General features: G+C 46.2%; 1 protein-coding gene across 1 annotated transcript; it reads right to left on the bottom strand.

Moving 5' to 3' along the window:
- Positions 1–29,149: 29,149 nt before the first annotated feature.
- Positions 29,150–47,283, bottom strand: SERTAD2 (SERTA domain containing 2). The gene is made up of 2 exons (XM_080921347.1): positions 47,131–47,283; positions 29,150–30,966 (listed from the first exon to the last, which is right to left on the bottom strand). Exon 2 carries the CDS (start codon positions 30,960–30,962, stop codon positions 30,033–30,035), a length of 930 nt encoding a protein of 309 aa, XP_080777473.1. The 5' UTR covers positions 30,963–30,966; positions 47,131–47,283; the 3' UTR covers positions 29,150–30,032.
- Between the last annotated feature and the right edge of the window lie 24,806 nt (positions 47,284–72,089).

The raw sequence follows: 72,089 nt of genomic DNA, 5'->3' as shown, positions 1-72,089 counted from the left end.
TTTGTGCTGGCAGTACAGACAGGCAGGGTTGGGGTTGCTCCTGACCACCGCTCTGAAACTGGGGCTTCCTTCCCATCCTGACCCTAGAATCCCAGTTTCGGCAAGCCCCTGCCAGAATGGCTCCTCTGCCACTAGGAGGGGCTGACCCATCCATCGGCCTTTATCTGCCATCTGTTTTTATGCTGGTTCACAGAGAAAGCCCAAGCTTCCCCCAGCCTTCAGCTCCTTCCCATCTCTGCCCCTCTTCCTCTATGTATGACATCAGCTTTCTGAGTCCCCAGTCCTATGGCGCATTGGCAGAGCAGGGAAGAAAGTGACGTCTCAAGGGTCTTCAGTGTTTGTGGTGTAGATTTTGGAAAGGAAATGCCCCCGACTCCACTAACACTAAAATATAGGCACTTCTTTCCTGCCCCAGGTTTTTTTTTTTTTTTTTTTTTTTTGGTTTTGTGGCTAAAGATTAACGTCTGTGAGGCAGACAGGACTACATGGTTGCCGTGTCACAGACACTCGTTGAAAAGATGCATTTAGGGTAGAAAATCTGGACATCGCCCACCAGCTGGTATTTATCTAATATCAGCCTCAACCAACAGGAAAGCAGGAAAGGACTGTGGGAGCCCAGACAGAAAGGCAGTCTGCGGGCTGCAGGTGCTGGTAGTAAACCTACCTGCCCTCTTCTGAAAGAGAGTGTCTGCCACCACGGTCCACATCTCCACAGGGCTGACTTCTACCCGAGCACTTCCATAAATGGCAATGTGAGCCAATCTGCCAGTGTTGGATTAGGAAAGAAAGGGTGTGAGCTGTTGTTTTATAATAATCCAACATGTGGCGGGGAGGAAACTTGGAGGCCTGGCTGTAGCCCTGCATCAGAGACAACTCACAGACCGACCCTGCTGCCTCATGGCTTCCCTAGGTCCTAGCCCACAAGCAGACACCTGCCCCAGGCCAGAGAGGATCCTGAGCCTTCAGTGATGTGGGTATGGCCCAGATGCTGCTCCCAGAAGAGAAAGGGGAGGAGCCACATCAGAGAAGCCTGTGTCCCATTGAGACCACAGACCAGTCTATAAAATGGAGCAAGTACAAACACACTGGCTCTTCACAGTTCCAGAGATGAGCTTTCCAAGAGAAGGTTCCAGTGGACCGCATGCCTGGCAAAGGCCGCCCCTCCCTTGTAGATATTGTCTTTGCTGCCTCCTCACAAGCCGGAAGGCAGAAAGGGCCCCCAGGCCTCTTTCATTAGGATACTAATCCCATCCTGAGGACTCTGCTGCTAACGGGAGCCTGATTTAGGTTTCTCTATGAATCTGGAAGGACAGGAGCATTGGAACCACAGAGCTCCTGCCACACATGTAACATGACATTTGGAGATGCTGAGAGCTCAAGCAATGTTAGGCGTCATGGTAGAAGACACAGTTCCCATTGAGCTGACTTGAAGCAAATCCCGAGGTGTCAGCAGGCCAGCTGCTTGTGACCAGGATGGTCCAAAGGGGCATGGCACAGGCAGGATCAGCATTTCTGGAATCCATAGGGGCTCCTAAGAACACTCTAGGCACTTCCAAACTTAGTAGGCCTTGACAACATCCCAGCATTCTTAGCGGTCTGATGGTGTACCAATGCCTGGTGAACTTAAAGGTGGGTGAGGTGTCAGTGTGGGACAGAGTGCTGAGCCAGAAACCATCCTTGGAAATGAATCCCAGAAGGACCTCCACACGTGCACTCATTCATATGTTATCAGACACCTACTATGTGCCACATGGTAGAGCACATTCCCTATTCAAAGAGGGCATACTTCAGGCCAGACCAAACATCTGCTGTCTGGCCAACCCAACGAGGCTCCCTTCTCCTGAGAGCTACATCTCAAACCTTCACTTACTTCCGAGGCCGAGCTTTTTCCGAGTAAATTATGAAAATCATCAATCACAAACCTAACTTAACTCCATCTCTTCCCCGAGAGAGAGGCAACAGTTCCCGCATTCCAGCTGAAGCCCAGTCTCCCAAGTTTGAATAGAAAGGCATCTTTCAGCAGACCTGTTATGTCTGCTGGAGGAGCATCTGGAGGGCCGTGCGTCCCATTTGGCTCTGTGTTATTTGAATCTGACCTGGCCTCCACTCCTACTCACAACACTGAGCTCTTTAAGACACCAGTTGTTCTGTGAGCTAGCCCGCATCCAGGATTTATCTGATTGTCTCCTACCGGTGTCATGTAGCTTCCTCTGACAGTGTTCAGCTACCTGTCATCTCTGCAGCGGGGACTGGCTCTAAGGGCCGTCGCCCCTGCTCCTGCTGGGCTGACCAAGCCTTCCAGCCCTGCCTGGGCCTCCCCAGCCCTCAACACAGCTCTGATGCTCACTCCTTTGGGCAGCCTGTTCTCCTGCCCACCTCCTAAGACAGTGCCTTTGCTCTCTGGACCGCAGCTCGCTGCCTCTTCCCTCTAGCTCACACTACGGTCCGTGTGTCTCTCTCACTATCTTCTCTATAGACATCTATAGACATCATCAGGACAGGACCTCTTGCTGCCATGGTCACTGCCACATCCCGGTGCCTAGAGCTTGCCTGGAGCATACCCCACACAGGAGGAACCTGAAGAACTGGCATAAAGGAAGGGGTGATGCCTGCTGCCCCTTCTCCAATGACAAGCACACAGATGACCCCCAAGCAAGCAAACTATTTGAAGTCAGCACTGACCATCGTCCCAGGAGCATAGGACAAAATTCTGAAATGATACTTAACAGATGTGGGGTTGGCTTAGGATGAAAAAGAGTCACTCTGTAGCTTGTTAGCCTTGAACTTGCTGCCATCCTCCTGCCTCAGTCTCCCGTGTGCTGGGATATCCCCATGATTTAGAACTATACCTCATGGTAAGCTGGGGATAGCCACAGGCTAACAATGAAGCTCTTGTTGCCTGCCCATACATCCTGTCCCCTGGTCTGCCTTGTCTGGCCTCAGTGGGAGAGGATGTGTCAGTCCTGCAGTCATTTGATGTGCCAAGGTGGGTTGGTACCCGGGGGCTTCCCTTTTCAGAGAAGGAGGGGAGAGGTATGTGAGGGGGGACTAGGAGGAGAGGGGAAGGCTGTGATCCAGACATAAAGTGAATAAATAATAAATAAATAAATAAATAAATAAATAAACGGGGAGAAAACCATAAAGCTCTCAGTATTATGTCTGATCCCCTAAGCACCCAGCCCTCTTCTCCCTCGTCCTCATTCAGGTGAGTCCAGGCCTCTCAGCCACCGCCAGCATTTAGTACAGCTCAGGAGTAAGATGCCTATGAGTTGTATCCCTAAGCGTGAAAGATTTCTTTTGTCTGGATTTCTAAAGTTGAATTTGTGCCCCCTTCCTTTTCCATTTTAGTTTCAAGTACTGAATGGGTGCTGTACTCAGTACCTCACCAGGGACCACAACTTGGGGCAGATACCGAGCTAGACATCCAGTGAGGACAGACCATGCATGTACGCTCATACGCTGCTGGCAAAGGAAGGAGAAAGGCTAGCTCCTCTTTTGGTGTGTGACATGCAATAGCAAAACTGGTGCTTCTTGTCAGGGCTGGGTTGGGGGCAACCTTTAAAACTACTGGCAATGTGTTGTGAGCAGGCCCCTTGGGAAACAGGGTCCATGGCTTCCACCTACTTCCTAAGTGTCTGTGACTCATTTCCCTTCTCCCCAAAAGATTTAAAAAGAAAAAAAGGGAGACAAGAAAAGAAATGGAAACAGAACTAACAAAATTTGTGTCAAATTCCTGCTCTGGGCCACTTCACAAGCTCAGAATACTGCAGGAGACAGGCGTGGGAGGAGGCAGGGCAGGAGGCAGGCAGGAGGCAGGCAGGAGGCAGGGCAGGGTTGCTTTATTTTTAGGCATGAGAACCTGAGTTGGAATCCCCTCCACCTACATAGAAAGCTGGTCATGCTGGCACACATGTATAACCTGTGTCAGAGTGTGAAGATGGCTCCATGCCGTGAGCTTACTGTCCAGTCGGCCTAGCTCTACTGCCCAGTATCATGTTGGCTTGAAACAGGCTAGAGTCATTTGGGAAGAAGAAACTTATCCCATCAGACTGGCTGGTGGGCAAGCTAGTGAAGTACATTTTCTTGATTCATGATTGATGTGGGAGAGCCTAGACCATTGTGGGTGGTGCTATCCCCTAGGTAGGAAGTCTGGGCGGTAAAAGACAGCAGGCTGAGCAAGCATGGGGAGCAAGTCAGTAAACAGCACCCTTCTGTGGACTCCACATCGGCTCCTACCCCCAGGTTCCTGCTTTGAATTCATGCCTGACTTCCCTGGATGATGTATTACCAACAGTAAGAGGAAATAAACCCTTTCCTCCCCAAGTTGTTTTGGTCATGGTGTCTCATCACAGCAATAGAAACCCTACAATACTAACTAACCCAGACACTGAATTCCAGGTTCCAGCAAGAGAACTTGTCTCTCAGGTAGAAAAACAAATGGGGAAGATAGTTGACATCCAATTAGGTCCTCCATATGCACACACCCAAATGAGCACATGTTCATGTGGCATGCACATAGACAGACAGACAGACAGAATCACTAATCAAACAGATAGATAAATAAATGTAATGGGGGGGAGAGAGACTGTGAATAAGAACACGCCTTAGGCAGTTTGCTCAGAGGTCTATAGCGACCTATTCAGACCAAGACCCATGCCATCCACAAGCTGTGGGTTCCCTTGAGCCTCAGCAATGCGTTATTAAATTACCCCCATGCTACAGGTGAGCACACCCATGCTGGACGGCTCCTTATGCTTTACCTATCTTTGAGGGTTGAGTGCCAGAGAAGAACCCGAGGAACTCAGAAGGCACAAGGTCCCTCAGGGAAGGGTAACCAGAGAAGGTCAAACAGGGAGCAGTAGAAATTTGCAAGGCCATGAAGTAGGTACCCAAGGGACAGCTTCTATGTGGGCAGGGATTCCCCCTTGTACAAGAGATGGGTTATGTTTCCAGAGATAGAGGATGAGACCTAGACCTCGAGGCTAGCACCCACTCTTATTCCCTGCTGTACACCAAAGTCTCTGGGGTTCCTTGAGAAAAGCATTCCATGGGCAGAGCATCAGGGCACCACCCCAAGCTCCTCGTTGGGTCCTGCCCTGATTTCATGGAGTAGGCACCTGTTTCAAGTCCTGCAGTGATGGCTTCTCCATGGGCAAAGAGGATCCCCACCGTGCCGGGATGTAAGTCACGAGGAGACCAAACTTACTGGTAGTTGTAGACCGCTATGCTCACTCAAGCAGCCCTCAGGAAGCCGTCACTAGAATCTTTTACAGTGTTCCCCAGGGCCACAAATACTTCTCTGCACAATTCTAAGAGGTAGCTCCTCTGAGTCAATAGCAAAGATGGCATCATCCTACCTTCCCCCACAAAAGGGGCCACATACAACATCACCATGCTATGCTGAACGATGCCTTCAAATGTTCTGAACAGCTCAAACTCCAACTGAGGAGTGATTCAGAGGGGGCTGGCAGGTGTCCCCGTCCCAGCTGTGGCCCGAATGTTCTGGTATACTGACTGTATATATTCCGACATGCTTGCAAGGGAATGGTGTTTGTACGGTAGAACCATCACCAAAAGGCAGACTTAGCAGGGCTTCCTGAGATGTTCTGTTCTTCCTACTATCTATCAGACGGCCAGCCTGCCTCTGCTTCTTATTGGTAGAGCCCCTCTGGGGTGGGTGAAACATGTGTGAGTCAACCTGTAGGCCTTGCAGGTTGGTCCAGAAGTGGGGTTTGGCCCAAGCTCCTTCAATCACAGGAGTTTGACCACAAGGTTGATTAGTAAAAGGGTGAGCCTGAAGCTTGCCTAAAGACTCTGTGTCTAGATTTAAGACAAGCAACAACAACAACAAACTCTTCATGTCAGGCTTGCAAACAGCTGGGCTACAGTCCCACTGTCCTCAGGGCCCATTTGCATCCTTGCCCACGTACTGGGAGTTTAACCCTTACATAGATTCTTAGAGTAAATGAATATATACATGGACATAAATGACTTCTTGGTGAGGCACTTGCAGCCAGATTTTCTGGAGTACTTAGTGGAACCATCTGGATATTTTATGGAAGCTTCCTTTTATACAGAAAAGGGGTGGGGGGGCTGGGAACATATTGTCCTATGGGTTAAATGAGTTAGAAGCTGTTGTCTAGCTCACAAATTAAAACATAGCCATCCTGAGCACACTAAAAACAAAACAAAAAAAAAAACAAAAAAAACCTACAGGACGCTGAATTCAAGTTGAAAATAGCATCATTGGCCCAATCTGAGAGACATATCTGTACGCTCCCAAAGCTAAATGTCCCCAGACTTTATACTCAGGAGCCCGAAGCCGAGTGGCAGGCACCAGCCTGAGGTCCAGCAGTGACATGGTGGCACACTCAGTAAAGTTTTAGCTTCCATCATAGTCTCCGGCCCAGCTGGCTTCTCCAGCCACGCCTGTACATTCCTCCCTGTTCCTTCATCCTCTGGCAAACGCTGCCGCCAGCCCACGCACTGCATAGTGAGGGATTCCTAAGGTGTCTGTGGTTTCAGCCCTCAGGGCTCAGACAGCTGCACTTAGGGGTGGCTGGCAAGGCGTCCACGGTGCTCTGTCCCTGCCCCTGCAGATGCCCTTTCTCTCTGTACCACACAGACTCAGCCTGGCATAGACCCTGGTTCTCCTCCTTGCCCCAGACTAGTGTCACCCTCTGTTACTTCCACAGGGGTATTTAAGGTAGAGAGTCTAAAAACAGACTTGTGCAGTAGAAGCTTCAAGGGAGGCTTGTTGGAGTTGGGAGGGATCTCAGAAACCTATCCCATTGACCCCTGATGTTCAGTTGGGACACCTAACTAGAGACACAAAGGGGTAGCCGAAGGCCACCCACCTGTGGGGACTTTACTGGAACAGAATCCACCTTGGTGGCTTGGCTGAGAACTTGGAAGGAGATGGAACCATTCAGAATCTTTATCTCCTGCGAGCAAGAGCCATCCTGCTCCCTGGCAATAGAGCTCTGGGGAGGAGGAGGGGTTGAGAGTCAGGAACTGGTCCTGCCTTTCTCTTGGCACAGTGAGCAGCCAAATTCCTTGGCAGTTGGGGAGGTGCTGCTGCCTTGGGTGATGGGGTTAATCCAGTCTCCCCATCATCCTGCCCACTCCGCCCATCACCTCCTGCATTTTCCCAGTATGTTGAATGGGATGGGTGGTGAGGGTCTGGCCCCAAGGCCTGGGGCCTCCACCTGGCATGCTTCTGGCCTAAGCCATGTTCCAGCTGTCACTCTGATCTGCATATTCTTCTAAGAGTTGTTTGGGGACCAGCAGCAGCCTTAAGCTGGGGACTCCAGCCCAGACTTCAAGGATCAGTCTCTTGGGCCTCCTAGTCACCCTCGGCTCTTCACCCACAGGAAAGTGGAAACTGGGCCTCCGAGGTAAACAGCAGAGCTTCCTGCGATTATTGATTATCGACTAGCCAAGCTTTTCCTACAGGCAGCCCTGGGCTTAATAGAAATGGTCTTTCTTGGACCCTGACTACTAATTGATGTAGAAACTGACCCAAATGTCCTCAAAGGATTGGTCCACTTAGGAGCAGGTTAGACGGCATCCTGAGCTGTCCGCAGTGGAGATGTGAAGTCACTGGCTCTGGTGGCCAAGGCATCCAAGGGGCTACAGTAGAGCTGGCCATGGCCTTCAGATGTCCCCACAGGCAGTGTGAACACGTAGCCAACGCTGTTGATACTCACTGAAGATTCTCATTCCATAAGGAGAAGCTACTAGAAATGAGTTGATTTTAAAACAGGTGGCATATGACTTTCCTTCCAGAATAGTCTCTGGTTTGTGAGCCTGTCTGCTTGGCTTCCGTTTTCACTGGCATGTTTATCGTACAGAGGAGCAGGATTTTAACAGGACGTTCACATACAAACATAGAACATACTTTCACCACGCCCCCTCCTACCTTTCCCTTGCCACATCTAGACACTATATATATATATATATTAGGGAGCTGGGGCCCAGCAGTTAAATATACATGCTGTTTTGTGGGGTGGGGGGATGTTAGTTCCAAGCACCCCCATGGAGACTCGTAATCCATTGTAACTCCAGTTCCAGGGGAACTCACACCCCTTTCTGGCCTTTTCAGACACAAGCATGCAGGTGGTGTACAACATTCATGCACACCAGCTCACACTGGTGTAATTATAAAAATAAATCTTTTACCAAATAATATTTTTTTTGGCTTCTATCTTAGTCAGGGTTTCTATTGCAGCAACAAAACACCATGACCAAAAGCAAGTCAGGGAGGAAAAGGCTTATTCAGCTTACACTTCCACACTCTTGTTCACTACTGAACAGGACAGGAACTCAAACAGGACAGGACTGTAGTGGTAGGAGCTGATACAGAGACCATGGAGTGTGCTGCTTACTGGCTTGCTTCCCCTGGCTTGCTCAGCCTGCTTTCTTATAGAACCCAGGTCTACCAGCCCAGGGATGGCTCCACCCACAATGGGCGGGGCCAGGGATGGCTCCACCCACAATGGGCTGGGCCCTCCCTCCTTGATCATTAGTTGAGAAAATGCCTTACAGCTGGAGCTCATGGAGGCATTTCCTTCTTCCTTTCTGATGATTCTAGATTGTGTCAAGTTGACACAAAACCAGGCAGTATAGCTTCCTTCCTTTCTTCCTTCTCTTCTTCCTTCCCCCCTTCCCCCAATCTCTCTCTCTCTCTCTCTCTCTCTCTCTCTCTCTCTCTCTCTCTCTCTCTCTCTCTCTCTCAACTGGAAATAGCCCGGGCTGGTTTAAGATTCCAGACTGGATCCCCTTCCTTGGCTTCCTAAGTACTGTGATTCTAGGCTCCTACAACCACACCCAACTCAAAATAGACTTTAAATAATAATGTTTCCAGGAAAACTGTTTTTGTTTGTTTGTTTTGTTTGTTTTTTGTTTTTGAGACAGGGTTTATCTGTGCATCGCTGGATGTCTTGGAACTCACTCTGTAGACCAGGCTGGCCTCGGACTCACAAGATCCACTTGCCTCTGCCTCCCAAGTGCTGGGATTAAAGGCACACTCCCCCCTCCCACCAACAGAAAGACTTAATACATGTCTACCTCTGTCATGTGCCCTCTACACCACTGATAACCCAATTGCAAAGACTCAGTGGCCACATTTAGCTTGGGACCAGATATCCCTTGCTGGCTGTTTTGTAGACAACAACCTTGGAGCCATGCTGTTCCTATCCCAAGGACATAGGTCTGATGGTGGAGTCCAAATCAGGCAGAGAAGAGATCTGGGGCCAAATTTTGGCTCCTTGGTGTCTTTTCCCAGGACCTCCCACCTACTTGTGAGCCGAGGTTAGAAGGGCCTAGAGACAGGGCTTCCTGGCCATTGTGTGCCTGTGTAGGGAGAGGGGGGTTATTGTGAGGAGGGGGTAGTGTGAGAAGGGGGACCAGTGAGGGGAGAAAGGGTGAGTGTGGGGAAAGGGGAACAATCTTCAGCCATTGCTCCCTGTCGGGGTCTTGCCGCGCCTCCCTGACAGTATGCTTCTAACACACAGGCAACTGGAGAGACAGGTCCGCAGCTAGGCCAGCACTGCTCTTCAGCTCCCAGCCCTATGTGGCAGCCATCTTAACTCCAGTTCTGGGGCATTCGATGCCCTCTTTTGACCTCTGCGATCACCAGACACTACACACACATAAATGCAGGTAGAACAATAAGTAAATAAGTCCTTTTAAAAAATTCAAAGAGAAATGAAGCTACAATCTCAGAACTTCTGAGATGGGAGATCGGAGGTGAAAAGCCGCTTAAACATGACCGTGCAGAACGCCTGAGGTACCCACGTGTAAAAAACCAGTGTTATCTGTCCAAGGAAAGTGTGAGTTCAGAAGATGAGTGAAGCTGAGGTTGGGAGGGTCACCTCAGAGAAAGGCTTTGGGGTCAGCTGGAGCAACATCCGAGTTCAAGCCGGCTCAAAATCAAAACCAACCAACCAACCAAAAAACTCCAAGATGCAGTTTCTGGTCCCTCTCTATTCCCCTCAGGAAGGGAATAAGAAAATATCGTTCTGCCACTATGGGGCAGGTGGGATTCAAGCCAGAGAAGGAGCACAATGCAGGAATCCAGGAGACGGTCGCTGCCATCTAAACCCCTGGGGGCGGGGAACCAGGAGGTCAGTGTCTGTGATATAGAACTGAGTAGTTTGGCTTTCTTCACCCGAGAAACGGGTGCGCACCACAGGCTGGAAACAGCTCAGCTGGTAGACCTGGCACTGAGAAAAATGCTCAGTCAAGGTCAGACCCCCAGGCAGGGGACACCCACCAGTGTACCTGCAAGTCCACACTGGGACTGAAAGAGCCGGTGAGCTCCAGACTTAGGGAGAGACTCTTTCACAAACTACAGTGGAAAGAAATAGGAGAAAACGCTAAAGTCAATCTCTAGCTTACACACACACACACACACACACACATACACACATACATACACACATACACATGCGCATACACATACACTTGAATACATATATATACTCATACACAAACAGAGAGAAAGAGAGAGAGAGAGGAGAGAGAGAGAGAGAGAGAGAGAGAGAGAGAGGTTTGTATGTACCCCTATGGGCCAGGCTTCCCTTCCAGCTTCACCCCACTTCCCTCTCACAGCCTGGATGAGGCGCTAATCCTGAGTCTAGACACTGCAGTGTGAGCACAGTTGTCGTACTTGCCAATGGGTATCACCAAGAAGCAAGCACTCCTGAAACCTGCTTCTCCATTCCAGAGAGAGCACTGTTGGCTGCAGAGACACCGTGGCTTGAACAAATAACGTCCCATGCACCTTTCCTGAAAGCCTACCTGCTCTGTGGAACCAGGGAGTTTTCGAGCTATGCCTGCCCCCACTGCTGCTGCTGTGTGCCTTTGCAAGTCTGCTGCACCTTTTAAACAAGAGCAAACAAGGTGTCCAAGAAGAGAAAAGAGATTCTGCAATGACAGCGCTGGAAAGCAGACAGTGGGAGAACTCGAATCTATAAGAGTAATTCTCACGCCATGGCCCCGATTAAAAACACAAGAAAGCAGTGGGGTAGTGGTAACAGACGCCTCCCTCGGGATCCCAGCACTCGGGAGGCAGAAGCAGACGGATCTCTGTGAGTTCGATGCCAGCTCGATCTACAGAGAGAGTTCCAGGACAACCAGAGCTACACAAAGAAACCCTGTCTCGCTTTCCCCTGTCACCACAGAGTTTTTGGGGAGGCTGTGTCTCCAGGCTCGGTGCATTGAAGATTCGGTGTCACTCATAATCCATTGCCATGGCCGAGGAAGGCTGGAGGTGTGACGAACATCAACGCTGCTCCTCAGGAGGTGCTGTAGACCGCCCTCATCCACGTTGGCCTAGCACACGGCACATGCGGAGCTGCCAAAGCCTCAGACAAATGCCAAGTCAGCCCCGTGTGTTTGCATCCAACTGTGATGAGCCCATGTATGTCAAAATGGCGGAGGGACTTTGTGCCCGGCACCAAATCAACCTGATTAAGGTTGATGACAAGAAACCAAGGGGTTTCTGTAAAACTGGTGGAGAGCCGAAGCCACGGAAGGCGGCTGGTTGCAGTTGCGCAGTGGTTAAGGACTATGGCAAAGAAGCTCAGGCCCAGGATGTCATCGAGTAGTACTTCAAGTGCAAGAAATGAGTAAACAAAGTTTTGGTTCATTTTAATAGAAAAAAGAAAACAAAATCCTGTCTCTAAAAAACAAAACCCAAAAAACAGAGATAGAGAGGAGAGAGAAAGAGAGACAGACAGACAGATAGAGAGACAGAGACAGAAAGCACAAGAACTTTCAGGAGCTACTAGTGCCTCAGCCCCTCCAGGGGTGACCCCCGGAATGAAACCCTCTCCTTCTTCCTTGGTTTTAAAAGTCGACCATGTGATTATCCTATGCTAGGCCGGAGCATTGCCCATCCAAAGTTAGGCATTAAAAGCGACACCCAACAGAAAAACAGACAAAGGTATGAATGGCAGTCACAACATCAGAATAAAACAGGCTAATAGGCACATGGGAACCCATTGACCCCAGTGAATAATTAAAGGACACTAAATAAAACAATAACGAGATAACATTTCGTGGATCAAATTGTCAAGCCTTTTCTTTCCTAGTGAAAGACTATTCCCAGGAATCCAGGGATCACAAAGGTGTTTTTAGACAGTTGGTTTTTGTTTTTTTAAGGGGAGGGTTAGCTTTGAATACTATTTATGAGAATGAATGTCCACTTTTTCAGAGGCCAGGTTGACACACACCTAAGACAAGGCCGTAAGGAGAGGAATGAGAGTTGTTGCTGCAGAAACAGCTGTCCACCCTGACGTCTGCGGTTAGATCAGTTCATAGGTTACGGTGGCTCGGCAGAGGCTTGGCAGACCAGAATGCCAGTCACAGAGTAACATGCAGCTACAGACAGTATGAAAACACGCCAGTACTCAAGAAGAGCTTGAGAAATGTATGCCAAGTTTTAGCCATCCACACCTCTGATTAGAACAAATACAGTTATGTTCTTATTTCTATTTCTGTTTTCTGGCACACTCCTACCAAAGATGTATTTGAATTTGTCAAAAGAGAAAACTAGTTTGTTTTTTTTATTATTTAAAATTTTAGTTGTGGGACAAAGTTGAATAACACCCCCCCTTTTTTTTTCTGGGAGGGATGATCTACATATTTGAGCAATGAAACCCCCCATATTATTCCTGACTAGATTTTCTCATTCTTGTACTTCATTTTTGACTACCGGATGGATTTATCTCCATTTTCATTTCATATTGTTGGGCTATGAAGGGATGGAGGTGGAGTTAGGGAAGAAGAGGATCAAGGAGTCAAAGAAATGCTTTGACTTTGAGGTCCCGGCTCTAGCCGTGTGACTTAGGGCCAGGGCTCTACCTCAGGATTTAGTGAGATACTGCAATGTAAAAAGGTTCAGATGTAGCCAGGCACAGAACATTCCATATATACCATCTGATTGTCTTCAACTTGGGAAGCCAGACATTTCTCTCCCATCGGGTGGGCAGGTTGCACAGAGTATCTGAGCACCAATGGCTTTCACAAGGCCACCTGACCCCGTGTGGGAGGGAAGCTGGGGACAGAAGCTAGGCTCTAGAGTTGCATCTCTACCAGGACCTTTCTGGAATCTCGGCTGGATGGAAGCCAGTAGAATGGGGCTTCTGAGCCCCACACCTTTTCCACCTCTCAACCCTTCTGACAGGACCGTTTGAGGCCTGAGCCCCATCTCACTTCAGCATATTGCCCCCTACAATAAGGTGGGCCTTAGACATAATAGGGCAGCTCTTCTCACTGATCCCCTGAACCCCATGTCTCCAGGGCTCTTGCAGTGAGCCCAAGGGGAAACTGCTTACCGAGACGGCCCAGCTTTGGCATACAGAGGGAAGTCTGGGGAACAGGGAGTTCCCCGAAAGCCAAAACCTTTCTTCCAAGTTCCTGAGGGCCTCAGCTGCCATGCAGAAGCCCTCGGAGAAAACTGGGATGGAAAATATATTCTAAAAGAAGAATGGAGAGGTCAGAACTGTTGGCCCAGTTGGGTGCCTGGGCCTAGGGTCTCCGGAGTCCTGCTCCCGGCTGCTTTCCCAGCCTCCAGCACACTGGGTCCCTGCAATTCCCAAATTCCTTTCCCTGAAACTAAGGGGTTGGCAGAGCACAAGGATCAGCTTTGACTTTTACATCTCCTGTCTCAGGGGGAAATGACTGACTCCAGGAATCTCTTGTTTGTTGTTGTGTTTCAATAATTAGTTAAGGTAGAGAAAGAGTAAAATGCCCATGAAGGTGCTAATGCCAACTAGAGAACAGATTAAGTCCAGGAGCATCCCCACGTCACCCAGTGACGACACAGACACAGGGATGGCATCGGCCACTCGAAACTAATCCAGCAATGAGCTGCAGTTCAGCTAACTACGGATGAATGAATACAAGATGCCGGTGCTCAGTGAAGGGTAGGGAGAGGAGGTGGCAGGAACCTCGAGGGGTGTGTCGGCTGTATCCGCCACAGAGTTAAAATCACGTGTGCTAGGTGAGCTGTAAAAGCACCTACAGACGGGAAGCACATGAAGTGCGTTTTAAACACTAAATTAACCAAGTGGGAGGGACACTGGCCGAGTGGGTGCTCCATTCATACCCCAGGCTGCGCTTTGAGCAATCAGCCAGCTAGACCAGGCTTCTGCTCAGTCGGCTAGTGAACTAACACCTACCAGGTTGCAGGTCCTCCCCTCCAGATGCTACACTCACGCACACACACATATACACAGATATATAGGTGTGTGTATCTGTCCTGAGCTACGCTCAGAGCTTGAGGCAATTAGAATTTGTAGACAGTAGAGCTAAAGAGAGACCGCGGGGATGAAGAGATGGCTCAGCAGGTCAGAGCAATTACTGCTCTTGCAGAAGACGTAAGTTTGAATCCCAGCACTAGCTGCCTGTAATCCCTTCTTCCATCAGAAGACTCGGGACTCCATGGGCTCTTGCAATCATATGCATACGTGTACATGCTCTCTCTCTCTCTCTCTCTCTCTCTCTCTCTCTCTCTCTCTCTCTCACCACAAATTAAAATAATGCAAAAGAATAGATAGTATTTTCTGGATTTTGAACTTCTGTCTGAAACCAGAGACCCAAGGAATCCTAAGCCCAGAGCAGCCCTTGTATTATCTTAGTGGGAGCTGCCGGTGGCTTTAATATCCTGTGTGGCCTCTGGGCTCCAACCTGGTTCCCTCCTGCTTCTGTGCAATGTGTCCCCAGTGTGAGCAGGGCAGTGCCCAGGCTGGCAGGCTTCCAGTTCACCCCAAACATTACTCAAGGAGGTGTACCTCTGTCAGGCCAGCTGAATTGGTGTTTTTCTTCTGGGGAGCAGCCCCCTTTTTGTTACTCAGATCTTGGGAATTTGGAAACCTGCTTGGCTCTAGCTAGCTATGATCCCAGGAGCCTTCACCAGTGAATGTACTTGGGTTTCTTAGCTCCCCCCACACCCCTCAATTCCCCTCAGTGGACTCCTTTTGTCCTTGCTAAATCCCATCCAATCTCCCATCCAAGGGCTGGCAGATCCAAGTGGAATTCAACACCCAAGCACTCACACAAAGGCTAGGATTAACAGCCCGCTTTGTCTGAGCACAGATGTGCAGCAGCTTGGGAGGGGGCACAGGTCTCCGTCACTTGAGTCAGCCGGCCAGCTGGCTCTGCACTGGAGAAGAGAGGAGGAACCAAATGACAGAGATTCGCCCTCAGGGCACCACGCCCTACTTCTCTGGTAGTTTGGGGGGTCACTTAGCTGGTGACTGTGAAGGTCTGCTCTGCTGAGAAGTCCTTTAGTCTACCCTCCTAGCACATCCAACAGCTATTCCAGACTCAGCTCCAGGTCTTCCAAAGTTCGAATCAGAGACAGGCTGCAGCAATCCTCTAAGCTACTGGAGAGCCACGCAAGTCCCTGGGTCCTTAGGACTCCTGTATTTTGGGTGGGGTAGAATGTTCCTAGAGAGGCAAGGCTTAAGCTGAGCGCCTGGGGGTGGGCCAGAAAGAGTAGCAGCCTCTAGGGGACTTGAGGAGTCAGTGGGTTGAGAAGACCCTGGGGAGCCACTCTGGCTGAATCCCAGAGTAGGACTCAGGAGCGTGTGTTGTACAAGGAGAGCTTTGTTGTTGCTAAGGAAACTACAAGGTGTTGCTGAGCTGTTTCCTACCCTGCCTTCTCACCTCCAACCAAATCCTTTTTCTGAACAACCAATCCATGCTACTGTTCGGTCATGTGACCTTGGGGACTATGAATGTGGTTCTCAACATGTATGACAGAAATATCATATCCCTTATTCAATGTGAGGTAAGCCAGGCTCCACTCCTAACCAGAGAGCTGGTCAGAAATACGATGACATTAGTCAGCGTTGGGGAGAGTGTAGATATCTGCTCTGAGGGGACTGATGGCCTCGACAAGATGTCTCCCGTCAGGGGCACACTCCTATGTGCTAGAGAAAAATAGGAAAGAGAACAGGAAGCAGAGTAGAGATGAGAATCCTTCTGATGAAAATCAATGCTCCAGCAGGGGTGTGGCTAGAGTCTTGGGAGTGCAGGGGTGAGGAGGATATAAGGAAGGGGGTGAGATGCTTGTCAGAAACATCCTGGAGCTGGAGGTGGCCACAGGGACCTTGTCGTGAAGGGTGTTCTGCGGACTGTGGGAGAAGAGTCACCTGGCAGTTCCTCCTTGGGAGAAGGTGAAGCAGAAAGAAGATACGGTCTGAGTGACAGGCAGAGAACACGCTCCAAGTGCAAGGACCTCAGTTCCTCGTTCTACTCTCACACGGTACTGCTGCCCCGTGGAGATGCAGAGTGGACCCCGGCTTCCAGCCTAGCTGCCACAAGATGTGTAACAAAAGATGCGCCCCCTGAGTCCTCTAAGTTCTCTGCCTGGTAATTTGAAACGGTACCCGGAGGCTTTGGAGGCTTGGGTTTGGATAGTGAGGATGAGGCGGTCAGAAGGAGCATTTGTGAAGGTGAGGAGGGGCAAAACCTCGAGAGCATCCCTACTCCCCTCGGCCTTTTCTCAAGTATGCAAGCAGCCTTTCTGGGCCTTTGCACTGGGAATCTTCACATCTCTATGACCAAATGCCCAGGGAAATAATGTAAGGAGGATTTCTTTGCCTCGTGGTCTTGGAAGGTTTGGGACCATGGCGGTGGGAAAGACATAGCGAAGCTGTGGCAGAAGATGCTTGAGACAGGAAAAGTGTCTTTTCTGCTTGCTTCAGCCCTTCTCTGTGCAGAAAAGTGACCTCTTCTATCTCTTGGAATGACGTACTGCTTAATTCTAAGGTTAGATTTGGTTCTCAAGTCTAATTAAGATCTTTAAAACTAGATTTGCCAGGCTAAGACCATGGCTCCAATGGCAAAGTGCTAGCCATGCAAGGGTAAGAAGCTGAGCTTTATTCCCAAAAATCAGTATTTTAATTCTCTACCTAGCCTGAGCTGATGTCTTTGGGCCCCTTCTGTCTGGGTGGGCTATCCTTACCCTGTTCCTGCTTTCATCTCACCCCCGACCCTGTCCTCACAGTGTGTCCCCCAACCTTGTCTCTACCTCCTTCAGGAATGGACTTTTCAAGGTCCGGGCGGAGAAGCTTCTCCTTTATCAAGTATTGATCCTAGGGCCAGACGCAGTCCCTGGGGAAGCTATGCCACTAACCAAGGGGAAGAAGAAAATCCAGAAAGCAGCGAGTCCGTAATAACGGTGCTTATCGAGCTGTAGTGATGACTCGATAGGATTGAACAAAACCCACCACAGCCCAGCACAGAGAGAGGAGGTCAGAAGCCCCGCACGGGACTCTCCCTCCTTTCCTGCCCTCTCCTGCGGGAGGGCAGAGGAACAGGTTCCAGGTCTGCCCTAGTCCCCTGCCCGTAGCATAGTCCAAACCACTCAGGTTCCTACACTCAAGAGAGATATAACCATTGGCTCATCTCTGGGCGCTCTGCTATGAGGAAGTGACGTGATTATGAGGGAGGAGTGGAGCTTCGGAGCTGGCAGGACCTTAGGCAGGTCCTGGGGAAAGGCTATTTGTGACTCTGTTGAACAGGAAGAACTGCAGGAGGGCTGTGGGGGCGGGCTGGAGGGAGGTAAATGGGGTAAAGGCCAGGTGAGGGGTTGGACAAAGTTGCACGGTTCACAAAGGCCATGGCTTCAGGGAAGACAGAAAGATTCTTACAGGAGAAGCAGAGTCTTAACATTTGCTTTTCAGGCCTGGGGTGGGGCCAACACGGCTTAGTAAGTTTCTAGACTCGAGGAACTCCAGACACCCGAAGGAGACACAGCATTGACACAAATCCTCCTGGCCACACCCCCTTCGCTGTCCCTCCCCTTCGCTAGGCCTCTATCACTGGGCTATACCCGCCCCCCAAAACTGCACCTGCGTCCAAATAAGGGCTGGAACAGGGACACTGCCTGGGAGGTGGGAAGTAGTTTTACAATTACTGTTGGAATGATTTTCTCTTAGGCCTAGGTCAGGGTAAAGATGACCCAAGAGAGCTGGTTTTAAGGGATAGCCCGTGCTACCTCATACCACTTCCTACCCCTGGGAGAACAAAGGGCTGAGCCTAGGGTTAGCTGAATGAATCAGCTAGGCATGTGTGACATACACCTGAAATTTGACTCTCGGCAGGCAGAGATGAAAGAACTAAACTCCAGGCTAGTCCGAGATTCAGAGTGAGCTCCAGGTTAGGACATGTTAGCTTGGGTTACCACGTAAGCCCATGTCTCAAAAAGAAAAAAAGAAAAGAAAAGAAAAAAAAAAAAAGGACAGAATGAAGAGAGAGATGGCTGCTTGCTTTTGCAGAGGACCTGGGTTGCACTGTGGCTCTTGTAGAGGACCTGGGTTCAGTTCCCAGCACCCACATGACAGCTCCACAACCATCTACAACTCTAGGTCTAGGGCATTCAGTGCTTTTCTCTAGGCTCCTCACACACTGCACACACATGTTATGTTATGCTTACATACTCATGAGCAAAGCACACATACAGATAACAAAAAAAAAAAAAAAAAAAAATCTTAAAACAAAGCAACCATTGTAACAATCCTAGCACCTGGAAGGCAGAAGTAGGCAAACCTGTGTTTAGGAGTTCTAAGTCAATGTGAGCCATCTTATAGAGCAGGGGGTCAGGTAGGAGGAAGAGAGGAGAAAGTACAAAGGAAGGAAAAAGAGGGGAGCTGAAGAAAGCCAGTGGGGCACAAGCCCAGTCAGGCTGAGCTAGGAGGCTGGGTCAGACATCAGACATCTTCCCTGTGGCCAGGCTGAGGGGCTGTCAGGTCAGGGGTGCAGACGCCAGGGTCTGGAGACCAGAACCTGTTGTACACCGCTTCTCTGTTGCTATGGGAAAGAAAAACCAGACCCAAAGCAGTTTTGGGGGAAAGTATTTCTTTGGCTTATACTTCCAGACCGCAGTCTATCCTGGAGGGAAGCCAAGGCAGAACCGGAGGCAAAAACTGAAGCAGCAGTCGCCGGAGGACTGCAGCTTACCGGCTCGCTCAGGTACCTTTCTTATACAGCTTAGGCCCATCTGCCCAAAGATAGGACAAGCCACAGTGGTCTGGGTCCTCCCTCACCAATCAGCAATAAAATAAAAAGTCCCACAGACATGCTCACAGGCCCATCTGATGGAGGCACTTCCTCAAATGGACCCCCTCTTCCTAGCTATGCCAAGTTTTATGTCAAATAGACGAAAACCTAACCAGTACTTTTGACCCCTTCTCAGCTCGACACAAAACATGTCCCTGTTAAACCATAACCTCTCCTTTCTTGTTTATCCCCAAGATCTTGTGCTACCATTGCAACATAAAACATAACTTTAGGATCCCACCATCTTTAAAAATTTCAAAAGCTCAAAGCCTCTTACCTGTGGGTTCCTATAGAATAAAAATCCTAGTTATTTTCCCATTCCAAGAAGGGCACAGGTGCAATGAGATCAAAGGAGAACCAAATCTAACAGTGGTGTAGTTGTGTGTAGAACTCAGTCACTCACCACCCTTCAGGCTCCAGAGGCCTTGGAGCATCCCACTTCTCTGCCAGCTCCGCGCTACACAGTTGTATGGTAGGCTCAGACTGGCTCCACTCCACACCTGTAGCCATACTTGGTGGCCATCCCCTGGTCCTGGCATCTCCCATATGCTGGGGTCTGCACTGTGCCTGAGGCTGCACATTCACTAATGGCCTCCTGGTCTCTCTTCAGGGACTCCAACCATGCCACATGAGGTCAAGTCTTAGCTTCCTTCCATGGTCCCTTCAACCCTTCTACCCAAGGCTAAACCTTCACCAGTGACTGCTTCTAGCTTCTCAGAGCTGTTCTTTATAACCCCCTGAATCTGCAGCTTTTATGCAGCCAAAACCAGTTAACACTTGGGGGATTACTACAGGCTACGAAGTGTGTCCGCCAGGTTGGGCCTCGGCTCTGGGGTTCTCTGAAGTTCAGCTTCGGTGCTGCTGACTCTGAGGAAATATTCCCAGACGATTACAGCTCAAATCCTGCTGGTCTCTTCTTAGTCGCAGCAACTGATTCTTCCAGTCCAGCTTGCCAGAAACTATAGATCCTGAATTCAAATATACCATACTCTCCTGAGAGTCTTTAAGAGGCTCTCAAACTGCCCTGAGGAACACCCCAAGCCCGACCCCCCCCAACCATTTCTCTCAGTATTCTTTTATCTTCTTTTACCTTCTAAGCTCCTATAAAACATCCCATTAAATTCTGAGCACTCAATTACTTTTCCTCCCCAAAGTTCCAAATGCCACCACAATCACCCCAAAACAGCAGAAAAAAAATCTGGCAATGCAACATCTTATACCTGGTACTTCGATAAAATACTAACCAAAGCAACCAGGGGAGGAGAAGGCTAATTTGGTTTATGCTTCCAGATCATGTCCTTGGTTTAGGGAAGTTGGAGCAAGAACTCAAGGCAGGAACCTGGTGACAGGAACTGAAGCAACAGCCACAGGGAGACCGGCAGGTCACTTAACCGGCTTGCTCAGCTGTCTTCTACAGTGCAGGCCCAGCTGCTCGGGAGTGGGTCTCCCCACGGTGGGCGGGCTCACCCACTTCGATCAAGCATTCCAGGAAATGTTCCAGAGGCGTGGCTGGCCACAGGACAATTTGATGGAAACGTCATCTAGGTTTGTGTCAAGTTGACAAAAAGTAACCAGTGCAGAAGCTATTCCCCCGTCTTTTCTGAGCCAGGTTGAAGTCACCCAGAGATTGTTGCTTGGTGGCATGTCCACAATATCACCTTGTGTGACCTGTGGCCCCTGGAAGGCAAAGCGGTGTGTCCCCAAATGTGAAGAGAGGAGCCTTACAGCAAACTTAGTATCTGCTTCTGAGCCAGGTGCCACCTTACCCAAACCATTCTGGACTTGGGGGTTTTCCTTTTTTTTTTTTTTTCTATTTAAACCTCAGTAAGAGGGTGATCTGAGACTAAAAATGCTTTCCAGACATAGTTTTGCCCACCCTTCTGGTTCTGCGTTTCCGGCTGGCCGCTGGGGTATCATCTCAGCGTCCCTTCCTGAGGGGGCAGTACTCAGAGGTGCTGGTCTGCTTTTCTTCCTCACTGCTGGGCTGCTGGGCTCCTGGGACACGGACGCTGCTCAGAGGAGGCACACTCTTCCTCCTAAGGACCCCAAGTCCCAGCTGCTGACTGATCTGAATCTCCCTCTCCCCAATTTTTGTTCCCAAATCATGCAGCTCAAGACGGCTGCCCACTCTGTGCTATGTCCTGGGCTTTTATCCTCTTGCCAGCACAAGAACGCAGAACCTATCTCAGAGCCCAGAGTGGAAGCCCAGCCAACCAGACATCCTCAGACAAAGGCCTCATGATGCAGAGGGCAAGCCAGAGTCTGCACCAGCCCAACTCAACTTCAAGTAGACATGCAGAATGTAGGGGGCTGACTGAGAGAAAAGAGGTGAGGGAGAGAGATGGGGGGAGGGGATGAGGTTTCCCTCCATCAGAACTGGTCCGGCGAGACCAAGGGTTTATGTTACAGTGGGACAGTTCATCCCCTCAACAGTGGTAAGCATATATTCGGGGCAATGGGAGGGAGGTTCTCTTGGTAGAGAAGCTAGATTCATCTCCACCAGTGGCTTCCGTCCCTGAGGATTTCTGTTGCAGAGATTCAAGGGACTGTGACTCCCTCTTATGGCCAGCTGTGGATCCCAGTGTGCTCCAAGTCTCCCCAAGCCTTCAGCAGGGAGTGCTGAGAGGCTAAAACACCCCCTAGTTTTGCAGTGCACGAACACCCCAAACAGTTGCACTCACGGCTGTCTGAAAAACACTTGGTAGCTGTGCACACATCAGAGGCTGTCCTTATCTCTGGACTCTCTCCAGACCCAATAGGCACACTGCACAGGAGAGCATGGATCGGGCTTGACTTGCAGCAGCATGCCAAAGTGCAGGCCACATTGTTGGGATTCTGTAAACCCCACCCCTCAGTTACCTAGCAACAGCCAGGTATACCCCACCCCTCAATTACCCAGCAGTGGCCAGGTATGCTCCGCCCCAGTGACCTGACACTATAAAGGAGCTGCTTGACCCCTCCTCTTTCTCTTGGCCTCTCTTGCCCTTGTGCTCTTGCAGCCTTGCTCTCCCTCCCCCCCCCTCTGTCCCACGTGCTCATGGCCGGCCTCTACTCCTCTACTCCTCTACTTCTCTCTCTCTGCCTCTACCACCCTCTTAACTCTCCCATGACCTGAATAAACTCTATTCCGTACTATACTGTTGTGTGGCTGGTCCCTCGGGGAAGGGATTCCCAACATGGACCCCTCAGAGGCATCTCCCTTGCCCTCAGGCCTCGCCGCACTTCCATGGGCCATATGCCCCCCACTCTCTTCATCCTTCCCCTAACATTGGTGCCGTGACTCGGATCGTCATCCTTTCACAACATTGGTGCCCTGTGACTTTTCCTTTCATTGGTGCCCCGTCATCTTTTCCTTACACACATGGCTCTGACTTCAGCCATTCAGCTGAATCCTGAGGCAACCTACTCCTCTTTGAGGGTGCAGAGCCGGGCCACACACTTCCCACATCTGAAAGACAGGAGGAGGGAGGGGCCTGACTCCCGAGGGTTGGGACTTCTCCCAAGAGCACAGCCTTGTGCCAGGGGCATTGAGAGCTTCCTCAGCCTGCCACCCCTCCCCCACATCGCCTCCAGCCTTTCTCCAGCCTGTGCTCTGCAGCCATTTCTTGTCACTGCTAAACAATAGGCCTTGCTGGCAGCTGGTAGCTTGGCTCTGCCTGGGAGGCGGTGGGGGGGGGGGTGGTGTCTGTAGAGCTATGGGGCTGAGACAACCATCCTGCTGCGGAGAGGGTTCCCAGCTCCAGGGACAATGTCACTACGTGCTGTCTGATCTTGTCATGCACAGGACAAGCCATCCCAGATGCCTTGAAGGCTGGCACCTTAGGGCATTCAATAGCGTTTGCAAATCCTTGAGGTCTGCAGTCCAAGGCCAGCCCTCCCAGTGAGTTATCAAGCAGGGAGAGGCCAGATAGCCAGTCTCCTCTTGCTCCCAAGAAGTTACTAACCTGAAATGGCACAGTGAAGGTGAGGGAGCCTGTGAACAGCCACCGAACAGTCTCCCTACTGGCTAACTGCTGATCTTACTGGCTGCCCCTCCCCACATCCTCTGCTCCTTAAGGCAATGACATAGGTATGTCTCCCCCCACCCCAGACCCCAGGAATAGGAGTTTCCAGGTCTCCAGACTAAAGGCAAGGTGTGTTGAGCTAAAAAGGTTGGAGAGAAACTATAGCCTCAGCAACTCAGGTGGCCAAGGCAGAAGCACTTACATTCAGGTGTTTGAGACCAGCTGGGACAACTGGTTCCCACACACACACACACACACACACACACACACACACACACACACACAGAAACTTATTTAGGGCTGTTGGAGGGAGAGAGCGGGGACACGCTTGGGGTTGGTGGCAAAGGGTCTGCTAATGAACCAAGCTGAATGCTATCCCTCTGAAGCCGTAACTCAGGTTCCTTAGAGCAGAAGACCCAGACCCCTTGCAGCCTTGAACTTTCTGAAGATGTCCCCTTCTGTGTGGCTTGACTGCTGCCACCCTCTGGCCTCTCCTCCCCAGCACTCAGTGCACTAGGGCTCCTTGGGCACTCATCTAGGGGTACACATCCTCACTCAAAGTCCCGAGTCCGGCTCGTTTGTGCCAACATTATCTTAAGGACTGTGTGGGTTGCAAATGTCAGTTTGGCAATGTGTCTCTGTAAAGGGCCAAATGGCAACTCTTCTGAACTATGAGAATTGGTTTAACTGCACCTGCTCAGCTGCCCCTGATGACACAGCAAAGCAAGCATGGCCGTGGTCTAGGGCCACTCTGCTGCTTATTAAAACTGGCAGTGGGCTGGAGAGACGGCTCAGCGGTTAAGAGCACTGACTGCTCTTCCAGAGGTCCTGAGTTCAAATCCCAGCAACCACATGGTGGCTCACAACCATCTGTAATGGGATCCGACAGTGACAGTATACTCACATACATAAAATAAATAAAATACTTAAAAAAAAAAACTGGCAGTGTGTAGCTTGTGAGGGTGTGATGTGCCAGTCTGGAGAGGAGCATCCTGAGGTTCCTGTTTCTTCACAACTGCAGTGTTGCAGAGAAAACCCGTGTGTAGCTCAGATGAAACCAGGCAGGATTTGTTCATTGCTTGTGGAAAGTCTGGAGCCCTACAAGAGTTCAGAATAGAATGGGCTCTCATGAGGATGCAGAAATGGGACTGACGGACAGGCATCTGAGGGTGGCCTTGGAATGAGGCTGTTCTGCACAAGAGCGTGGGAGCAGGGGCATAGAGGCAGGGTGCTGGTGTGTGCCGGAGATGGAGCCGTGCAGGTGATGAACAGGAACCCTGGAGCTCTGCCAATGCTGAGTGCTGGCCTTCTCCTTCCTTCTGTAGAGTCAACTGCCAACCCTGCCTCTCAGACTTCCCTACCCGGTTTTCCTATTTTTAAAGATAGGGTAGAGCTCAAACCTCTCCAACTTCCATCCTTCTCCCATCCTGCCCTTTCCCAGTGTACCTTGCTATGGTCCTCCTGCCAATGCCTCCAAAGGGTCTTAGGGGCTGGAGCTGATCTTGTCCTTGTAAATCTGGAGGCCGAAAGGCTTATCGAAGTGACAGGACCAACCAATAGCAAATGCTCATTCCGTTGATTTGAATGGGAGGCCCTGGTTCCCATCTGTCTGGAGAGGTGCCCCACTGCACCTCCTGATCATCTGCCCTGTGGTACTTTGCCAGGCTTTCCATGGCAAAGGACCCAACTCAGGAAGCCTCAACAAGAGAAGCTAGAAATCCAAGGTCAGGGCAGTAGCAGGTTGTTCCTTTGAAGGCTTTAAGGCAGGCTTCCCGTGTCACAGCTAGTGGCTTGCTGGCTACCTCCGTTGTAAAAAAGCTGTCCTCGTCTCTGCGCCTGGCTACATTCAGCATCTTCATGTTTGCACGGCCGCCCTGGCAAGATGTCTGCTCTCACTTAACTAAAGACTGTTTTAAGGAGTCACATTCTGGGTTCTAGAATCCTCCATGTTCCAAGGCGGATTTAATGGAGCTCTTATTTTCCGTTCTCTCTGTCGCCTCACAGGCAAGTTGTCACAGAGGGCATGGACATCCCCACCCCATAGTCCCTGAAGAGGTGGGGTGGTCCAGACTGGCACTAACAGACAAGATTGGTGACATACTGACATGGGCGGCAGGTGAGGAGGAGACGGTGTGGGTCAGCAGAGAAAGAGACTATGCTGAGGGACAGGCTTACCGCATGGCAGCTGAGCTAAACCTGAGCAGACTAAGTGGCCAACTGGAGAAGGTCAGGTCCAATGGAGAGAGGAAAACTGCTACGGGACAACAAATTCTGGTAGCCCTAGACTTTCAACAGAGGCAGGGGACTACCACAGTCATGAGCGGGGTATCACTTCAGGTTAGTAGGTGGCAAAGGCTCTGGGGAAATCCTGGTAAAAACAATGTCTGGAGAGATGGGTCAGAGAAGAAACAGGAAGGCCAGGAGCAGCAGGAGGGATGGTGGTTTCAGAGACAAGAAGGTTCAGGAGACCCCGGGGCCAGTATAGGCAGAGCATCCCGAACCCACCCTAATGGGACAAGTCACAACATGAGCTGTTGGTACTCTAGTGAGAAGAAAACCATGGACGTTCCATCTTTTAACTGTTTATTGTATAATATAAAACTACAAAAGACTGCTCATTTCCATGTACATTTAATCTGTCCAATTGTTTAGAATACAGCCTGAATTAATCTACATTGAACACAGCCCTCTGGGTTCTGATGTGACGTTTGTAATATTGCATAGAAAAGGCACAGCTCTCAGGTCTGTGGGGAAAGGTCACACCTCCTTCCTCAAAATCCACACAGTCCATGTCCCCATGTACTCTCTCAACACGTTAGCTGTGCGTATGGACCACTCCTCTCTCCCAAACGCCCCAAAAGAAGTCCAAAATCTACACTGGCTTTGTCTGCAAGAGCGTCTGACCCTGGCGAAGAGCCATGGAGTCATCCTTGGAAGCACTGGAGACAATCACACACGGGCGGATGCACCCCGCTGGCATCCAGGTGCCGGGCAGCAACAAGAACCAACCACTTACAGCTAGAACAAGTCAAACACGCTCTCTCTGCTATTTTCAGAAATGTAAAAAGGCTCAATTTGTAAGAGCAAGGTTTCAAAATTAAGACAATTCACAGAGCAGAGCAGTGACAACGGCCGCACGAGCAGTCTTTGTGTCTGTCATTAAGAAGACTGCCTTTGCAGTGTCCATATCCACTGTCCACTGCAAAGGCAGTAAGAAATTTAGGCTTTAAAAATGATCCGTAAGTTGATACTTTGGCTCTTTGGAGCTTACGTCGTTAAGAAATTTTCCTTGATTGACCTCAGGATGGTTGGGGCCGTGGCAATAAAAAGCTCAGTTGCTAAAGACCCTGGAGTGGTGTAGGAGGCTGTGGCCATTTCTCACCCTTTGGTATGAAGGTGGGAGCCTGTGTGTTGCCCTTCCGTCATCTAGAGAAAGTGCTACTAAGAAAACTTTAAAAAATTATCAACCCTTTTATGCTTGATTTTCTTAAAAATTTGGAGGTATTAAAACGTTCCTCATCCACGCCTTTTTGCATATTTGAAATAGACCCATATTGGAGATGAGAGTTAAAAATGAATGTGGACTGTGTATCTGATGAAAAGACAGGTGGGGGGGCTGGCTTGGCTCCCCCTTTTAATACATAGATCTACATTCCTACAAGAAATACATTCCTACATACATTCTGCACCATACCACCCGGATGTTATTAGAGCGCCACAGTAAAATAAATATATTTACACACAAAAAAAAAAGGAATAAATAACTTATGGGGAAAACCATCCCTTTAATCTCCCAGGGTTCTGCTCTCACCTTGTCACGTCACTGTCACTGTATGTCACTTCTAGAACCTCTCCACTCAGGCACCCCAGGCTGTCTGCCTGGTTCTGGATGCCACAAGACTGTCTTTGTGAAGGTGAGCCACTACAGACAGGAAGCACCTGGAAATACACTCCCCCACTCAAACTGGGACTGGGAGATCTCACCCTGGCTTCAACTCTTCCCTGTTGGGACACTGCTTAACATAAATAGGACACAAAAACCAGTTTCAGCTCTTGGTGGGCTTGCTCTTCCTAAAAATGGGCTGTCAGCTTCCCATGCAAGTTTCAAGAATTAGCACTCTGCCTGCCGATGTTGGGGGTGGGTGTTTTAATTCTGAAGCCCAGCTTTACAAATGCACTAGAGTTAGAGAACCAAGTTTGGGCAATGCTTTCTCTGTGCTTATTTGAACTGTTGCCCAACATATGGGACTGTTTAAACACACGAATTGCTAATCCAACAAAAGTACAGTTGTTGTAAGTTACTGTAAATCAGCTTTTGACAATGGCAATCAACCACTCTGTGCCATTTTTGCAGGGAATAATCAATACTACTTGTACATGCACATATATGCAGTTGTGTGTAGCATGTGGCCAGTTCACAGGATCCTCCAGTTCTAAAACCCAGAGTATGGGCAAACCTGCTCTCTCTGAGAAAGAAAAGTTCTTAAGCTGGACAGGCACAGTGACATTTGGAAGCACGTGCGACAACCCTCACCTTACATCCCTGGTCCTACATGAAGGGAAATGCGCGCGTGGCGAGAGGCTGTGTGGAGGTGTCTGTGGGACATCAGCTCCTTGATGCTCCAGAGCTGATAATCAGCATGGCAGACACATGAGTGAGGCAAAGGTAAATCAAAGTGTGAAAAGAGACTAGCCACACCTTCCACAAGTCTTCTGCTTGGAAGAGCAGTTCCTTCATCACTAATGCATTTGCTTGCCGTGTGCATTATAAAAACAAAACTATGGCTTTGTCTAAAGTGCCATTTATAAAATCTATCTTTCCAATTGGCCAGAAAGACCCATCTTATCCACGGCAAGAAGTGAGCAGAATTGGTTGGTGACTGTAAATTGACAAATGACCAACACAGACAACAAAAACAAAAACAAAGTCCCATAATTTAAGTTTTTTAAAATAAATAGAAAAGTTATTTCTAAAGAAGCCATCTGTATAACAATATAGGTTGTAACCTGCACTCAACAGCTCAAGTACCACCACGACCAAGAGCTGTGAGACAGAAAGGGCGTCTCAGCAACACGCATGATACACTGAAACAAACAACTGCATCTCACGGTGCACGTGTGGGGGAATCACTAAATAAAGAGCTGCCTGAGGGGCCAGCACACGGGGGGGGGGGGGGGGGGTGAGGGGCCAGCACACGGGGGGGGGGTGAGGGGCCAGCACACGGGGGGGGTGAGGGGCCAGCACACGGGGGGGGGGTGAGGGGCCAGCACACGGGGGGGGGGTGAGGGGCCAGCACACGGGGGGGGGGTTGAAACATGCACAGAAATTCCTGTCTATGTATGTGGGAATAACAGCCTTGTAAAGTGTAGTTAAATTAGCACTTAATTAAAGAAAGCAGCCAGATTGGACACTATGACATAAAGTGGTGGACTGTGGCTTTAGTCACATATGTCAGGAGAGCGTGTCCCAGCTGGCAGAGGTGCACAGAGCTAGCTTGCTGTTCCGATCAGAAAGACGCCATTTGCAGCTCTTAGCAACAGAGGGAACAGACGCTCAGGGAAAGGATACTAGGAGAGGCAGCTCAGCAACATGATGAATACCTTCTGGGACTTTCTTCTGTGTGACCCCTAAGCACGGAAGGAGGGCTCACCTCCATCAAGAGGTCAGTTGCTTGTTGTAAAATTTTGTTGTGTAAAATTGTGGTCTTATCATAAAAGCTATGCCAAAAGGGAAAGACTGGAGTTCTCATTTTAAAAAATTAAAATAAAAAATAATTAAAACAGCAACTTAGCATAAATATAGTTTTTCTTAATCTCCCTGCTCCCCCCCTTCCCCCTATGAGACAGGGTTCTCACTGTATGGTTCTAACTGGACTGGAACTAGGAAAAATCCACCTGCCCCTGCCTCCCAAATGCTGGAATTACAGGTGTTGTCACCACACCCTGCTGAGTCTACTCTTAATAAGATGGTGTAGCCTCTGCTCAAAGGAGGGAGCTAAGGAGCCTGTGACATCAACCCTCCCCCCCCCACCCCTATACACAGCCATCTCCCCGCCAACTGCTTAATGCAAGTTTGATGAGCAGACAGGGCTCTGGCTTTGGAAGTCACAGTGCTGGCGGGTGACCGTGCCAGGGGCTGGTGCTTGTGAAATTTGGGTGTCAGATCACCTGGCCCTTTATTAAAGCGCTGTGTGTATTTGCATTGGGGACACCGACTGCAGACCGCTGTGATCCGATTCTCTCTTGCACCGTACACATATAAAACATCACGAGTCTATAAAAGTACAAGCACGCCTTGTACATCTCACGTTTGCAGGAACTATGTGAGCAAATCCATCAAAATAGCTATTTCATATTATAAACAGCATTTGTTTTTAGAAAAACAATATCATAAACTGCAGAATCTGTACAAAAATATAAAATAAATTTGGGCAGCAGTTTTCTAAACAGCCATGTAAATGCAACACTTAGGAGTAGTTAATGCCTCTAAAAAGGCTGAGTTGCCAAGTCAACTTACACAGGGCAAAATGCCGGAGAAGGTACTGAGATTATCCAAATAATATAGATATATATATATTTTTTACCTCTTGCAATAAAACTTATAGAAAAAATAGACAAATATGCACATGCAATTTACAGCTTTTCCAACTTAATCCTTGTGCTTCACTTGAACTGTTCACGTTCACCTTTCAACATTAGCAACACAGTCCTCAAATGTCTTCTCTCCTACACCAGGGCAGCAGGTCTCTGAGGAACCCACTCAGAAGAGTTTGTTAAAAGTGGTCATACTCGAATGAAGGCACTCCAACTCTGCTTGAAGAAAATACTAGTGTGATCCTTTTGTAAAATTTTCTTTTTCTCTGAAAAAGGCAAACAAGGGTCCATGCACAGTGCGGAGAAACTGTTAGGGCTACAAGGGTGCAGGGCCTGGCTGGGTGCAGTCACCAGATCTCAGGAGCCAACAAGTACCTCCATGATGTGGTCCAGCTCTGTGAGATCCATTTTGAAAGGCTGACTTGGGGCAACAGGCTGATTGCTGTAGGGAGCCAGGGTCTTGAGGAGGTCATCAGCTGACACAGGGGCCATCTTTGAGGCTGTCCCTGATGCAGATGTGCAGGGGTCAAAATCGTACATGGACGTATCAATGTCAGCAAACAAGATGTCATCCAGGGTCAAGTCTGTCAGGAAACCCGTGGATGTTGTTATCTCAAAATTCCCAGGCAGAGAGTCCATGAATCTTGAGTCGTCTGTGCGGCCTTCCTGGGGCCCCTCAGGTTTCTGGACACTGGACTCACTGGAAGTTCCTTTCCAGCTCTCAGGGGCTGCTGCTGCTGCTGTCTCGGCAGCCTCTGTGGAGGTAGATGTGGGACAGAGCTCCTCGATCTCGTCCAAGGCGGAGGAGAAGCTGTCCTTCTCTGCTGGGAGGGCTGGGGAAGAGGGTCTGGTGGGAGCTGCAGGGTGCACAGTCTGCAGAGTGCAAAAAGTGTCATCGTCCTCAAGCAGCGAGGCAGGGGTGAGGCAGGCCTCCAAGGGTGTAGTGCTTCCTAGGTCACAGGGGTGAGCAGGAGGCGAGGCCAGGTGGGTGAAGGCAGGAGGGGAGTCACTGGGCTGGGAAGAGGGGGTGAATGCAGGCCTCAGGCTGCCTTCCTGCTTGAGTTCCTCCTGGATCCGCCTCAACATGTTGTTAATTAAGACAGTCTTCTGCAAGCTGGGCTCTGTCAGAGGCCTGTGGTTATACAGTTTCATAAGGGAAATGTTGAAGATAGTCTGGCGCTGTAAGGTGTAAGACACCCTGGACGGACCGTCGGAGGGGGACACGATTTTGCCTTCCAGCCCATCTTCATGCTCATCAAACTTGCGCTTTCCTCCTTTCCCCAACATATATCTACAAAGCAGAAAGACAGAAAGCACGTGAGTCACATGAATGATAAGTTCCACCATGAAGAAGCTGACTCAGGTCAGGTCTCGTCTGTGCAGAGGAGCAGGTGGAGTTAGTCGGGAAGACTGTCCACAGAGAAGCAGGACATCCACTCCTGCATGTCTGCAGAGCAATTTTTATCACTAGGTAATCCTGGCCAATGTACTGTGTGAGTAATGTGTACGACACAACTCAGAGAAGTTACAAGTTACCATGGAAACCATGATTTTTACTTTCTCAGCTCATGTGCTTACGTTCCCTTGCCTAACATTATCACACAGGTTCAACTTCCCTCCCCCAAATGGATTTATTTTTAAAGCTTAAGAACATACAATGCATGATCTCAACAGACAGAGGTGTTATAAATTACAGCCTGAGCACAGCTCACGTAAGCGAAAGCATCAAGTTAGAGAAGGAGAAAACACACAAGTCTGGGAGAGCCTCGTGCACTTTCAAAATGTGTCTTCCTTCCTCACGTGCACAAAGCCTTCCTGCCTGTAGGGTGTGACCATGGAGACGAAGCTGCCACTGCCTTTCACTCTAAGCCAAGTGGTAGAATGCACGGTTCCTAACCCAGGTCTCTCTGCTTGGCTTCGTCTCCCGGCCACAGCTATGGATGAATGAACTGCTTCAGGGTTAAAGAAACCATGTCTGACTGTAAGCCCTGCTACTCAGCCACTGGACACATGTCATAACAAACACCTACTGTGACCTCAGAGGTACCTGGGTATTTGAAAGACATAAGGTACTCTACCCCAGACCCTGAGAAATCTGATGAGGTCCCTTTGTGAGAACTGCTGTCTGTCTGGAGCTCTCTTTCAGAACAGTAATTCTTCCTAGTTTCCATAGTCACTGTCGCCCTGTTTCAGAACTTCTGCTATGACAAAGCTCTCAAGACCAGCCTTCCCCCCACCCCAGGCAGGCTTTCAATATGGATAAAGATTCCTACTGAATTTTTATTAAATTGGGTTGAGTTCCTCAATGGAACCTACCAGGTGTTGGGTTTACAGCCACTCACGACCACAGCCAACCAGGTCAGCCTGCTGTGTAAGCACCCAGTCAGGAAAGCGTCCCTACCAATCCCTAGTGTGGTTCTCAGTAAGCCAGGCTTACTGCTCAGTCCTGTCTGCAGCACTCATCCTAGAGCCATGTGAGCCCTCTCCAAAGGTGCTAGGCAGTTACTTCATTTTTCCTCTCCTACCTAGAGCGCCTCTGCAGCCCCCTCACTAATGCTCCCTCTACTCTGCCAGACCACAGGACTCTCTTCCCCTCCTCTGTCTCACAAGCCTTTTGAATTTCAAATCTGATCCTAAAGGAAGGCCAACACAACGAATACACTTCATAGAAGTTTCCTTCAATATTCTGTTTAAAGGAGGGCCATGTTATCCACCCCACAAAGCAGACATATAGGAGGCCAGAGTCTGGCACACGATCCCATAAAGGATGTCTGATTCTGATGGGAGAAATGAAGACAGCTGCAGCCTATCCATGCCAGTATGGGTTTGAGTTCTGTTAATGCTTATAAAGAATGTGGAATTACTTGTATGAAACCATTTCCCCTCATTTCGTAAGCATCAACAAGATGGGTATCATTGTTAGGACCAAAGACCAATTCCATAATCACCACAACTGTTCTGTCAAGGCAGGTCTAATGACAATGGCTTCTCTTTTGCCTCTCAGAGTTCCTGCTGCCTAGTGGGTTCCACCTTATGTCTACTTAGCACCGGACAGTTCCTGTTTGCAGTACCTGTACTCGTTTAAACTTGACAAACCAGAGCAGAGGCTGTTTTATTTCACTCAGCAGAACACAATACATCACAAGCATCATCAGACAAATGGATTTTTAAGCAAGTAATTGTATCCACAATTTTATGTGTATTTGCTTACAATTTGAACATTTATACTCCCGTGGGAAAAAATGTTACTTTGCCTAAAGAGCTTGTAAGTACATTTAATTTACACACAATGTTATCTGATCTATATTGTATCATCCTGTGATCAGGCCACTTAAATGTGTAGGTGCACGCATGCATGCATACATGCACACCCTAGGCCGGCATTTCTTGGTCCACAGGCGGGGCTTACATGTGAACTCGTGGCCATTCAGATGAAGTGAGTTTTACAGCAAAACTGCAAAGTGCCTGTCAGATCTGCTAATCTGACCCCCTTACCACCACCCTCAGGTCTGTGGATCTGAGCAACCCCACCTCAACACCATGATCAGGGGTACCAACCTTCTCTCTCTCTCTCTCTCTCTCTCTCTCTCTCTCTCTCTCTCTCTCTCTCTCTCTCTCTCTCTCTTTTAATCCAGTTTCCTTTTCCTTTGTTTTCTAAATAATCATTTTACTGAAATTCACAAAGGATTGGGTAGGGAGGTGAAGATGTCAGGATGGCCCATCCACAGTAGTTTGAGAAACACTGATCAAGCCAGAAACTTGTGGCCACTTGGCACTTTTAGTGATTTTTCTATAGTAAAATAACTTTGGTACCAGAGTGTAGACATCCAATCATTAATATAAAACTGAGTAAAGACTTGTTACCAGAGTAAATTGGTCCTTCCTGCACTTTCTGTTCCCTCCCTCCCCCTTTTTTAGCCTTTATGTTTTTATTCAAGTAAGATCTCTGCTGACTACTGGTCTAAGCTTCCCGACCTAAGCAATATGCCTTTCCCCCCTTCCTAAGTAGCTGGGTTACAGAGATGTACTACCATAGTATTTTTTCAATAACACATTTCTTTTGAAACTTCTTTTAAATTAATTTGTCACGCTGGGCAAAGTGGTACAAGCCTTTGACCTCAGCATGCAGCACATGTCAGAAGTTGGCAGACACGTGTGTTTCAGGATAGCCAGGGCTCCTTGGAGAGACCCTGAACTAATTTTGTGCATGCATGTGAGCATATATGTGCACATGCGAGTCAGGGGGCAACTTGGTGAAGTTAGTTCTATCCTTTGGCCATGGGTCAATGAGCTATTAAGGCTCTCTCAGCAAGTACTCCCGAGCCATCTTGCTGGCCTAATAACATATTTCTTTAGAAATAATTGCTAGCTCCATAGCGGGCACACCTAGGGGCTGGAGAGATGACTCAGGGTTAAGAGTACTTGCTACTGCTGAAACCCAGGGTTTAGTTCCTAGCACTTCCATGGCAACACACATCTATCTGGCATTCAGCAGAATCCCAACAGCTGACTGGCATCTGTGGAGAGAATTTCAGACTTCAACATGAGCAGTCTAACTTCAATTAGAATGATCCATCTGGTTAGAGCTGCATGCTCACCCTGGTGGTTTAGGAAAACCTGTAGAGACATCTGTAATGCTGCCTTGAACAGGAGGGTGAAGATTGGGCTCCTATAAGTAAGGTATGTGAACAGAACTAGGTAAACGAGTTGAATAGTGGGTATTTTTCAAGTGTTTAGATAAGGACCACTGGTGGAGTATGTCTCAAAAACGGGCTTACTTCCATTTTTTTTCTGTTTTGTATTGAAGCAAACAAAATTGGCTCCATGCACACAATGAAACTGCAAAATGCACACAATCTAGCTAAGTCATATAGAAAAACAAAAATGCAAAACAAAACAAACAAACAAAAATACAAATCGAAGAATGTCGAAGGCAGCAGCATTGCCATTGCCTGCTCAGAGGACCTTCAGCTCCAGAGACATTTCTCACTTAGAGGCTTTGTATAACGCCCTATCTCCTTAAGCAAGACAGAATGCAAAGACAAGGCATGCTTTCAAGAACCCAACAGCAAACAGCTAGGCACGTGGTCCCTTCTGTCGCTTTGAGACTGGCTCAGGCCCGACTGGGTCAGGGTGGCCAGCTCCTCGGAAGCTTCCTTCTCCTCACACACTCTGAAAAAAATAACAATGTTCTTTAAGGGCTGTCAGAGAGGCACCAAAGGCTTCTAAAGGATCAGGAGCTCATTAAGGGATTCCTGGGAAGGTTACCCTCTGTCGGAGGGCTCCAGAGTCAGGGCCTTTAAGCACTGGATCCTAGCTTGCTTCCTAGGCTACCTGGGCTTTGGTGCTCTGTTACACTCCTCCTCAGCTTTGAAGAACCAAGCCTTCTTTCTATCCAGACAAAACCCCAAAGGACTTCCCAGGGCTCAGGACTGGGCTGGAGACACCCCACCAGGTGGGTGGCTCCTTCCCTCTCCTGTTACCCAAGCCCAAAACCACCAAATGCTTTTCTATTGAACATCCACTGGCTCTTACTATAAGGTCTGAGATCAAATAAGGCCTCTTCCAAATTGTTAGGAACAAAATCCTGACATTCTGCACTCAAATTGAGGCCTGGGTTCAAGCTCAACCTCACTCACGCTGGACGCACGCCCAGATACTGAGCTATGCTCAGCCCAGACAGAACTCTGAAAAATGGATCCAGTCAATACCAAGTGCAGCAAACTAAGATGTAAAAGAACGAACACTAACAAAAAACAACCCCTGTGTGTGCCAGACATGGCCTTCAATTAGCTGCTTCTCATCAGGAAAAGACCCCAAAGCCACATTCTTTTTAATCCCAGCACCAGGAAGGCAGAAGCAGGTGGCTCTAGACCCTAACAAGAACAACAATGGCAACAGAAAAAGGACCATATTTTGTTGAGGCTGATGCCCCAACGTGACAAGTACCAGTACAACTTTCCTGGAAAGACAAAGCTCTGGACTCCAGAGGGTCAGAAAACTTTTAGCTGCTGCCCATGCTTCCACATTCCAGGTCACTTGCACCTCAGGAAATGTGACAGGACTGTAGCTTGGGACCGCAGAGACCAGGCTTAGCAGCCCTGTTTGCATGTCTGTCAGCTACCTCCAGACTGTAGGGCCCCTAAAGGCACAAAACTGTCCTTCACCTCAGTACTTTTTGTTTAGAGACCCTCCCTGACACCAAAATGGTCCTCAATAAGTGAACAGTAAGTGGGACAAATGAGGAGCCACAGAGGGCCAGCAGGGAGCGTGAGGCAGAAGCAGAGAACACCTAATGATGAGGTCCTGACTGGAGGGCATGAGAGGCTCTAGCCTGAGACACCGCCTGTGAGTCCTCATACTGACCCTCAGCCGTGGGCCTGTTCTAGCAGATGCTGGGCTCTAGGAATCTGTATTTCTGAAGTTTCCAGGGGCTGCTGGACTGAGGATCTCAGAACCATGATTTCTTCTGGTCTTTGTCAGGCGTCTTACACTAAGACTGAGCACACTGCTACTCACTGTCTTGACAATGAAGGCCCCTTGTTTTCCCTTGTTTTTTGTTTTTAAGTGAGGAGGGCAAAAACACCCATGAGTATCACTTTGTGATGATATGTGATTTTCTATTTCCTGCTTTAAGACATGGCATCTACTATGCTGTCCAGGTTGGTCCTGAAAACCTGGACTCAAGGATTCTACCACCTCAGAGTACAGGTCACCACCTACCTACAAGCCACGGTGCACACATAGTCTAAGCTCAGCTTCTGGTCACAGGAGCTGTGGGGTCTCACGGTGAATCTTATGACTTTCAGTGACTAGCTGGAATGCCTCATGCCCAAGATCTGAAGATTGTTATAAGTTGGGCCTGTACACAACTTCATTTTTAAAATGATGTCTTTGTTTATAAGGCATCTGGACTCCCCTCCCTGTGTAATGGGAATTTAAAAGTTACCTATAATTCTTTTCCAGCAATTCAAAAATGATATCTTCCTTTCATTTTTAAATCACTGTGCTTTAGTGTTATATATGGACTGTCAAAACTGAACACCTATAATCTTCATGGGACAAATAGAAAAACCTTCTTTTACAACCATTTCTGTTATCCTACCACCAACAAAACCACTGCTTTTACTGCAGGCTTCACACAGCCCAGGATGGACTGCACGGTGGGAACCTTCTCCTGCCCAGGAAGACCAGCAGACCTGTGCCTGTCAAAGAGATGTCAACATGATGGGAATCTTCCCCTGCCCAGGAAGACCAGCAGACCTGTGCCCGTCAAAGAGATGTCAAGTCTGTTTTAACTCATTTCGTCCCAGACGATGATCATTACACCCGACAGAAGAAACACTAAAACTCCTTTACTTCTTATTCAGACAAGGTCAAAACTGACAACTGAGCACCAACTTCAAGGAAAGGAGACAATACCTCGTACAGGTATCTTCTTTGAACAAGAGATAACAAATCTCATATTTTAAATTAAAAAGTAAAGCACCGAAGACTATCTGAGAGTGAGCTGAGGCACCTGGTAATCTGACAGGGGATCAGGGGTAGCGATGCTGAGGACAAATGTGCATAGGCTTAGCACTCAGGATGGGGTGCAGGCAATCTTCAGCTACCATGACACCCCAAGGCTTCACTGGTGGATGTCTGGTACACATTTCCTCTTGGACTTAGAAACTCGGTTTGCCATTTTATAGCATAATTAAGCGACATTTTTTTCTGTTTCAAAAAGATTTCATTTTAATTTATGTGTATGGGTATTTTGCCTATATGTATGCCTAAAAACCACTTGGTCGCCTGGTGCCCAAATCAGGTGCTGAAAACAGGTGTCTGATCTCCTGGAACCAGAGTTAACTGACAGCTCTGAGCTGCCATGTGGGTGCCCCTTGGAAGAAAACTAGAGCTTTTAACCCTGGAACCATCTCTCCAGCCCCAACACAGGATTTTCAAGTCAATCACAGTGCCAAGCCAGTCTATGAGGGCAAAGCTGACGCCACCCCAGGCCTCTACACCAATTTACTACTTTTTATTATTTTTATGGATATTTTGCCTGCATGTATGTCTGTGCATCATGTGCCGCCAAGTACCCAGAGACATCAAGAAGAGGAATTCAGATCCATTGGAAGTAGAATTGCGGATGGTTCTAAGCTGTCATGTGGGTGCTGGGAACTAAACCCAGGTCCTTTGGGAAAGTAGCCAATGTTAACCTCTGAGCTATCTCTCACCACCCACCCCAATTTACTTTTGAAGAAAAAAGGAGCCAAGAGGGAAGAGAAGGCTCCCAAAAGAACACCAGAGATTTCTCATCTGCATCTGGTGCTGTCAGAGCCCCAGGCTCTTGACTTGGAACAGTTTCCCTCCTGTGAGTGGCAGGGGAAAGCAGGGGAATTCTACTGTGTGGTAGAATTCAGCCTCAGAGACAAACAGGGAGTAGCAGTAAAGGCCCAATAAGGGAAAATTCCTTCTGGTGAGTGAGTACAACCTCCTGCTGAATAGAATAGAGACTATTATCCCAGTTGTGCCTAGCCAATCACCTGGTCCAGGGACCGCCTCTAGGAAGGTCAGCTCTCACCTTTAATCCTGGCACTGGACAGGCAGATCTCCGAGTTCAAGGCCAGCCAGATCTATATAGGGAGGTCCTACATGGTGAGGTTCTGTCTCAAACAGCCAAAGAGATGAGCAGAAGAATATTTTTCTTTTAATGAGATACTGTACTCTTCTTTGTCACCAATCTCCCCGGCCCCCAGCCTAGTCCATCCTGGCTACCATGAGGTCACTGGGTCTGCCGCCATTTCTGAGACCCAAGTCACAAAGGCACTTCCTCTTTTGTCTCTCAGATGCTGGTCAGAGCCTAAGGATGCTCAGGTCTGATACTCCGGGCTTCCTCATTCTTTCTAAAGCCTTCCTCCTTGCCTCGTGGCTCCCTGCTCTCAGTGTGTCTGACCTCCATGCCAGCTTAAGCCCTGGCCTTGTCTCTTCTTTCCTTTCCCCTCATGTGGGTAGCTGCCGACACTTACAGCCTTTCCATCGGGGTGGGGGGTGTTCTTTTAAACTCTAAGTGTCCCAGAGCTTCATTAATAACTCAAATTCTGTTATTAATGAGAATGAGACCCTCCTCCCAAGGGCGCCCCCAGTTCCACTTTATTAACAGTGGCTAAAGTGGGGCTAGAAACTGCAGAGAAATTTCCAAAATAGACTTTTCTCAGTTCCTCCTCATCCCTCACCTTTGGTATCCTGCTTTTGAGGTGAGTTTCTGCCCTCCTAGGAGCCTGGCCTTCCCTGCAGTAGGGAGTGAAGAAAAACCCCCTCCTGTGTCGCTGGGAGCCCAGGCTGTGTCAAATAGCTTCCCACACCTGGAAGAACACAGCAGACTGAGAAAGCTGCTCATAGCTACGCTTTAACACCCAGCCTCCCCTCCAGGCACAACAAAGCCAGAACAGAAAGCTAGGGAAGTGGTCGGGGACGCTGGCACAATCGTAAGGGAAGCCACAAAAAACAGAGCAGCCTCTAGGTCCTGGGCTGCAGCCAGGCAGGGGGGTACACAATGGAGGGAACGGCATCAGGCAATCTTCAGACACCAGTGACAGCCCCTGGCCCAGGGCAAGAGGCTCTGCGACTTACAGACAGGGAAAGACAACAGCTCTCCTACCCATGCTACTGACAAACGGAGGCTGTCCGGGTCTGGAAGATCTTATTTTTAAACGAAAGCCTGCCCAGGGCTTCAGAGGTCTCTGCAGTAACATCCATGCTAATTGGTAAGTAAGACAAAGCCTCCCTAACAAATCAGCACAGTAATTACAATGCCACTCACTAGATCAGGCAGTCCCCCGTGCTCACTCAGGCTGCTGTAACCTGACACCCACCAGCGGCTCCACTCAGCTAGGCCCGCAGTCCCGCAGGCCAGCCCTGCCCACCTAGCCAGCTGCAAACGCCCAGCCCTCCTGAGGGCCACCATAGGCCAGGACCCCAGCCTCTGCGTATATACACAACTTTACCATGTGGGGTTGTTTTCTGATGTCTACATTTTAACAAATTTTATCTTTCCTCTTAGGATTTTCACTATCAACCAAACTAGATACAGTTTCTAAAGCTGGTTTATCAAATATCAGTTCACATGAAAACAAATGGAATTTTAACAGGTTTAACCAATTACACTGAGTAAACAATGGTCATATTCTAGAAGAGAAAGTTTCTTTAGAATAAAGGAAAGGGATAGGGAAGATTAAGGTGTGACTTATGGTAAAAATCTGGAAAGCAAAAGCAGCTTTTAAAACATGTCAGTAGTGTTTCTAATACCCTGACTCGGTGGCTTTCTTCCCCTGGGAAAGTTTAGGTTGCCACACCAACCCTAATGAACTGAGGATACCAGTCATCTCCTAAGGATGGTGATGGAACTGTAACAAGTCTTCTATTTCACCCCATGATTCTGGCCAAAGGTAATGACTGAACTCAGTTTCACAGATACACACCCAGCATGATTTGAGGCCTCAATTGTGCTAGAAAAGACTCAGAAACAACACCAACATGATCATGTAGACAAAACAGAGTCAACAGAACATTGGTTCCTTTAAAGCAGGGTGATGAGCACGGGGCACTGTACTGCATTTTGACTTCTGAGTTTGTCTGGAATTTTCCATGAAAGTTAAACAATACATCACTATATATTAAAAAAAAAAATCAAACAAGCACGGAGAATTTCTTACTGGAGAATTACACTAACTCTATAAGCATATTTACACAGATGAGTGTTTTATGTAAACACGCATGCCCAATGCAAATTGGAATCCTATAAACACTGAAAGGCAGCACCAAATCTACCACAAGGGGGTGCCACAGAGCAGCAAGGCATCTTCAAACTAAAGATCAGTTCCTACCTACAGAGTTCTCAAAGTATTTACATTTCCAGACTCCATTTCCCATTCAGGTGTTCACATGGCAATGCTGAATGCTAGAAGCCTTACCAAACCCAAACTGAATTTTATTATGCTATAATACAACCTTTTATTGCTTGTATATGAAGTAACATCAGTGCTTCAAAAACTATGGTGAGGATCCCTGGGGGATTACTGCAGTGAGAACGCACACACAAGACCAAGCAGGAATCTAAGTCATGTAAACTCAGAGGCAGCAACAGTTCAGATCTCCAGTAGGGTTCCGAGGCTGACTTCCAACCACACAACCAGCCTTCCACACTCACAACGAAGAATTTAACTAGTATAGTCACTTTCAATAATCCTACTCATCTTAATAACAGTAAATTACTTCCACACTGAACAATGCTTCAGGCACTTATTGCAGAAAATCCTTCATCAGGAACATGGAAAAGCCATTTAATTGTAAAATGTAATGCAGTTTTAACCTCAGGGATACACTGAAGCAAGTTACTTTGTAACAGTTGGGATTCTCTCTGGTCAGATTACTAGCTCAGGTTATGTGATGTTTGTTCAGTAATGCTTCTAACAGATGAACTAGTTGTCTTTTCTCCATTGAAAACCAGTAATTAGAAACATACATATTATAATTATTTGCATTATGATGCTGCTTTATAATCATTTGGTGTCCAGGGTAGATCTTCAGCATCCTGAGTCTAAAGTCTCATTAGCATTAAGGAATCTTCAGCTTTGACTTTCCCCCAGGGGACTGCCTGCCAGGGAAGCTCATCCAACTTTGCACCTCCCCATTCCCGGGCATAATGAAAATATTTTTTTCTCCTGTATTTATAATTGCTTAGATGGGATTCTAGTTTCAATCCTCTTGTAGCATCTTTTCCCCAAAGATAGCTTGTTTTTCCCTCACATAAGTGATCCTTAATAAACAATGTCAAGGGAAAATAAAAGACTTGAGTAGAAACCAAACGATCTGTCAAAAAGCATTTGAGTTTTTCTTTTTCTTTCTATTTTTTTTTTTAAGGTGACCATGTATATAAAACACCAATACAGTAACTTTAAGACCAGTTAGGTGAAAAATAAAACTCCATTTTAGTTAAAACTAAAGGTTGCTTTCCATGTTAGCTAACTAGTTTGTCACCAAATAAAACTGAAGAATAGAATCTAAGGATGCAACTTCAAGAGATATTTTTATGGGCGTGTTTCTTAAGAGTTAAAACATTAAGTTGGGAGAATGGATGGTGAATCTGGGGTCCATGTGTGTAACCTACATATTCAGAATATTTATTGTAATTGCCTTTATAAATTAGGTAGACAGGGACTAGAGAGATGGCTCTGTGGTTAAGAACACTAGTCGCTCTTCCAACAGAACTGGGTTTGATTCTCAGCACCTACGTGGTGGCTCACAACAATCTGTGACTCCAGTTCCAGGGAATCTAATGTCATCTTCTGGCCTCGTTGGGTACTAGGTATACAGGTGGTGTGCACAAACAGGCAAAACACCCATACACATACTCTGGAGGCATAGGCAGGTGGAACTCTGTGAGTTTGAGGCCAGCCTGGTCTACAATAGGAGACAGCCAGAACTGTTCAATATAGAGAGACCCTGTCTTAAAAAAACAAGGGTGTGTGTGTGTGTGTGTATGTGTGTGTGTGTGTGAAAACATAAACTAAAAAGTAGTGAATATTTTGTACATACAGTAGCCATTTTTCTAGGCTGTTTTGAGATTTTAAATTTCCCCCAAGGACCTTGGATATTCATAACTTACTGAATTTTAAGCAAAGCCATTTAGTTAAATACAATAAAAATAACTAGAGTACCATATTAAGTGCGGTAATTATTTATTTCTAAGGAAAATACGTAATAGTTCTACTTTTGCTTTGAAGGACCCTGTGTGTCCCACATGCCTCTGGACACTTTACAAAAAGCAGAGGGGAAATCTCATCTTGGATTTGTAAATTAATTACTGTCACATAGCTAAGAATCACTCCCAGGTGAAACACACTTCATTTTATATTTCAGGTCACTGAAATAATTTTTTAAATCAGTATTTCAAAAATTGTTTTGTGCAAATTTTCTATCCCCAGCATCACAAAAATCACCAGGGCTTAGCTGTAGAGCACCTTTCTAGCACTCCCAGCCCTGAGGAAGATGGGCACTCACTACCTCAAAAAGCTTATCAGACATCTCACTAGAAGAAGTAAACAAATCTGCTGAAGCCATAGTACCCAAATTTTGCCAGACAAGTTTCTAGGAAAGTAAAGACCCAAAGACAAAGGCATGTGTAAGCACAAGATGCTGAAAATGTCCCCTTCAAAGAGGGAGGTGAATCTGAAAGGCTAGTGTCAGACAGCTACCTCCTAAACACCTCATTCCTGTAGCTACAACTGTATGCAAAAACCTGCTCTGGTACAGAGACGACCTTGGGACTTTCGGATTCTCAGAGTCTATCTTGGGCAATGCTTCTCCACACAGGGTGGGGTGTTCCAGCAGCCTACTAGCACAGGAGCACCATGGGCTGGAATGATAAGCAGTTAGGCAGAGGAGAGCAAAGGGCTAGGTCAATCTGCACTGAGGGACTTTCATGTGGCCACTGGGTTTACAGAGCCCACTGTAATCACACAACTAAGCGTCCTAGAGTTAGAACCCCTTCCCTTCACTGTTCTACGGAAAACTCCTTAGAAGAAGAAAAAAAGTGTGGTTTAGTGGCTTCTTCTCAGTCGGTTAATGAAGGGTTTTAAAGGTAAAAAAGAAAAGCTTAGATTAATTAGGAGACCTGCAAAACTCTTTTGCAAAGAGACAAAAGTAGTACTGCAGATGTGGATGAGTTTAAGAACTGAAGTTTGCTGCTACTTAGAGTTACTGGGGAGACAAAGCTGCCTTTGGGCACCTTAAACTAGTCAGACTGGCTCTAGCGGTTGCACAGCCCTGCTGCTGCTCCGGCTGTGCTCTCCCTCATCCCCACCCCCACGCACCCACAGTTCGGTCCACTCTCTGAGGCGCAGCTCCACAAGACTGCCTTGGGTGTGAGAGGCCGGGCAGCTCCATCTGAACTGAAAACTGGACTGGGGCAAATGCAGCTTAGGTGACTCAAATCTATCAAGCCACGGCGCGCCAGCTGAGTTCAGACTGACAGAGGATTGCCCTGTCAGAAATCATGTTTTAAAAAATATTATGCTGCTTTTATCTTGAAATGTAACTTATACATTTTCCAAAGAAAATTTTTAGACAGCCAAACATGTTTTTGTCTCATGATCTTTGGGGGTTGGGGAGTATCAACAACAAAGAATCTATTTACTACCCAGAATAGGAATGCCGTCTTCTTAGGCTGACATATGCCATTCACAGAGTCATACAAAGAATGAACTGCTGGGCAGTGCTAATGGAGAAAGACACAGCCCCACACAATGAGTGATGGATGCTCCGGGGGACTGCTGTTCATAAGGGTTTCCCAGTATTTGTACAGGACACAAGTTTGTCTTTAATACTAACTACAATGGCTACTTAAGACAACATTTTTTTTTTCTTTAAAAAACAACCCAACTTTGGTCAGTTGTTTCTAAAATACTGAAATCAAACTAAATAATCAGACACTTTTTAAAAAGAAGTCACAGTCTGTAAGTTTCTACAAAATGTGTAATGAGTACTTGTGAGTGGCAGGTAGAAAATGCACTACTGTACACATACACTTGGCCACAGCACTCAAACTCTCATGTGTGTGTTTCTAGTCAGAAAAGGGGCTGAGAGAAGCTAAGACGGTAACAGTGCTTGCCACTCAAGCAGAGTTAAATCCCCATGTAAAAGCTGGAAAGAAAACAGACTCCACACGGTTGTCCTCAGACGCAGCATGACCCTCTCCCCACACATACATAAGCATAAACTTAAAAAACAGATCTAAGTGTGAAGGCTGGAACTACTCTCAGTAGCAAGCCATTTTCACTTAAACTGAAGCCTGGCCTCTGGTAGCTTTAACACAGGTCTGACCTTTGGATTCGACAATCAGACACACACACATACACTCATTACCCCCCCCCCCATACTCCACTCACACACACATACATTCATACACCCACACACACAAACACACACACCACACACACACACACCACACTCACACACACTCATTCACACACCCCCACACCACACTCACACCCACACACACTCACAAACACCCCCCACCAACCTCCGCATCCTTCCACTAGAGCTTTCACTTGACATAATATGCAAAGACAATAAATAAAAACATGCACAGCTAAGTTTAGAAGATTTTCTAAGATTCTAAAGTTCACCCTTCTGAATACCAGGCTTACCTATTTTTCATAAATAGTTTTGGCTAAGTGGCCTTCATTTTGAAAATATGAATAAAACTAAAACTCATATTTTGTCTGGGTGGTGGACACCTTTAATCTCAATACATGGGAGGCAGAGGCAGGTCAATCTCTGAGTTTGAGGCCAGCTTGGTCTATAGAGTGAGTTCCAGGACCTACCCAGAGAAACCCTGTTTCAAACATCCAAACAATCCCTCATACTTTTACTATTGTTCTTTACTAAGAAACCACAGCAAAAGAAACCTGTAAAGATGTTGTGGCTTTTACCTTTCTTAGTTTCTAGAGTGTAACATATTTTAAGTAAGGGCACTCTTGAGCTATGTAACTTTTACTTTACAGTACTGTTAAAAATGACCCCCCCCCCAGCCCTTTAAGGACCAGCCATTACAGGTAAATTTAAGTGACTTTAAAACAGAAAAAAACAATGCTTGTTTTTTTTATATACAGTGTTAATAATTTAGTTGTAATAACTGGGTAAATTTGTATTTCTGTTCCTTAACTGAATTAAAACGCTGTTAAGGAGGATAACTCGGCAATGGGAGCGGAAAGAGCGTCGAAATCTGAGTCAAACTCGTTTCTCAGTTCTTTTATCAGAAGCTGGTCTGAGCAGCTGTTACCTACCAGTCCGTGACACTTGCCTGACAATAAAACTATTCCTAGGACACCTCCTGCCACACAGTGGGTTGTTAAAAAATGTGAGTCCCCTCCCTACCTGTTGAAATAGAGTAAGGAACAGAATTGGGTGGAGAAGAGAGGGGCACGCTACCAAGTCCATGGAGCATACATTACAGTTGGACCTATTTTAGTTAGGAGAGGAAAGACACTATTTTAAAGCACACCTAACCTGAACACAGTCTCTGGATGGCCCTGAACTCACTGTGTAGACCAAGCTAGTCTTGAATTCTTATAGATCCACCAGCGCTAGGATTTTAAGTGTACGCCACCACAATCCAGGCCAGCCCTGTGTATTTAAAAAAAAAATTGTTATAAAATTATCAGGAAAGTAAGGATCCCCAATTATTCTTGTTCATGCCAGAGTCGGGATCTTAGTATCTTTACCCTCAAATCAGGATACAGTGATGTTAAAGGACTGGGGTGAAGTAGGTGAGGTAGATAAGCAACTAGCCCAGCAGCAGAACCGAAGGCTCTATGGTGTAGAGCCTTCCAGGGGTTACGTGGAGCCCCAGCCCACCTCACTCCTGTCAGTAACAAAAATTCCAAAAATTCTGAACAGTTAAGGCATGGGCAATCAATCCTACTGGTGAGTACAACCTCCAGGCCTCTTTCCACAGGTTCTGAACACTTCTAACCAAGTGTTAGGAAATCAAAAACATGTTTCAAGAACAATGCATGAAAACACTGTCCCTGAAAGCCAGCTAGAGTTTGACCGACTCTACTCCAGTAAAAACTGCTGTTTCTGAGTCTGTCCCTGCTGACTGCCTTCTCCATTCAGTGCCTGCAACACTGACTTTCTGCTCCTGAAACTACCTAGATACGAGCAGAAAGTTATTCTAAAACAGAATCATCGCTCTGTGAAACTTAACATTCAAATTTCAACTCTATTGGCTGCTACTATTTCTGCTAAAGCTAAGACGATGTATGGTTAGGGAAAATATGAACAATTCAGTACTTTCTCGCGACGCAATGGTCCTCTGAAGGGTGCCCAGTGTCAATGGTACAAAGTCTACGCGTCGGGACAGCTGGCTCCCCTCAGCGCCGCCCCCCCCCCCCGCCCCGTCATAGGCGGTTACCACCAAGATGACTTGTAGATTTCTAATTTAAAAACCAGGAAGGCGTTAAGTTTAATATACATTTGGAACCAAAATCAAGTCACTTGGGCAAGTAAAAATAGAGGGTGAAGAGAGCTGTTTTAACGCAAAACCACCGGGAAACTCTCGAAACACAATATAGCAAGTTGGATGCAAACCCAGACACGGAACTCAAAAGTGAAGTAGCCTCCCTGCTAGCAACCCGAATCTTAAAAAAAAAAAAAAAAAAAAAAAAAAGTCTCGCACATTCTCAGCACCACAACCACCACAGCGAGCACACACACGCCAGCTGTGACGGCAACAGCTCCCGCTCTGGGTCGTGACAGCCGGGGTCCCCAGGCGGCCGGCGGGTGCTCCCCAACCTGCCCGGCCCGGCCTCCGCTGCCGGGGGCTCCCGCCTGGCCCAGCCCAGCACCGCCCCCCGCCAGCCCGAGCCCTACCCCCCCGGAGCCTCCAGCTCGGCCGGGAACTCACCACAGGCAGGTCCGCCCGGAGCTAACGCATCGGAGGGGTTTCCTCCCACCCCTCAAGCTATGCCCGCTCCATGCGCAGCACCCTGCCGCGGGGCCGAAGGAAACAGGGAGCTCGGCGAGGCCGGAGCTACGACTCCGGTGTCCTCAGCCTGCGCGTCGGGAACATTATACAATGGTGGAGGAGGCGACGGGCAGCCGGGAGGAAGCAAGAGGCGGGCGGAGGGGACGCCCGGGCCGAGAGGTACGGCTCGTGCTCCAGCACTCGCCGTGCGGGAGTGACGTCCGCCTGCGAGCCTCCGGCGAGCTCCGGCCTGGCCCCGTAGGCCCCACCCCTCGCCTGGCCGGGCCCCGCCCCGATGGCCCCGCCCCTGCAGTATAGGCCCCACCCCATCCCGCCCACCTCCAACCTGAGGCCCCGCCCCACCCCTGCTCCTCAGGTCCTGGTCCTCGCAGGCCCCGCCCCTAGCCGGTATGGACCCGCCTCAGCTCCTCAGGCCCCGCCCCAGACCCGCCCAGGTGCCATAAATGCAGATTACCGCAGGGTGAACTCTCAGGAAGCAGCCGGCAGGCACCAAGCTTCAGCTGCCTGCTCTGTGGACTGAAAGTTGAATAGGAAAGGTAGAAATGGGGGCTCCCAAGCCGGACGACCACTACTACCATTACTAACCCCCACACACTGGAAAACAGGCAGATGACAGAGCGGGTGATAACAAAGACGGCAGCACGGGCACAGTCCGCAGAGGAGCGCGACCACAAATATGACAGGCATCTGAACTATTTGGCCACTTGGGCCGGTTGGGAGGGTAGGGTCCACCAATGGCCCTCAGAGATATCGGAATGGGGGGAGGGGTCAAGTGTTCCATCTGCAGCTGGCTATGGAAGAGAAAAGTTCGACTGTTGAAATGGGTCACCAAGTAGTTAGTACCTTTGGAACCCCACAGACCAGAGTTGCATTGTGTACGGAGACCTAGCAGCCAACCAAAGGGAGATCAGGCATGGAGAACAGTGAACCAGAGGCGTGGTCCTCTGCCCACAAGCTTCAGCTGTTGGCCTTATCTTTTCCCTTAAAACAACAGCAAATCCCAGTGTTTTTAACTACTCAAACTTAGTGGAGGGCTTTATATTGTCTTTAGTATTAGCAGAAGAGCATGTGTCTAAGTGGTTAGAATTTAAGAGCACTAAGAGGCCAGGGGCAGCTCAACTAGAATATTTATGATTACTTTTAAAATGTCATGTACATTCTACATAAAGATATTAAAGAAGAAGTTCAGGTACCTTAAATTTTTGGCTGCCACTCCAATCAATTTCTCTTCAGACCACTTTGCTGTTTAATGGTCCACTACACTAGTTGTATTTAAGGATAATAAAGCTTTAAGACCTAACATAAAGGTCTTAAACATCAAGACAAATTTAGTCTAATCCAAATTGTTCTGTAACGATTGGTTACCAATCACGTTGATGATCTTACCTAAATTAATCATGAGTCAGCACCAGTTGTAGTACTACCCAACACTAGGTAGGCAGAGACAGGCAGATCTCCCTTATTTCAAGGCCTGCCTGGTCTAATAGGCCTGTCAGGACTAAACAGTGAGTACGTGTCTCTAAAATTATAATAACTATTATCATAATGTGTGCTAAATGATAAAGGAGACAATGTCAGGTTTTATCAACGAGGGAAGTAAAAAAGGGTCTTTTGTTACTGTTTATTTTTAGTGAATCCTTGACATTGGCAAAATCTCATATAGATGTTTCATGAGGTATAACCAATATCAGCTAATTGTATTATCTGTTTGGCAAGTCATTCTGATAGCATTTAAAACGGTATCACATAAAGTACGCTCATGGCCCTATGAGGTCTTGCTCAGTGGCATAAGCTTTCAAACATTTTGCTGGAGAGCCAAGGTATCTTTCATTTCAAGAGTTCTGCACTTGGAGACAACACCAACCCCTCATGGCTCCCTAACCACCCACTCTTTCAGACTTTGAGTGCTCACTTTAAGAAACCACCATTGAAAGAGAAGCTGCAATAATCTCCCTGTGATGTCTTTGTGGGAGGCCAGAGGTATTTAGTTCTGTTGAATTTAAAATGAATTGAAACTGTTATTCATGCATTGAAGTTAGCAAGAAGACAGGGAATTTTATTACATTTTCTTAACAACTGGCTTCCCAAATACAGTGCTCCTGCATAAAAGAAAAGCCAAAATGAAAGGAACGTCAGTGTGTCCACAGACAAACACATGTTGTCTCAAGTCTGAGTTCTGAGGAACACATTCCAAGGTTGCTTCTAGGATGAGACATACAGTTTTACTTTGGAAGGCTTGGTGGCTTATCAGTGTATGAGTTACAGTTTAACTTAACCAACTTCTAGAATCTGGCTTATCTGCCCAATCAGTCTTCAACAGCTCAAGTGTGGTCCAACATCAGGACCTGCTCCATCTCCCCAGGCTGGGCTCTATGTAGGTCGGCACAACAATCTAGACAATGCTGCCTAATCTGAGACGTTCGAAGAGAAAGAAGGAGCTCCCTGGACTTAAAAACAAAACCAAAAACTTACCAGTAAGGGTGCACCTGTGAACATGTTTCCTGGTCCTGTGGAGGCCAGAAAAGGGTGCTGGGTCCTCTGGAACTGGAGTGACGGAAAACTGTAAGCAGGTGTAACAGTAGGAGCCAATCTGCGGTCCTCTATGAGAGCAACAACTACTCTTAACTGCTGTGCCCTCTCTTCAGGCCACCTCCCTTCAACTTTTGAAGTATACTCCATGAGGTTTTTTGACTTTGAGACAGGCTCTCTCTACATAGCTCCATCTGTCCTGGAACTATGTAGACCATGTTGGCCTCAGACTCAAAGAGATCTGCCTGCCTCTGCCTCAGTCCTTGCCTCTGCTGGGAGTAAAGGTATACATAACCATGCTGGGTCTGAACTTTTTTGTTTTTTTAGAGAAAAACATTAGTTACTTCTACAGAATGATCAAGAAGTACTAAGTGAACTTGTGCATTTGGTTTATAACATTTAAAGGTCCATTTAAAATAATCTTAATCTTAGGGCTTCATCAAGAATTCTGAATTTCTCTATCACAAGCTAGGTCACATTTAACTCTCAGGAACACATCAATTTAGGGAGAAGAGAAGCATTCCTTTTTTTTTTTTTTTTTTTTTTTTTCCAGCACAAAAATTCTGAAACCATGAGCTCATCCAGAGAGCTCTCCTCTCATGACTGAGTCCTGGATACCAGTTTACAGTCCCTGCTTCTTTGAAATGCTATGTATGACCGTATGTCCTACAGACTAGTAAGTAGTGTAGTGCACTAACTGAAGGGTGCTTTTAGCACTTAATTAGCATGGCCAGAGAAACAAGGAACAAGTCAGATATATGGACCATGAAACAAAGATTATTTATTTATTTGTATCTATGTATGATGTTTTGTGTGCACAGAGGATGGAACCCAGAGTCAACTACTGATCTATATCCACAGTCTGAAAACAAAGACAGGTTTCAAAAACTTCACTCAATTTTTCTTTCAACTTAATTCTAGTCCAGATCTGAAGCTGGAATATTAGCAATCATCTATCTAGCAATACTCTTAGTCTTGATTTTAAAATAAAAAAGGACAAATGTTTCAGTTATGAAGCCAATGTATAGAAAAATCTGGTTACACAGTCTTTCCATGAAAAACATGAGATATTAACTGTAGACTTAACATAATACCAGAAAACTTGGGATAGACTTTCAAAATTGAATTTGGAAGTCATATCCCTTCTGTGACCAGCAGGCACTTGTACGGATGTGAAGCCAGCAGACAGCTAACACAGTGTTAGATGAAAGCCTTACTCAGGCCCATGACCAAGTAAACTAATGTACTGCAAACTTTGTTTTGCCCTCTACTTTGTCAGGCCTTTTTCTCCTGTTCCTCCTTCAAGTCTCAATTCACCTAAGCAGAGCTATAGCCCTAAGGTAGAGATCTTTTTTCTGAAAGTTACCACACTGTTATAAATGACAATGTAATGGCTACAAGCTCTCTTCCTCCTTCTTTTCCTCCTCCTGTTAGATGTTAGGCCTTTTCTTTTTCTAAAAATCTGATAGTGTCTAAATCTTAGCACAGAACAGTCTTTAAAACAACATTTGAGGAAAAAAAATTAAAACTTTCCCGTTTCTCAATATAGCACTCTCTGCTGGTCTCCAAACACTGGTTCTCTATCACAGGGAGGAGTCTATAAAGTACCTAATCTTTAGCAGGAATACTCTTCTCACACACTCAGAATATCTGGATTCCACAGACTGCCAACTAATGTCAGAAGGGCCAGCCTCCAGGGCTTTCTTGTCCTAGCAAACAACTAGGTGAGATGAAGATTCTTAAAAAAAAAAAAAAAAATTCAAATTACAACTCCATTACTGAGCTCTGATTAATTCATGACTTAAAAGTTTACACTCTGTGTGTGTGTGGTGTGTCTGTGTGTCACACATAAGTGTGTATGCCATGGTCCACATGTGGAGGTCAGAAAATAACTTCTGGAAATCTGTTTTCTCCTTTCACTATGGAATCCAGGGATCAAACTCAGCTATCCCAGGCTTGCCCAACAAATACACCTACCCACTGAGCCATCTAGCTAGCCCAGCCTGTGACTTTTGAGACTCAATCTGTTGTGTCACAGATCTCAGGTCAGCATGGGTTCTAAGGAAACAAGCGCTGGGTTATTATGTTAATGATTCTGAGGCCTCCCCCTCTCCTCAGCCCTGGCACTGGGAGGTAGTATTAGACTCCTGGCATTGCTGAGCTTGTTTCTGTACCTGGAAAAAGATAGTACTTGGGACTCTGGTTTCTGGAACCCTTTCTAGGAGCCAGGAGTCTCTGAAAGGGAACGTTCACTCTCCTTATGCTTGTGGATGAAGTTTAGGTCTGAAAGTAAGACACAGTGCTTTGTAAGTTGCTCAGCTTGTCTAGAGAATATAAAACAAATCCACCTTCACACAATTCTAAGTGGAAGTAGAAATATAAATGGTAATGTGTTCTCTTCAATAACATGTTCCTCAAACCTTTTTATGTCCAGATAACTTAAGCCATCTTCTGGTTTCAAAGTCTGGAGACCAGCAGGACATTTCCCAAGGCTTCTCCCATGGACCTACTTGCTTATCGTCACCGTGCGCTGCTGGGCCACACACAGGGCAGGTGCAGGTCACCAAGTCTTCACAGGGAGGAAAGGAACTCGGGAGGGCCTGATATAAACTCTTCAACAAGCTGACACCCAGGGACAAAGATGACCTCAAGACTGCATGGTCTACCCTTCACTGAAGATCTCTGGAAGCCAGAAGACACTTTGAGAAGAAAGGTGCTTTTTCCTCAGGAAGACGGGAGAGCCAGAGTTAGGGTATAGGGATAGACAGGAATGATGTGTGCCAGAGTCAGGTGTCACTGAGACCCAAACATAGACTAGGATATAGATAAAAAACAGTTCTCTCTTTTACGAAAAACTCTAACCCTGTCTGTCCTTGGCCTTATTTTAACCTACAGAATAAACAACCCCAGACCACAGAACAAAAAAGAAACCATATCAGCACACCCGCCAGCCCTTCACTAATCTCCAATCTGCTCATAAACTGGCCTTTCTGTCTGTCATCCCATCACTGGCTTCCAGGACAACATGTGTCATAGGAAGTGGTCACTAAGTGTGTACTTCGTAAGTACTGGAGGAAGGAGTGGAGAAATCCTCCTTTATAAGTTAATCCTTTATAAACTTAATAACAACTGGGCTGTAATATTTTACATAGCCTAATTTCAAACTTATGGGCTCATATATTCCTGCTACCTCTGTTCCCAAAGAAGGAACTACAAACTGTTTCTTGTTACATTCCCACTGTGCATATGTGTGTGAATGTGTGTGTGTGTGTGTGTATACACGTGTGTATGTGTTTGTGTGTGCATGCATGTTTGTGTGGGTAAGCTTAAATACTTGCATAGTGTTTCTGAACTATTGTAACCACAGATCACCACTGTAATATAATATTGTATTTATGACTACTTTTTTTAGCATCTCTGTATTTTCTAATTCAAGCTGAATGAACCTAGTTAAAAGAACTAACTGCACATATGAAGTATACTTTGAAGGTAGTATATGTAGACTTCCTACTTGGGGAATCACCCAGTAAATGCCAATCTACTGCTTACTTCCTTATGAAGATTTGTCTGTTCTGCTTATTTTAAGAAAGTACCAATTAAGTCATACATACAAATCCAGCATTCCGGGGTTGGAGAAGTTGCTCAGTGGTTAACAGCACTGGCTGCTTCTCAGGAGCACCTGGGTTTAGTTCTCAGCACCCACATGGTGGTTCACAATCATCAGTAACTTCAGTACCAGGGGGTCCCATGCAGTCTTTTGACCTCAGGGGAATACCAGGCATGCACATGGTACACACACATGTGCAGACAAAACACTCCAAATAAAGAGGAAATAAATAAACCTTAAAAAAAATTAAATGCCAGTAACCACACATGCTATAAAAATTAGCAATTAATTTTAGGCTAGCCTGACCTACATAATGAGTTCCAGGGTAGCCAGAGCTACAGTGAGACCCTGTACACACACACACACACACACACACACACACACACACACACACACACACAAAACCAACAACAACAACAAAAACCCAACAATAACAACAGCAAAAGTAGTAGCAATCAATTTTAATTGCAAAGAAAACTTGCCTAAATGATAGAAATAATATTTTTGTAAAAGCATTACTCTAGTGCTAGATGTCTCTCGTGTTCCAAGATCAAGTACATTTATATGATTAGCTAGACTAAATGATATTTTTTATACCCAGTGTAGTAACTGTCTAGAATCATCTTCTAAGCACCCATGAAAGCTGGATGTGGGAGAGCACACCTGTGGTCTTAGCCACAAGGAAACATAAAGTAGGCAGTACCTTAGTCCAGAAGGTAAGGCAGCCTGGGCAACACAGAAAGACCCTGCATTCAACAACAAACAAATGGAAAAGTACTTGTAAATAAAGAGACCCTTTGAGCAAGAACAGGACAATGTTTATAAAATGATATATTAAAATTATTTTTTTACACCCTGACTATAAAATTTCTACTTTGAGAAGTCGAACATTCAAGACTTTAATGGACATGTCTGTGGAAAACACATGTGCAGGAATATTGGTCCCCTCGCTGGGGACGGAACCCAGGTCTCATGCTTGCTGACAAGGTATGCTGCCAGCCACGGAGCTATATCCCCAACTCAGTATCAATATCAACTTTTCTTAGTGTTGGATACAGAACTGTTGTTTGAAAACCGGCAGGTGGGGATGGTGGCACAGGCCTTCAGCCTGCACACATTAACCTCGGCATTCTTTGTCCCAGCACTTGGCAGAAGGGGCAGCAGGAGCATCTCCACCCGTTTCAGAGCAGTCAGCCTGGTCTACATAGTAAAAATTTAGGCTGCTCTAAGCTACACAGAGACCCTGTCCCAAAATAAAATAATAAAATAAAATAAAATGTAATCCCAGTCCTTTGCTTGAAATTGAAAACCTTTAATTTATAATTTCTTTATACTTGGATTTCTGTAACCACAGCTGCTTCTGTGTGGCCTTCTTTCAGGGCGTCCATTCCTACTGTGTTTTCTGGAGGCTTTACCCAAGCAACACCGACTTCCCCCTGCTTCCACTCTGGATATACAGTCAGTAGCTGCTTCCTGTTCTCACTGGTGTTCTACGTCCCAGCTGTCCCACGTGTAAAGTCCCTTCATTAATGTCTCCTTAGATGAGCCATTTGCTTACAACTTAAAAGAAAAAAAAGATAGTCAAAGCACAAACTACAGGTTAAACAATCAATAACTCTGATCACATTGAAAGCTAAGTTTCCTTTAAACAAAATAGCTCAAGTGAAAGGCAAGGCAAGGATTATCAAATAATATATAAGGTCCACACACTGGACAAAAGTAAGAAATTCTTGAATTAGCTTTCTATCTGTCTGTCTGTGCTAGTCAGTTTTGTTTTATTTGTGACAGGGTCTCTCTACATAGCCCTATCTATCCTGGACTCTCTCTGTAGACACGCTGGCCTTGAACTCACAGAAATCCACCTGCTTCTGCCTCTTCAGTGCTGGGACTAACAGTATGCACCACCATTTTCTGCTTTGAATTGGCTTTTACAAACATTAAAACACACACACACACACACACACACACACACACACACAAAACCACACACTATATAGAGAAAAAATGGAAAAAAAAAAAACAGGAAATAAAATGCCTAATAAGCAGGTAAAAGTTAAACTCCAATAAAATGAAAAGGCAAATTGTAAAATTAGATGCTATAGCTTTAAGATTGGTAAAAAACCAAATCAAACAAGCAAACATAAAAACCAAAAACATATTCTGATAAACAATTATAACAGAAAAAGAATCTTGGATTTGAGGAGACAGCTCAAAGCGAATCTGACCTGTGTTCAGATTCCCAAGATCTGGTATATGTCCCTCTGTCTTTCCATAGCTCCAGCACTGGGGCACCTCTAGATATGTGGGTACCTAGATCTCTGGCCAGCTAGTCTAGACAAAACTGAACTTTGGGTTGGGAGTGAGAGTTTATCTCAAAAAAGTGGAGAAGCCAGGCATGGTGGCACACTCCCTTAACCCTAGCACTTAGGAGGCAGAAGCAGGTGGATTTCTGTGAGTTTGAGGCCAGCCTGGTCTACAGAGTGAATCCCAGGACAGTCAGGGTCATACAGAGAAACACTGTCTCCAAAGAAAAAGAAAAGTATACAGTGGAAGGACAGGCAGGTGACTTGTGTGAGGAGAGCCTGGGTGCTCCAAACCCATAGAGAGTCTGAGCAGGTGTTATAGACGGCCTAAAATCCCAGTACTTGACAGCAAAGATGGAATATTCAGGGCAAGCTGCCTAGCTAGACCAGCTGGACTGGAAAACTCTGAGTTGGATGAGAGGCCCTGTCTCAGTGTACAAATTAGAACGTGACCAAGGAAGACAGTGAACATCAACTTCAGGTCTCCACATGTGTCCACACATGCACCCACACATGTGAAACACACAGATGCATACCACACATACACACACAGACAAATAATTAAGGTAAAGGTGCCTGAGGACACTTCAGTGTCAACTTGGACAGACACACACACACACACACACACACTTTGGAAACAATTTGTAATGATTCAGTTATAGGTTGAAGGGCACACTCATACCTACACACATGTAAGCCTTTCTTAACGAGTGTTCAACAGAATATTAAGTCCAACAGAAAATGATTTAGAAAGCATACCCTCAAGGACTCCAGAGGATGGTATAAAACCAGTGATGTTCAGGCAAATATCTAACTACAGAACAAGACTGTATGGACTCCAAATGGCACTGGACACTGATTCTCTTGAAGAATTCTTGACAGAAGGGCTATGTTCAGAGCCTAGAAAAACTTGTTTTTATCACCGTGGAGCCACAGAATTATCAAAAAACAAAACAAACAAAACAAAAACAAGGAAACAAGAGCCAGTAAACTACTTAGACCAGCAAATAGTAGAAACAGCATTAAGATTCCTCAAGAGGAGGACAAATCAATGCACCTGAAAACTTCAACACTTTCAAAGAACTAACATTATATATCAACAAATGGGAATTCTGAAAAACTGGCTCTGGACAATAAAGCAGGTTATAAAACGTAACTATATGACACCACTTGTATAAAATATTATAAAGTGGCGGCACATGCCTTTAGCACTCCCTAGCACTGGGGAGGTAGAGGCAGGTGGGTTTTAAGGCCATCGTGGTACACACAGTGAGTTCCAGCTAGCCAGGGACCCAGTGAGACCTTGCCTCAAAACAAAGCATGTTATATAAGTATACTGTTTTACAAGTACATATATGGGAACAATATAAGCAATATGACAGATAATAAAGTTCATAAGAACAGCATCCACTGTTAAGGAGAGGAGGAGGGGGTGGAGTTGAGGCAACACACACACAGAGTCTAGAGAGTCTGATTTCTTTTAAAAATATTGAAACCAAATAAATGTGTAACTATTTAAAAATTCTAATGTGTTGTTTCAGAATTAATAAGTAAAGAAATACATTTTCTTCTCTTTTTTATGAATCCCATGATGCAGAACTTCTAAGGAAATTTTTACCTACAGTCTCCAATGTCTGTTATAGCCTGGACATGAGCCAGACAGAAGCCTTGGGGTTAGGAGCCCTTGTTGCTGTCATGGAAGAACCAGGTTCAGTTCCCAGCATCCACATGATGGCTCACAATTATCTTTTGACTCCAGTTCCAGCAGATCTGATGCCCTCTTCTCCCCTCCAAAGGTACTAGGCACACGTGTGCACAGACATACATGCATGCAAACACCTGTACACATAAAAATAACAAATGCTGGACATATGAATAGTAAACACTCATTATCTCCCATGATTTTGTAGTAATTTATCCCTCATTAATTTTCAGGTATTATCCTATATTAAAAGTATAATTATATTCTTCATAAAGGGCCAAGCAGGAAGCGTAGTGTCACATGTCTGTAATCTGAGTGGCTGATTCAAGACATAAAGGTGCCAAGTTCAAGGTCTGGGCAACATAGTGAGATCCGGATTCAAACTGAATAAATGCAAAGCTCAGCAGCAATGTTAAAGCAGCCAGAAGTTCCTAAGGAGAAGGCTGTCTGACAGGGCTCACATCTGTGCTTGGGCTTATTTCTTGATTGCTAGCTGATGTCTACCACACCAGAAAGATCATAAGCTTTCTCACAAAATATGAAAGCCATTTGGCTATTTTCTCAAAACTTCAAAGAATTTATTTATTTAACACATACATTTGTTCTTTTACCTCCTTATTTTATTGTGTTGCTCTGGAGTTGGATCAAGGGCCATGCAAAACTAGGCAAGTGCTTTGCTGCTGGGTTGTGTCTCTGTTGTCTACTCTTTTACATTTTAGTACAGAGACAGTCCTGCGAAATTGTCCTGGCTAGCTTAGAACTTGCTATCCTCCTGCCTCAGACTCTAGAGTGGCTAGATTACAGACGCCTGCCATTAGATCCAATATGTTGTTTTTAAATGGAGACAACCCTCCCTACACATCGAACACACACACACACACACACACACACACACACACACACACACACACACGGCATCTTTCCCAGAGATATCCAGGTAGCCTCGAACTGCACTGACAGAGGCTGGATCTTCCTTTGTGCACGCTGATGTCTGCGTACATCATGTTGTCAGTGTGTGAGTAGTGTGACTCGTTTTCAAAGGGACTGCCTTGAAACAAGCCTATGTTTTAAGTACACACTTCTCTGCAAGCAAGCAGGCATTCTGAAGCTAGGTGGTTCTAAATAAAGAACTCTAGTCAACAACAGGAAATAACTCCCACAGAATACAAACTCTCACCAGCTCCTGCACACAGCTCACAACAGCCTTTTGTTTGCCCCACAGCTCGCCTGAGGTCTCTCCTTCTCAGAGTGTGCTGAGGCCTCACAGAGCCATGAAGCATTTCTCATTCTCAGGCTGTGTCCTTGCTTTTCCTTCTGAGGAAGTGAGTTTACAAAAATTTCTGTAAGACAGAAGGTCCAGAAAAAACAAAACAAAACAAAAAAAAACAAAAAAACAAAAAAACCCAAAACCAAGGCAACTTGCTATTGTAATGTTGTTGCACCATCTTAAATGCTTCTCAAGAGTTTTTTTTTTTTGTTTTGTTTTGTTTTGTTTTGTTTTGTTTCTTTTTGCTTAAAGATTTGCTTTTCACCAGGCATGATGGTACACACTCTGTGCTGGCTAATTTTATCTCAGCTTGACACAAGTTAGAGTCATCTGAGAGGAGGGAACCTCGATTGAGAAAATGCCTAAGATCAGGCTGCACACGTGCCTGTAGGGTGCTAATTAGTGATCAAGGGGGGAGGGCCCAGCCCATTGTGGGTGGTGCCATCCCTGGGCTGGTGGTCCTGGGTTCTATAAGAAAGCAGGCTTGAAAGCCATGAAGAGCAAACCAGTAAGCAGCACCCCTCCATGGCTTTTGCATCAGTTCCTGACTCCAGGTTCCTGTCCTGACTTCCTCCAATGATGGACTATGATCTAGAAGTGGAAGCCAAATAAACCCTTTCCTCCCCAACCTAATTTTTGGTCATGATGTTTCATTGCAGCAATAAAACTCATAACTATGACACACTACCTCAGTTTCCCAGGCACTAGGATCACAAGTGTGTCTTAGTTATGGTTCAAGTGCAGGTAGTGTCATATACTGCTCCTGAGCAGCTATGCCTATAACAGAGAAAGGCATACAAACAATAAAACTCCCGTTTCCCATCTAATGTATATGACACTACATGTACACATGCACACATACACATACATACACACAACATGCACACATTTTTAAAGGAATGTGCTCACCTGAAGTGTGTTTCTATTCTTCTTAATAAAGACGAAGTGTTCATCAGCCCATAAAAATCTAGTTTGATGTATTATAAACATTTTATCCTTGATATTTCAACAAAGCAATGCAACCAGAAGATACATTAATATTCTTTCCAAGATGTCCATCTTGAGTCTTAAAAGAAGAAAAACCAAGACTTAAGACTTCAAGCCAACCAAACGTAACGACGCCCAGCTTTTCTTCTTCCTTTTCTACTGGAATCAGCTGCGACGCTCAACACAGGTACTCCCTCCCAACAGGAAGCTGTCTGCAGACTGGCCTTTCTTAAATTCCTTGAACACTCAGTGTCATCTTCTAGCAGTCAACAAACCACAGACTGTAGGCTCTACCCTTGCGACAGGACATATCCTCTCCCATATGAAGACTACCATGGTGGGCACAAGTAGCTCCTCCTGTCTTTACCCTTCACAGCTTCTTTCCATTTCCTGCTCCAAAACAACATCACTAGTCAACCCACAACAGGGTCCAGGTGTCCTGTAAATGTTGTGACACTTCTTTGGCTGCTGCCACGGCCCACCTCCTGTCAGCTCTTCTGTTGAGCTGTAGTCTCCCAGCTCTGCCCACCCATACTTTGCTGTTTCCTCTCCCTCCAGCCTTGTCAGAAACCTGCAGCTCTAGACTTTTCCCTCCAAGCGGCAGCTCAAACCCACCACTATACATACTGGACGAATGCTCTACCATGAGCTATTTCCAGAACCTAGAATTAAAACAAAACACCTTCCAATAACCTCTGGCTACAGTCTTAGATCAGAGGGATGTATGTACTGGGAGTGGAGTAAGCAACAGGGGTGGTTGGCGGTTGGTTAGGACACCCACACATAAGGAAAACTCTTACTAGGCAAGTGCGCTCACTCTCAGGGCACTTCTCTCCGACCTTTAGGTTTGTCTTTTCCTTTTTTTAACACACATACATCCTAACCACACATACATCCTAGTCCAAATCGGGGTCATTCCTGGAATATGTTTGTTAACTTGCCACAATTATTAATAGCATCCTGTTCCAATCTCCAAAGATGGCTCCTTGGAACAGGCAGAGTGTATAATATGCCTGTTTATACTCCTTTCGTGTTGCATTTCCCCACTGGTTATCTAAAGACATGTCCAACTCACAGCACATCTAAAATTGGCCAGGGAAATGGTGAGATGACATGGTGTGTAAAAAGGCATTCCCCACCAAGCCTGATGACACCTCAGGATCCCTCAAGTTGTCCTCTGACCTCCACACACAGACCATGCATGCACCTGCCTTGTCCCCATTTCCAAATAAAGAAATTCGAAATAAATTAAACCAGCTTAGTCATATCCTCCTTAGATTTGTGCCTCTGCTGTAGTCCCACAAACAGCGAAGCCACCCGTACCCACTGGTGTGTGGGTTGGAAACTGGCGTTTCAGAGCCCTGCTGCCCCCTCACACCCACCCAAGCTTTCTCTTTCTCCTGCTGATTTCCAAGCACATCCTGTCTCTCCCACAGCCTGAGTCAAGCCCCTAACCTGTCTTTTAACTTGGTCACCGTGACAATCTATTTTCAAATTTCTAGTCTTGAGAATTTTCCTCAGATCCATTCGTATCACAAACTATGGGATGCTAACATGATTGATAGTAGACATACAAAATAGACGGAAGGATGAGGGGACAGCTCAGTGGGAAAACGCTTGCCTAGTGTGCCTGAGGCCTGGGTTTAGCTCCCAGCACCACCACCACCACCAACACACACACACACACACACACACACACACACACACACACACACACACACGACAACAAAATGCACAAGAGATGCCTTCTCCAGCGCTCTCAGGAAAGAGATCCACTGTGGTACAGTAGGTCACATGGTAGCTGAAACACGCCCAAGTTAACAGGCAGCACAACTGAGAGGCCACAAAGCCAGGACAGTGAGGAAGTAGGAACTGAGGTGCTGATCGATTGTAGGGCAGGTGGAGTAGCTTGACAAAGACAGGGAGGTGAGGAAACAAGACAAGACAAAAACCCCACGGGAAACTAGCAAGTATGTGTAGTTAAATTTCAGGAGGGAATGGCCTTGAAGAAGGTCAAAGAGATCAACAGAAGGCTAGGGGAAGTCAGGAAGAGGTTTTCCATGGAAGAATGGCAAGAGGACATTAATTTATAACTATTCCTAAACCTGACCTAGGATGGGAATAAAGTCTCTTCCTGTGCACTAAAGCAAAACTTCCACTCACACTGACTTTCAGTTCTCTTTACTAATTCTGAATGTGACCAACGACAAGGAAGTAGTACGAGGGGAGAGAAAGCATGATGCCCTGAGCGGCAGGTAGCTGTGGCTAGCCTGGAATTTTCTGTGTAGACCCTGTTGATATTGAACTCACAGACCTCCCCCTGCTTCTGCCTTTGGAATGCTAGGATTAAAGTCCTACACCATCACACTTGTTTCAAAAATGATTTTTAAAAGATTTATTTATTTTATGTTTATGAGTACACTGTAGCTGTTTTCAGACACACCAGAAGAGGGCATCAGATCCCATTACAGATGGTTGTGAGCCACCATGTAGGTGCTGGGAACTGAACTCAGGACCTTTGGAAGAGCAGTCAGTGCTCTTAACCACTGAGCCATGTCTTAGCCCTCAAAAATAATTTTAAATGATTTATTTAAGATTTATTTATTTTCATTTTATGTGTATGAGTTTTTGGCCACCGTGTGGGTACTGAAATGGAACCCAAGACCTCTGCAAGATCAACAAGTGCTCTCTAACCACTGAGCTGTCTCTCTAGCCTCTTAAAAGTTTTTTTTTTTTTTGAAAAGAAGTCCAAATCAAGATCATGTAGTCACTAAAAGTTTTCTCTTATGTACCTGGCATTAAAAAAAAAAAAAAAAAAAAAAAAAACTTTATTGGATACTTGAAGCAGCCCTACTAACTGCAAAGGCTTAGTATTTTCCAGGCGTTACTGACAGCTTGTTCACCATGGCGTGGGAGGAGACTAAACACAGCCCTTCCGGTTTATGTAACAAGCAACACGCCACAGATTAAATAACATTTAAAATCATAAGCATAAGAAAAGCTGACAGACATTGTAGATGGACTGTTGATTTCAAAATGAGATAAAATCTTTCCAAATAAGCCAGAGAGAAAAGATAAAATAACACTGAAAAATCAAACATTTTATTAAAAATGGTGAGAAAAACTGAAAAAAAAAAAAAAAAAAAACAAGCTCGGGGTAATATTTGCAACACAGACAACAAAGACTGTTTGGTTTCTTCAAATTAGTTAGAAAAACATCAGCACTAAATTAGAAAAACATTGAAATCAGGTTGCCATTAAAAGAATGGGAAAAAGACAGAAGCTAATAAATACAATAAAAATACAAATTCACCTAATAAAAGCCATGTAAATTTAAGAGAAATAGACTGTCCATGAACTAAGCTGGCTGGGGATGTTTCTAACTAGTGAGTATAAAGCAAACAGGATTGCCTCAGGGTTACTGATGGGATCTGAATTGATCTGACCTCAGGCAGAAGAGGGTTTGGTTACAGTGTATTCAGAACCTTTCTGAAGGCTAGTATTTGTAACGCAGGCATCTGATTTCTAGCAATTCGTCCAATCAGTGTTGGGATTCTGTAAACCTCACCCCTCAGTTACCCGGCAATAGCCAGGTATGCTCTGCCCCAGTGACCTGACACTATAAAAGGGGCTGCTTGCCCCCTCCTCTCTCTCTTGTTATTTTGCCCTCCTCTCTCTTGCTCTCTTGTTCTCTCTTGCTTTCCTACCCTTACCCCTTCTCTCCCCCTTCCCTTCCCCCTCTCTCCATGTGCTCATGGCCCCTACTCCTCTACTTCTCTATTCCTCTCTCCTCTTTCTCCCTCTACTACCCTCTTAACTCCTCCCATGCCCTGAATAAACTCTATTCTGTACTATACCATCGAGTGGCTGGTCCCTCAGGGGGAAGGGATTCCCAACATGAACCCCCCAGAGGCATCTCCCTTGTCCCCAGGCCTCGCCGCACCTCCATGGGCCATACCCCCCCACTCTCTTCATCCTTCCCCTAATATTGGTGCCGGAAACCCGGGAGAAACCAGGGATGTCATCTTTTAACAACAGATCTCTGCATATATTCAACAATATGTATTTACTGCCCACTGTGTGTCCTAGGTCATAAAAGAGAAACACAGAATAAAGCTAAATGGAGGCACTTGAGTCAGGACCTGAAGGATGTGGGGGTACAGACTGAGCAAATCTTAGGCAGAGAGTATGGAAGTGAAGGTGAGAAGGTGTTGGTTGGGTTTGGTTAATATGAAAGGAGACAGGGACTGGGAGGAGCAGGGCAGGTTGTGGAGGGCCTTATGAGTCAACGCAATGACTGCCTTTACCCCAAGTCAGATGTGAATCAATTCTTGCAGACTTACCTATGTGTTCTCAATTTAGGGTCTTGTCATCCTATGACAAAAACTTATTCTCTTTAGTTCTGGGGGCCTAAAATCAAGGTGTTAAGAGGCTGGGTTTCTTCTATGCCCTTCCTTGTTTTTTCTACCCTGCAGGGGTGCCTGCATTCCTGGGCCCCATGCACTTCTGGGACTTCAAAGTACTTTGTCCCAACCACCATCTGTCCATCTCATTTCCTCTGCCTCCTTATGAAGTCCCTCTCTTCAACCCTCACACTAGTCAATTGCTGGACTATTGAATTTACATCTCAGGCACCGTTAGTTGGGTTTTCTGTTAACATGTAGGTAGAGGCAACATAGTAAACCACACAATGGTCATAACAACTTAGCTTGGTGACTCCAGAGAGGTGGTCAACAGAAAAATGCAGAGGAAGATCTGGGAAAGTGATGGTCCTTTCCAAAAATATACCTTCCTGTGTCCCACCCAGTCACACGGAATTAGGATGTTTAGGTATAGGCGCTACACACATATCGGTGAGCAAACCTGCCTAAGAGATCTGTAACCTCTAAGAGTCAACTATGCCTTAGGTTTCTTACCTGAAGAATTTAGTAATAAATGTCCCACCAGTCTCTCAGGATCATGAGAAATCAAGGTAGGTAACATATGTGGAAGCATGCTACAAAGGCTATAAATCACTGCTGATCATTAAAGGAAACAGACAGACAGGAAATGGTGGTGGTAGACAAAACAGTTCATTCTGAGACGCCAGCTTTTCAGAATGCACAAAGCAAGGACAACTGTACTCTTGAGAGAGAAGAGCATCACAGGGCCCACGTGTTACTACACTCACTAACAACCATTCCTGCCCCTCACTTGTGCTCCCCCCCCTTTTTTTTTGGACAGGGTTTCCCTGTGTAGCCCCATCTGTCCTGGAACTCACTTTGTATACCAGGCTGGCCTTCAACTCAGAGATCTACTTGCCTCTGTCTCACATGCCTCTACCACCCTGCTTTTAATTTTGACTATATTTGGCTTTCCCCTCTTAAACCAAAGACTGTAAATGAAACTTTAAAAGGAAGTATGAAATGGGCAAGAAAGGGAGGATGAATAAAAACAGCTATCTACCTACCTACCTACCTACCTACCTACCTACCTACCTACCTACCTACCTATCTACCTACCTACCTACCTACCTACCTACCTACCTATCTGGAGGCAGGGTTTCTCTGTGTAGCCATGGCTATCCTGGAACTCTATCTGTAGACCAGGCTCACCTTGAATGCACAGAGATCTGCCTTTACCTCCCATGTGCTGGGACTAAAATATGTGCTACTACTACCCTGCTAGGGAGGATTTTTTAAACCCTGACAACAGTGATCTTCTATTTCCTGACTTGGGATAATTTAAAGCTCTTACTTCAACAGAATACCTTAGCATTCTAATGGTTCCCAATCGTGAGGAAAGGAAATACCAGTGCTGCCCATGAAAACAATGGCAGCACTGACAATCCTCACAGAACATAATGTGTTAAGCAAGTCTGACGCACCTAGAGATGAGCACTACATAAAACTCGAGGGTCTAGAGTGCTATACATAAATGAAGTTCCTGTATGAATTTCCCATGATTGCAAATCAACACATACTCTGCTGATTCAGAAGAAACCTCCCAACACCCTAAGTTCTCAATAAATCTGTGCTGTTCAGGAAACCACCGTGATGCTGCCATCTCAATGGGTGCGGACAGTGACAGTTCATCTGCTGATATGGAGTACGGGATAGTAACACCACCCCTTTAAAACTGAAGCTATGTTTAAGCGTGCAGATCACAGAGCACAATCGTCCAGATCGCTATCAGCCTGCTGTGCACTACTGCAAATCTATAGTATTACTTTGGTTAAATGTCAAACGAAGGCTCTTTGCCAAAGCACAGTTCTAAAAACAAACTCAGATGAAACTGTGTGGTGATCTGTCTGTCTGTCTACCTATCTAGCACCATGAATCAGAAAAACACTTTAACATATCCCCTTTTAAATATAGCCTGCCTTTTTCTTTTTGGTATGCCCACACACTAGCTAGTTTCTATAAACAGCTTTAGCTTAGAGTGATTTTTACAACTGAATCTTAGACATTTAAATAGAAAGTCGATGTTGGTTTTAGCTACTGGAAGCATCAACTTAGACAGAGCCCCACTCGCAGACTTGACACGCACTTGAGCTCTGCAGAAGGGCACAGGCCTGCCGTTTATCTCACTGTTGTTTGTATTTCCAAAGGAGCTACCATGCTTCCATGCTGCTCCGGCCCGGGTACACGAAGACCCACGCAAAGCCTAGAATACCAGGAGGAGCCATCAGGTGGGGCGGGAAGCTACTCTGCCTAACTTTGCTCACACTCCTCTGCCCCCACATGCAGTGGGGGCTGCATGGTGACTCTACAAGCAGCTACCCAATCCACCCTCTCACCTCAGGGCCCCTTGAGACACACACACACCGTTCTAACTCTGTGCCTCAGTCAACAGACTGTGACTGTCAACCGTTCACTGAGTCTGGCTGCTCTAATGCCACTACGTTCTGGTTCCTTTGTAGGGAAACCATACAGAGCATTTTGAGATTATTTATAATGAAGAGTAATTTAGAGCAAGGGATGGTCAATATATCTGACATTTCTAAGACCACTGACTTGGAATACATGGGTTTCAAGTTCCAGCTTCACCCTGAACTGCCCTTTATCTTCTCATCAAGGGATGAGGCTAGTGATGGTGGCATACTTGGGAGGCTGAGGCAGGAGCATTATGAGCTTGAAGACAAGCAAGGCAGGAGCCACAGCCAGAGCCTGGTGCTGTTTCAAGGATCCTGAGATTGCTTATGTGAGGAGAGGATGTGTCTGAGAATGGTGACAGCTACTTTAGTAATTACAACCTAGTGTCCACTGAGCTCCCCACCACACTGGAGAGTCCTGCCCACGCCCAGCATGCCTAGCCAACTGTCCTGTAATAATGCTGTAATGCCTTAGAGACAAGATGCAGCTCCAGCCGGGTACTGGGTCAGGCTGGAGGACTGAAAAAGCCACTTTTACTGAATAAATCCTCTCAGGGAACTAGCATTCAAAATGTCCTCTGCCACTTCAATTCAATATCAAACCAACCCCATTACTTTTGTTTGACTACCTGAACACATTAATGTGTGTAATGTATAGAATGTACACAATGTAATATAACTATGAGGTCCTGGGCAAAGCCTAAGTAAGACTGTCTTACAAATCACCCAGAGAGAAGGCTAAGTCTCTCAACTGGTCTGCTGGCGTTGTTTTGGTTCAGTTTGCAGGGGGTTGTTTTTAGATGAGGTCTCACAGTGCATCTCACTACCTGTGTTATGACTCTGAACTCCTGACCCACTTTCCTGCGTCTCCACATGCTGGCATCGCAGGCCTGCAATGCCATGTCCAGTAACATTTTGAATTGCTCGTTAATAATTATACTGCAAAAGAAAAACACAAGGACGAGGAAAGACCAGTTACTTTCTTTAACAGCATTCAAAATGCAAGAGCCAGGCAGTGGTGGTGCACACCTTGATTCCCAGCATGTGGGAGGCAGAGGCAGGATCTCTTGAGTTCAAGGCCAGTCTGGATTACACAGCCAGTTCCAAGACAGCCATGACTACACAGGGAACTCCTGTCTTAAGAAATGATTGATCAAACAAACAAAACAACCAACTAACCAAAATGCAAGCAACAGGAGCACAGCAAGAACACGTACAGAACATTTGGAGGGTTTTAAGGCCTGCTTGGAGCGACATACCAGACGGAGAGGCTAATGGGCTTCAGTGGTACACTGACAATCATCAGTTTAAATGACCACATAGTGCCCCGATTCTCGCTGTAAGGCTACAGACTGGAAGACGGCTAAAGGTACATCCTCCTGTTCTTTCGGCCCCCAAAAGGCTGTGATCCATTAGGTATTCCACTCATATTCTAGGTTAGAAAAAAGTTAAAATATGTTGTCTTTTATGAAGCCTTGTGCTTTTATTTTAAAAATATATACATTTTTATAATATATAGATGTATATACTTATATATTTATATTGTTATAAGTAAAAATATGTATAATTTTATATTTGTTATATATAAATATATGGTGTGTGTATATATATACATATATATACACATAAACACACACACACATATATATACACACACATTATACACACACACACACAAACACACCCTTCTTAGGGACTCCTACTCATACCTCTCAGGCCTGTACAGCATGACTGTAGACAGCTCAGCTATGCAAAACTAAGACATTGACAGTTTTTTACCTTAGTACAATAATACTGAAATACAATCAGGGCTCCCTTTAAACGCAGGGAAGGCTTTGATACAGGTTAGTGCATGAGCACAGGCTTAGCATGCATGGGGTTCTAGGTTCAATCCCCCGTACCGTAAACAAAAACCACACAGAGCCAAGTAGGGAAGAGATTACATACAGGTGACAGGGTTTACCAAAACTGGTTGCTTAAATTTATGGCTTCACTGAGGAGGAAACGGGATTAAAGTTGCAGAGGGAAACCATCTTTGCATTGGTTGGTAATTATAGTAAGGACCACAGAGACTATGGAGTTTACTCGTTGACCCTGTACTCTACTGTTCTACAAGTACTGTTCTCAGGACAAGAAATGCTACACTTCCTGAGGATTTCTGCATAAGGGAAAGCCATCTAGAACGTGGGAATACTGAATGAGTCCCCTGCTGAGCACGATGTAAGATGCCTGCAGTCACTCCCCTCCCCCTCCTTCCCCTCCAGGAGGACAGCCAGTGAGGGACAGCTTAGCCTCTTCCTGGGCAGGGACAACTGGGAGGTGAAGGAAACCCTGTGCTGTTCTCAGTACAGGTTCTGTCTTCTCACATCTGAGGCAGAGAAGGGTCAGAGCACACACAGGTTAAAGTGGAAGTAAGTGGGTGGCTGTGAACACCCAAGCCCTAAGCCAGGTTGGCCGGGCCTTCAGGGAGAAAGGCCATCAGATCCCAGAGCAGACACAGTGAAGTGTGCAGCGCAACACTTCCCTGAGCGCGGTCCCTCTACAAGTCTGCACACAAAGCACTGCTGAACAGCACACACAAAGCAACCAAAAGGTGTCAGTGACTAGGGGCATCTGATGAGGCAGACAGTACCAGACTCCCAGAGGAGGAGAGGGGAGCTGGAAGGAAGAACATGGAGGGGTACTAATCACTCGGATAAAATAAAACCACATCGCCTAAGATATTTCCTCATTTCATTTATTTCCATGCATATGAGGACTTCCCCTGCATGCCTGTTTGCACTATGTGTGTGCCTGGTTCCCTCAGAGGTCAGAAGAAGGCATTAGATCCCCTGGAACTGGGGCTACAGAGGACTGTGAAGTGCCACGTGGGTGCTGGGACCCCATTGTCACTCCGAATGTTACTCCTTTTGATTCAGATCTAAACCCATCAATGAGAGCTCTGCTCTGGGAAAATGCCAGAGAATAATAAAACCAGTCCCAAAATGCATCCAAGCTGAGGAAGGTACCACATAGCTATTCAGTGATGTAGTTTGTTCTTGAACATATAGGCTTTCTAACTCAGGAGTTTATTCTCAAATCTTAAACCATTTTGTAGACTAAAAAAATAATTATTACTAAGTTAAAATACTTTCTTAAAAAGTACAAAAGAAGCCATTCTTCTCAAGGAATAAATCTTGCTATTCAGAGAGTTGAGTATGTACAGATCTGTAGAAAAATACTCAATAGGGCATTCCTGAGACTAAAAGAAAAGCTGGGGCTGCACCAAGATCACTTCTCAAATGTGTGCATGTCTAACCAACTAGCAATTCTGTGTCACTTTTTAAAAAAAAGATTTATTTATTTTATTTATGTGAATACACTGTAGCTGTCAGACATGCCAGAAGACAGAAGAGGGCCATCAGATTCCATTACAGATGGTTGTGAGCCACCATGTAGTTACTGGGAATTGAACTCAGGACCTCTGGAAGAGCAGTCACCTCTCCAGCCCTTTGCGTTACTTTTAATGAACAAAATTACCCTACACAAAGTGGTTGCATCACTGGCACAGTAGGTCACTTCTCAGAACAGCAAAGGAAGTTTAACAAGTTCTAAAAATATGCTAAATAAAGGTCCCCATCTTCAGACAACAAAACATATACACAGCAGTCAAGCTTGGTGTCAGAGTCATGTCATAATTACTTCTGACCCCACAGGACTTAGAGCAAAAACCCTTTATTACAACTTTTTAAAGTTCACGAGTTTGTAACTGGGTACATGGTTTTCATCACTAACTATGTAGATCACATGGTCTCAAAAACACATCAGCTTTCTCTCTCTGTCTCTGAACAGAGGCTTCTGTCCTGTTGTTTTTGAGAATGAATGTGACCATGGGACAGGATAGGGGACAACTTTAAAGCTGGAAGAGGCCTGGGAAGTTCGTCTAAGACTTTCACTTAAAATAGTCATTGGTCCCATTTATTGAGGAATTTATCTCTCTGCCTGTGGTAATGTGTTGCTTTTAGGAAGGGTGTGCGTGTATTGGGGAGTTTGGCATGGTTTTGTTAAAAATGCAAACTCCCTATATGGGTTTAGTAAACTTTTTTGTTTTGGTTGTTTTAAAACTAACAAACAAAAAAGTAAAAAGGGAAATTTCTTCCCCAAGTGGACAAAGACTTGGGCCCTCTAATGCATTGTTTTTTATAACCTGGAAACTGATTGGGTGACACTCAATCTCCGAGATTAAAATCACTTGGTGAATATTGTATTGCTTCGCTGTTCTCGCTGTCCTCTTGGCATGTGGGGCCCCACACTGCTGCTTCTGCTGGCGCACTTACTGCTAATGAAACCTAGCTGCAGAGCAGCTGCCTGAATCTATGTCAACTGCATCTGGCACCCATCTATCTTCCCCCACGGAAATTCACCTCTGAAATCATACAAAGCAGTGAGGGCTCGCGCCCCAGGCCACAACAACACACCAGTCTTTGTTTCATCAAGACTGTGAAGCAATTTTGGACTCATGTTTTGTTATTTTATTTTAAATTTACTACATATTTTAGCACAGTGGCTTTTGAGAGGAATAGTGGAAGGCTGTTTTTAATATAGATACCACCAAGACCTGAAAACATTCTGTAAACATTTCCTCACCAGCAGAGGCTTTGGCTGAAGCAGAATGTCGCAGGGTTTGCCAGTAGACACAATGCTGCCAATGGATCCCAGACAAGGAGGCGAGGCTGCTTACAATTCTTGAGTTGTTACGGTTGTTAAATACGCTGCACCACAAAACCTCCCAGTCCTCAAGGCTTTCTCCTATCAGCTCTGTGGCATTAGCAGAAATGCTGTTTTAGCAAGAAAATTATTGATGTGTGCTTGAAACATTATTTTCAAGAACCATTATTTGAGAGAATAGTGTTCCTTAGTGAACACACACACACATTAATTTTAAATGTAGTGTTTAAATGATATACTCTTCTGAGCATGATAATAATGTTCCGCTGAGGAAGTAGGGGTAAGAATTTCTCAAGTTCAAGACCAGCCTGTGCTACACAGTGAGACGCCTATAAAAGACCCAGGTCAGAAATAATCCAGGGAAAAAGTATGTTTTGCTTATTTATGAACTTTAATTGTAAGACAGACAGACACACAGGAAGATACGCTGTCAATTCCCTCACACTTTTAAAATATGTACTGGAGACTGAGCCCAGGTCCTTGAAGCATGCTAATCAAATGTACTGCTGAGCTAAACCCCAGCCCAGACCCCATTTCAAAAAGCCCTGTGGTGAGTGTATGTGCTATATCAAGCTTCTTGTCAGTATATAATTCAGTAACGGAAATTTCCCAAACACTAGTGTACAACTAATGTTACATTATCCATTTCTGAAACTTTTTTGTAAACCCAAACAGAAAATCGGTACTGACTGAATAATTACTGTCCCTCCTCTCTTGCCCAGCCCCCAGTAGCCTGTTTTACTTTACTTCCGCTATGGGCTGGGTTATTTTTAGGTGCTTCACATGCCAACATATAGCGCTGTCCTTTTATGTCTGGATTATCTCACTTGGCACGTGTTCCAGATTCATAAATGTTGTGCCATTAGTTTTTTTTTTTGTTTTTTTTCTGTTTGTGTTTTGAGACAGGGTTTCATTCTATAACC

The sequence above is a fragment of the Micromys minutus genome (assembly GCF_963924665.1).
Source record: "Micromys minutus genome assembly, chromosome: 1".
Lineage (NCBI taxonomy): Eukaryota > Metazoa > Chordata > Mammalia > Rodentia > Muridae > Micromys > Micromys minutus.
The sequence above is the reverse complement of the archived record's forward strand: the minus strand, read 5'-3'. Positions and strand labels throughout refer to the sequence as shown.

Coding starts and splice junctions, on each gene's coding strand:
- SERTAD2 (XM_080921347.1), bottom strand. CDS start 30,962: ATGTTGGGGAAAGGAGGAAAGCGCAAGTTTGATGAGCATGAAGATGGG.